The sequence below is a fragment of the Ruditapes philippinarum genome, unplaced genomic scaffold (genome assembly GCF_026571515.1).
Source record: "Ruditapes philippinarum isolate M1 unplaced genomic scaffold, ASM2657151v2 ctg4357_1_1_1_1, whole genome shotgun sequence".
Lineage (NCBI taxonomy): Eukaryota > Metazoa > Mollusca > Bivalvia > Venerida > Veneridae > Ruditapes > Ruditapes philippinarum.
The window spans coordinates 1-69829 of NW_026859845.1; the positions used below are offsets into that span (position 1 = coordinate 1).

Consider the following 69829-nt stretch of genomic DNA (forward strand, 5'->3'; position numbering starts at 1 on the left):
CCCAAAGTTAACAATGAACAGTTCCCAAAATGACAGTTGGACAAGTCCATTTAAGAAATTCAGCAGGTTAGGGGTTAACTCATTACATGATAATGTATAATTAACATATATTATTATAATTTTTGGCTTACAAATAATATAACTAATAAAATACATAATGCACAATAGAATTTCTATTAAATTGTATACATAAATTATATACATTTTCTATAAACTACATACACATACATGTCAAAGATATATAATAAGTATCTAAATTCTTTTCTTTCTTTTTTCATAAATAGAAAAATAAACACATACTACTACTAGTAATTATATTGAATCCTTAAGATAATGTAATACATAACAATATCTGTATAAATTATATATATCATTTGCTTGTATAACACAATAAGACATTTCAAGTGTTCATTACATGTTTTATTACCATTGAAAAAAAAGAAAAAAATTTACCTGATAAAATCCTTTGATAAAAATGCAGAAATTTGTGGCAAAAAACTTTCTTCTCTGGGAAAAATCTATGAAAAAAAAAAAAAGATGCAAAAAACTGTGAAAATAAAAGTTTTTAAAACACATTGTTATACAAAAAAATACTTCTCATTTTCTTCAAGTGTTAACAAGAATGGTAGAAGTTTTTTCAATATTTGTTTTTTTTAAGTTTGAAGCATTTTTTAAATGTTTATGAGATGTTACCCACAACTCTGGCAAATATGGGTTTTTCTGAGTTATCCCGAGGTACCAACAAACCTTTGCTGTTACAGCTTAACATTGCACTCAACTGTTCACAATCGAGTAATAATCACCTTGTGGTTATAAACATTATATTTACCAAGGTGCAAGTGTAAATGATTTATTTGTACCCAAGGATTAGATGGGAAAACCCCAACATTTGCCAAGATTCGGAGTATCTCTATTGAGTCATACCATGTTTCTTGTGTGTATGAGGGATGTACAGAAAATATATATTATAATGAAGTTTTACATCACCCAATCAGTGGGGAAATGCTACGAATGTCAAAACAGCCTAGTTCATTCAGACTTAAAATTGCAAAATTCAGAGTTTTCCCAACTCGGCCATTAAAAGTTGTATTTCAATTAATGATAATCAATTAGTTAAACAGTACTATCATAGGAATAGATGCAGACAATCAATGGTTATCAAATGTTAACAACATTTACTATGGCAATCAAAGTTGGGTTTGCCTGCGAAATTCCGAAACAAATTTGACAATAAGACGAGAAAAGAATTCAAGCTTTACAAAATCAATTCTTGTATTTTATATAATGCTACTTGTAATTTTTGTATTTCATACAAAACACTGTAAATTGTGCCTGTATAAAGGTAGAAACTTTTAATCCTTTCAATTTCAGTCTTGGATAATAGTAATCAAAATTTGCAATGGGATATTGGTATGATTTATATCAAGATTTTTTTTTACTAAATTGTTAATTAAAGTTGAATCCTACTACAGACATTTGAAACGGAAAACTTGAAATATGGATAGCTTTGTTAGGCCAAATAAACTTTATGTACAGGATAATAATTTTAAAACAAGTTTTAGAAACGGTTTGAAATTCAGAAATTCTGCTTAAACATCAGTCTGAAGAATTAACAAAACATTTTTTGCTAATTATTTTTTGCCCGAGTGTGGATTTAGCTATTCATAATTTGACGTTATGATAGTGCTGTCATTATGATATCATTGGTTGTCAACATGTTCTGCTGATTATCATTTAATACTGATGCACGATTCACTTAGACTGAAGCATTGACAGCCGTAATACAGGCAGTTTTATGGAACTTTAAACAAACACATTACGATAGTTTAACTCCATATGACATTACGTTGTAAACTTTACTGTAAAGATCGGGGAGTGTCAGATTTTTTTTATTTAATGACAAAAAAAATGTTACCTGTATGTTTCTGTCAGCCTATCAAAAAACTTGAGTTCTTGAAAAAAAATTCCAGACACTTCCAACTAAAAATGAAAAAGAAGAAAAAAAAACATGAACGTTTTTAGAATAAAAAAAGGTTCAAAGAGTGCAATAAAAATGTCAAATATTTCTAAACTTCTCCTGGTCAGTCCTTCAGAAAACTTTTGCCTAGAGGAAAAAAAAAAGAAAAAAATATATATGAAAACATGCATTTGATTAATAAAAACTAATTATTTTTTTCAATTTTTTTTGTTGCAGCCATTAGATAGGACATTGCTTTCCCATGCACCGTCATAATCTGAAGTAAAAAAAAAAAGAGGTTAAAAAAGGAAAATAAAGAGTTTTTGAGAGGCTAAATCCTTCTTAAAAATGGCAAATGTTATTCAGAAAAAATCTTTATGTTTTAGTTATTTAAGTCATGTACTTTTTGCCATACTGGCAAGTCACTGACATAATCAGCAATTCTGTGGCATAGCCATTTTAGGTTTCATCATCATTTTTTGCATATTGATTATCTGCCTTCTTTAGAAACCAGATTTGCCTAAATGGCAATTGATTTCAAGTGTGCAGTAAAATAATAAGATGCATCATTTAACTTTCATTCTGTAAATACCACAAAGGGATTTTAAGGACAGGCCTTTTAAACATAAGGATCCCTTGTACTTTTCCTATGTATTTCAACTGTGAAGTAAAAACAGCCAATTTGTCAACACATTTTATTAGTGAAACATTTTTTTCTCTTCAATGAAAATTTCAACACTAACAACTTAATATCTTCCAAACACATATGTCAGCTTCGAGTATATTCAGTATAAAAATGAAGTTCTTTCCAAACAGAAAGCATAGCTTTCACAAGTCAATTTTAATGAGAATTAACCATTTTAGAATATAAATGCGTTGAATAGTCCTTATTTTCGTCTTATTTTCCAGAATCTGAACCGCAAGTTCCTGTTAAGAATCCTTCTTATTATTGTTTTCATTTTATGACAAGATAATAAGGTTTTATATAATAATTGTTATTTGTCTCTAAATGCTAGCATGGTAGCATTGACCAACAATAATTAAAATTCTTTACTGAAATTATGCAGATCATATATCAAGTCTATATTTAATGTTTCCAAAACATTCTTGTATCTATATCAATTATATTTAAATCGAACTTTGTAACTGTCTTCCCTATAAAAACATTCCGTCCATTGTGAAAATAGCATTTTCGCCCGCTTGGTATGTGTCAAAATTGAGAAACGCATAACCTTTACATAACTGTGTGTTCATATCACGTACAATGTCTATTTTCTTTAGTCCACCAAATTGTGCAAACATATTATAAATCTCCTGTTCACTAATATATTCACCAATATTGTACAAAAACACACAAGAAGGATTCGGCCCTTGTGTTATGACGATGGGATAGATTTACTCGGACCCTGTTGTGAATGCGGTCTACTTCCTGTCAATGCATGGGGTGCTCTATGCTGGTAGCCAACCTGCTGCTGATCTGATGCCTTTTGCCACTGAGGCCAGGTCTTTGGCTTCACACTCTCGCTGATCAAAATTAACTTTCAATGGGTCTTTACTTTGTTCTGGTTTGAAACCATTCATTTCATTAACAGCTTTCTGTGCGTCAGCCCAATTTTCATAGAAGAGGAAACCTAGTCGACGGACTTTCCTGTCACACTGTCAACTAATAGACGCACTTTTAACAATTTTCCAAACTTAGCAAACATTCCTTAAAGTCCTCTTCTGAAAATTTTGCAGGAAGTTTTTTTACAGTTACTTTAGTTGCATGTTTAATAGCCTCGTCAATAGGCTCCGAAAACGCGACTCGTAGTTTTTTCTTTCCCAATTGCAGACCATCAACATTTTCAATGGCTTTCTTCCCCTCATCCCTTTTTTTGAATACTCCACAAAACCAAAAGCCAAGCTTTTATTTGTTTTTCGGATCCCTTCTCACAGATGCTGCTTTAACAGTACCGTAAGTTTTTAAACATTGACTCCAGCTCATCATCTCCCATATAATCAGGTAAATTGTTGATTATCAAGGTGTTTTGTTTCACCATAGGGTTACCGAAATGTAAACCACCTGCTGCCATAGTTACCCTTCACTTACCAGTCATAAGATCTCAGTGTACAGTTTTCTGAAAAATAAAAAATATTTTCCAAGTTTCAATAATTGAGTATTGAATATCATAGAACATGCAAAAATGAAAACTAAAATTAATTAATTTTAAACATTAAAGTAAATATAGAAAAATCAAATTAAGTAATTTTTTGAGAGCCATTTTGTTTGTTTTATGATTAGTAAGTAAAACAATCACTTTTAGTCATTTACACTGTGTGACAATCTGGCAATGCTTTTTTTTATTATAAGTTGAATCTGTAATATTTGCAACACCTTGTCTGGACAAACCAGTCCTTGAGTTTTTGAAGAAAACATGACCATGACCCCAGTAGTAACATACACGTATACACAAGGACTTTAACACTAGATTCCTGGTCATGTAACGGTCAGATTAACCACAAGGTAACCACATTTCCCTCTAATAGAAACCCTTCTTAAGACCACCCCTGGATTAAGACAATCCTGCTATTAAGAGAACAGAATTCTCTGTTATTTGAGTCAATAATAAAATAATTCATAATAAAGACCACCTAAATAACCCACTATTAAGACCCCAATTCTTTGTTTTATTCTTTATTTGCCTCCACTATTAAGACCACTAGTTTCAGTACTAATTCTATTTTTTATTAGGTCGCTCTATAAAGACCACTGATGGTCCTGTGAACACCTACCTAGATCACAAGTTTGCTGTTAATAAAGTAAGGTTAAAAAAATTGATTTCAGAGTGGTTTAACATTGCTTTCTCTCATTTATATTGTGAAGAATTAAGTTCTTATTTGATTGATGAATTAGGTTCATCAATGAAACTAGAAAAATAAAAATTTAATCTTTAATACTAAATTCTTCAGAATTACGTTCTGCTTTCATTAGATTAAATACAATATATTTTTACAGCAGTATTTTTAAAGGTTATAATAAATATTGTTTGAACATATACATACAAAATGACCAAAATGAACTGTGGTCATAAAATATAAATATGCCTTTAAAACAATATCCACATATTATGATATTAGCAACTAAGCCACTGCTCCCCCTTAGTCTTTAAATCACCTTGAAGTGTCCAACATATTTTTATATTTTATCAAGACATTGTGATCTATTTTAACATCTAAATCGAGCAAAAAACCAACCAACATAAATGACATATAATACAATATAATCACCAACACATAAATAAACAATAATGCTCTTTCCTTCTCAGGGATTTTTTTCAGGATTTTGGGAACATGACCCATACCCATGGAATGGGGAAATTTCAGCGATGTTTTGTTAAAAATTGGGAAAATATGCATGCCTGAAATTTTGCAGTGATTAAATGAATGCAAACAATCACTGTCTAGGATGGCATCTTCAAACATTTAATCACTCTTACAGCGAAGAAGTCCTTAATTTCAAAGACTTTAGAATTCTTTATTCAATATTTTCATTTTGTAATTTTCAATTGGGAATATTTTCATGTGAATTGGGAAAATAATATACTATTTTCAATTGGAAATATGACCCAATAACAGCTATAAAATAAGCCAAAAAAAAACCCTGCTTCTAAACAATTTTTACCTTGTAAGTCTTATGCCATCAGATATTTTAAGCTCAGTCTGTATCTAAACATTATTAAATTGTAAATAATAACAGCACCACATTCAATGCTAACACTCATCTGTTTAAAATTCTAATTCAAAAGCAGGCAGAGCAATAAAAATATTGCTTTCAGAATAATGGCCCTTGTCTTACAAGTGCACCTTGACACAATAAGTGAGTATTTCAGGTTTCATGTTGATAACTTTCAAAATTTTAGAATAATGGGATACACAAAAGTTTTTGCATAACAGCTGCCACATAGACAAGCTAAAAACACACAAAAACCACAGTTTCTTGAAAATTGACCTTGCCGCTGCAAGTAAAATAATGAATTTATTATGCAAAACTGTTTGTTTTTTTCATAGCGATGCAGAAACCAAAAATACTATGCACATAAGAAATTAAGTAGCCTTTACTTTTAAATGGTTACTTATAACTATCTGAAAACAATCCATCAAGATTCTGAACAAAAATAGTTATTTCTTATGGACTTCTATCTTTTAGTCAGCTTCCTACTAAACTGGTTTCAATACAAACTAATTTTGTTAAAAAACTGTCCTAGAAAGAAAGAGCAAAAAATAAATACAAATCAATATAAATACTGAATATTACCTTAGTAGAAAAAGGTCTTGAAAAACATTTTGTTTGTGTCCATTTTGCAAAAAAACTTCCTCGGTGATACCAGTGAAAAGAGCAATGAAATATATACATATAAATATATACATACAGATGATCTAGTAACAATATATATCATAAATACATATATATTATATAACTCAATGTTGTAACATAGCAAATTTGTCATAGAGCAACAAGTAACTATAAATATGCGAATTATATACAAATATTATACCATGAGGAAAAATATTTCAAGCTATTAACTTATTTCTAATATTACAATGCTATCTATCATACTATATTGGGTGAGCAATCTCCTGAAATAGACCCGTTAAGTCTATATTTGTATACAGTCATGTAGTAACATCCAACAAATATTTAATGAGCTTACTACAGTAAATACTTTATTATAAACTCCTGGTTAAGATCCTATAGTCTAACCCAGGATATAACCCTACACTGCAACAAGCAAGTGAACTGGACTAAACATCTGGTACACGAGTAACAAGACGGATGTCACTGGACCTCAATATATTTTATATTTATGTACATGCTATTTTTTCATGACCAAAACAAATAAAAAATGATTGTAATAGACATAATCATAGCCCAGAAAATTGGGAAGCTATTTTTCTAATATATATAGATTTATAATCAACAAGATATGAAATGAAAAAAAAAGTAATACATAATTCTCTAATATTTATTTACTATATCACTGATAAAACAGTGTTCACAGACAATATAATACATATTAACATTATATAGTATTTGTTGTAACAGACAAATCAATTCAAATCATACAATCATATCTACATGTGCATACAATGTATTCTAAAATAAATTAAATCTTATTTTAGATTTCTTTCCATTCTATCTTGTCATATTAACTCCACAAAAGGTTGATATTTTGTCAGGGAATCATTTCATTTACACTGACTTGCATTTAACGGACATGGTAGGCAAGACATTAAAGTTACACATTTAAAAATACATTCATAAACCATGTTGTTTACAGTTCAAAGGAAAGGACCACAATGTTTTATCTAAATATCCTAATTAATTATAATTACTTTTCGTCATCATGAATTTTATCAATTCAAATTGATTTATTCCCACTAAAAACAAGATGACATAGTTTCCAAGGCTATCCAAAAAAAAAAACGTTGCTAATTGCTCAAGAGTAAATACTTATTTTGTAAATTTGATTATCAAATGATCTTATAAAGCAGTGAAATGGAGATACAGTTCAGAAAATTTGCGCAGACTCCTTTTTGATGAGCCCTGAACACTATTTGTTTTAAATATGTGTATTAAAAATAAAAAGTAAGTAATCATTTGGCAACTTGAATACAGGGTATAGTTTAGTGCATAGAAGTACAACTGTTTTAACGCAATAACGGTACAGTTTCTTTTTAGCAATCGTGAAAACATTTACAAAAATGTAAACGTGGGAGCCTTATAATGGTAGGAGTACATAAGAGATTTGGTGCACAATGAATTGTTTAAACTCCCTGGCAGAAGCATCTTTGATACCACCTGATTCCATGACAGTGCATATATATCAATATATCACATTTAGATCTAAATATTTTGTTCTATTCAGGGCTCTCGTTTTGTAAAATTTGGGACCGAATATCGGCTCCATTCCCCTACCAACCTAAAAACCCTAAAACCTAAAAAATTCCCCTTGAAATTAATATTTACGGGCATAGAAAATGCCTATCGGCGAATATATATTCCACGAACGGCAACCGGAAATTAATACGTATATATATAAATAAAACGTTCCAGACAGTTTTTAGCATTCCAACATGTCACACAATTTCAAGTCGTACCGAAAAAAAATTCCCCCTTGAATGAAAAAAAATTGAAAATCATGAAAAATTCCCCCAACCCCCCTGCATGTATCCTGGCCCCAGTCTAAAAATGCTAATGAGAGCCCTGCTAGTATACTCTGTGGTCTTATGGCAAGTTATGCAGGGCTTTTTACCACTAAAATAAATATCGTCCGGTTAAGTGTTTTGACGCTCAGGCCATCCTTAAAAACATGTTTGTTTGCAGTAACCCGACCCAGAATTTTCAAGGTGGTAGGTCGATTTTTTTTTTTTTTATTGACTTGTACTCCCAAATAAACATGGAATTTCAAAATGCTGGACAATATATTATGCTTTGATAATCTGGTAACAATTAATAAATTGATAACTGAATTCTAATTTAATAAGACCTACATTTTATTTCTTCTATTAACCTTTTAAAGAACGAAAACAAAGCACAAGGCATAATTTTCTAATTCAAAAAAAAATTTTTTTTATCCAGACCATGAAAAATATTTTGAGTAGGGGCAAATTTTGTGAGTCGGTCGCGTTACTGCAAACAAACATTTTTTTAAGGATGGCCTCATCTATTTTGACGCCATTTTTGTTTTGACCTAAGAATTTGTGAAAACGACCTCGTATGACGTCATAATTTGCTGACTGCACTGCAAGCATGTATTTACAACATATAACTAAAACATGTAGTTAAGACAGAGCCATTTCACTGAAATACTTCACCTTAATTATATGTATGGTATTTTTTCATCTTTTTACTAATGCAAATCAATCGATGTTTATGCAAGCCTTAATTTTGCAAATACAGCCTTTGCAAAATCTTGACCTGCACTTTTCTGTTTCTGTCCTCCATTTTAAAATGTCTAATGAGTGTCATGTGACCAAAACTTTGCAAAGTGCTCTAAATATTCACTGTAGCATAAGTAGTACAGCTTATATTGTTTGAAAACGTTAATTGGTTTTTAATTGATACTGAGTAAAATTCATAATGGGTTGATTATTGTATATTAAGTTAAAAAAAGAAAGAAAAAAATCATTTCTTAAATCAACATATACATATCTTTACAACATCTTTCATTTTAGATATATTTTTCAGCTCTGTAAGCCAAAAACAGATGCTATTCATCAAGATTATTTGTAAATACATTCAAGATGAAAGAGACAATTGCACCTATTAAGACCACTGTCGGGGTGTATGGCATTCCTAAATAATGGGCAGTTTTATATGAAATAAAATATAATTTTAAGTTTACACAATGTTGTTACATTACAGGTTTGCTCATTTAAAAACTTCTTTTGCTGTACATATTGCATTACAGTGAAATATTCTTTAAAAATAACCACCCAATGAAAAGGCGTCATTTCATATGACTGTAAACAACAATGGATGCCTCCACGGTCCGTTTACTTGAGTACAAAACTTAAGTGATTTTGAACTTATAACAAACATAAAAATGGTTTGCAGTGATAAACAACATGCCATAGTAACTTTATATTGTATTTTATTTAATGATCAAGTTAAATATAAAACAATGCACTAGTTAAACAGCTTAAGGGCGTCAAAACTAATGACACTAGGATACTATGTGTTTGCGATCACAATGATATATAACTCAATAGCATAACTTAGAGAAAGTGACGTCTCCCTTGCAAATTTATGACTTATGTATCCCAACTTTGGAGAAATTGAAGCTAATTTTTCTGGATTGGCACAAAATAAAATTGACCCAGAGGGAACGGTCCCCCCCCCCCCAAGTAATTTAGCTGATAATTAATTTAGAGAAATTTATTTTCACAAATCTTTACATTGTTACTGACTCACTGGATGCAGTTAATATTTTTAAAAAATTACAGTAAGCAGTATTCAGTCTAAATTTCACATTTTCAGAAAACGTTTCTCTCCACCTAGTTCTGGCTTCCAAAACTTTATAAGCCGCTTTTTAACATTTTTGTTTTTCATCAGATGCGGCATTAAAGTTTTGGATTAGACCCGTTACGAAACCTAACCAGAATAACATAAGTTGATTTATTCTTGTTTTTCACTTGCAAATACACTTGACCCGATCAATTCTTGTGCATTTTACGGTAAAACAATTATTTAAATATCGTTCTATACCAATTCAAGTAATAAAATATTAATACCGTCATTAAAATTGCCTATTTAACTGTAAAACATCAATTTTCACCGACTACAATCGGCCATGACATTCAAGTGCCACGCGAGACCTCGTATGACGTCATTCGCGGGAACAGATTTGAATAGAGTTGTGTACTATATTTAGAACATTTTGTTGACATGATTTCGATATTTTTATTCAAAATAATGTTTTTATTTATTTACATAATTTTTTTAGTATTTAAATATGATTTTATTGAATATAACAGTCAGTAAATAACCTTTTTCAACATCTTAAAAAAAGTAATCTATAAAAATATTGGAGGCACATGGGTTCCTAAAGGTCAATCTCGTAATCACGTGGTCAAACATTTTGGCAAGATGGCGGCCAAGTGCCGAAATTTTTACCTGTCGGAAACTATTAGGTAGTATATGTTCCTAATAAGATTTTTATTTGTCCATTCTTGGCTTATCAACATATTATATATTGTTTTATCAAGGTATGCTTCACTTTACTTCGTGGAATGTTCGATAAATAAATACGAGCGTGTCAGATTCCTGGCACGATTATTGGTGGACTTTCCCTACGGGGTTATCTTCAGCGTTCACGTCATGTCATATATATAAACGGGTACGCTGAAGACCTTAAGCTACTCTCCACCCACACAAGCCAAAAAAAACACTGCAATATCGAGGTATATGGTTAAAAGGCAATAATGTCATTAGATTAAAATATGAAATAACAACTTTGTCCTTAATTTTGCTGATTGACATCATCTGAAATGATACTAACCTAAGCGTTTTTGGCTTTTAAAATTTAATTATGTCTTTGCTTTGCACGCCGGGTCGAGAAAATGGCCGATAAATGACGTCACGAAATCAATACTTCATTTTCGACGAATGACACAGTCATTTTATTGTTGTCATCTTATATTATAGACCACTTACGGTGTACATATTAAGGTTAAAGTCATGGAGCTTAATATAGATATATCTGTGATTGCGTCTTATAATTCTGAAAATATTAACTTTTTAACTTATATTCAAAATATTTCATTTTATTCTATTAACAAAACCGACTTAGTCAGTCAGAAAAAAAATCTGGAAACAAAGTGATCCCTCGGAAGCATTAATCACAACAAAATAACTTAAGAATTGCAGACTCGGTTTGACTGAGTCTGTACATGAGGGATAATGAATAAGTGCAACATCCCTCACGCCCCCTAGCACCGGCTTGAGCAGTATACTCCAGTCGTGTAGCCTACAATATGACATAATGGGAAACACTCTTTTAAAAGTTTTTATTCATTTTACAAGTCGGTGATTAACCTTTTTCTGGTTATGTAACATTATCATGTACAAGTACTTATATTTATAATATAAAAAACATAATTATCATTCTTTTTGGAAAAAAGAAAAAAAAAAGAGATGTCAGTAGCTAGTTATAAACAGGCAACAAAAAGCCACCTTAGTCTTTGAAAGAAGCACAGGCAAAATATTTTATTCATATATAAACATTTTCTTACATTCTTTTAATTTACTTTGTATAACATGAAATGTGTCTGCATGCTTTCTTTGAAGTCGAGTGAGGTTGCATAACCTTTCTTATGCCTTAACCTCACGAGACGAAGTCGAGTGAGGTTGCATAAGAAAGGTCACGTGATTATGGTATAATTTACGCAAACCCAGAAATCGTCAACGCACCAATGGTGTATCTGTTTTAACCTATAGCTCCGCCCAGAAACTCTTACTCCTTCGATCTTCAAAACTGAAAATTATACCATAGTCTGGGTATGGTATAATTTACGGTTATTGGAAATTATACTAGGAAGAATTTTACATAGGAAGCGCTGAAGAGCTATAGGTTAATTATTTTTAAGGTACCTTATGCAAATTATCTGTAATTTATTGTATGATCCAAAAATAGCTGCAATCTCATTGGTCCAAACTGTAGTCAACAGAACTTTTTATAAAATCATATTCACTGGGTGTAGTATCATATTAACTGGCTGAATTAGATTTTCCAAGTCTAAAAATAGTTTGAGACTCATATTAATACCCGTACACCGTAGACTGTTAATTACATGGGTTAATTAAAAATAATTGTTGCGTTTTGTTCTTTATGGCATATTTTTAGATTGAAATATCATTACTTTACTGTTATACTTAAAGGCTAAACTGCATCGATGAGTATAAACTTGAATTACTTTTGTATGCGCAGCGTTCGCGTAGTCGTTGCACGCCTCGCACGTGCGTCTTTTTTCCCGCGCTTCAACGAGGCAAAACTTGTACATGTATATAAAGTTGTACTTTTTCGTGATTTTTTTTAATTCTTAGCCTATTCATATAATAAAACAATTATTGACTAGTGAGCCATTGAATATGATGTGATATTCACCGGCAGAAAGTCATATTGACCTCGGCTATCGCCTCGGTCAATATGTCATCTGCCGGTGAATATCACATCATATTCAATGGCTCACTAGTCAATAATTGTATATTATTATATGATCTAAATATAGCTGCAATCTCATTGGTCCAAACAGTAGTCAACAGAACTTTTTATAAAATCATATTCACTGGGTGTAGTATCATATTCACTGGCTGAATTGGATTTTCCCAGTCTAAAAATAGATTGAGACTCATATTCAATGATCATACACCGTAGACTGTTAATTACACGAGTTAATTAAAAAAAATAAGTGTCGCTTTTTGTTCTTTATGGCATATTTCTCGATTAAAATATCATTACTTGACTATTATACTTAAAGGCTACACCGGAATGATGAGTATAAACTTGAATTATTTTTGTATGCGCAGCGTTCGCGTACTAGTCGTTGCACGCCTAACACGTGCGTCCTTTTTCCCGCGCTTCAACGAGGTAAAATTTGTACATGTATATAATGTTGTACATTTGTGATTTTTTAAAAATTTCTTAGCATATTCATATATTAAAACAATTGTTGACTAGTGAGCCATTGAATATGATGTGATATTCACCGGCAGAAAGTCATATTGACCTCGGCTATTGCCTCGGTCAATATGTCATCTGCCGGTGAATATCACATCATATTCAATGGCTCACTAGTCAATAATTGTATAATAATACATATAATTAATATTATACAAAAAAAAATCGATAAAATAAGATTCGCTTAATTAGATTACTGCCAAAATCGCAAAATTTGCCGTACGCGAAAATAAAATTAACCCGATATACAGTAAATAAATAGATGGGCCAGAATGAATATTCATATACTTAAATAAAATATGATGTATATCCATTGATGGAGACAGTACCGTCTTATTCTCTCAGTACTGGATAGTGTATAATTAAAGCAAAGTAGAAAAGTGATTTACCTTGGTCGGGGCAGTCTTTCGTTCGAGGGGTGTTGAAATATGAATGCATCTAGAACATCATATTGTTCAATATTGCGAAAAATACGATGAAATGCGGGTTATTGGGTAGATATGCTTGTTTAATAGCTTTACATAAATACCAAATCAATTAAAATCCTTTCACTTAAGCTGTGTTTATATCCCGCTATATATACTTAGTCTACTCATATACTTAATACAAAAATGGTTTGTTGAAGATCTAAGTATGCAATTGAAATACCGTCTTATAAGAATCGTTGTCTCCTTGGCATTATAGGGTGTATGGAATCTGTTCCGTATATGGACTAAAGATAAATGTCTTTTACATGAGTTACATTCGTTGGTTTAACAAATTTAATTATGGTTTTAAATTTCGACTGTCCCTCGGTCTAAAACCGATGTTTGTTAATACTTATACAAGATACACCACTAGGTAAATAGCTATAATAATATCGTTGGCATCTCATAAGAAGCAGTTGATACCATTCTCAAACGTGATTTGAAAATGAAAAAGATCTGCACTAGTTAGATGGATTCCCAATTTGCTGAACGATGAGCACAAAAAGGCTCGCGTAAATTTGTTGCTTAAAATAGAATTAAAATTACAATGCACGGTCCTTTGGAAATTTTGTCACAGGTGACGAAACATTGGTTCATTTTTATGAGCTAAAACTGAAACACTAAAAACAAAGACTGGCAAAATGCCATGCATCCCAACATAAAGAAGGTGATATCGTATGCTACGTTCTTTACAATTCAGGGTCCCTTTATTCAGGTTGCTGTTCCTAAAGGCAAATCTGTTAATGCACAATTTTACAAGACAAACATTCTTCGAAAACTAAACAAATACTTTCGAAAACGAAGACCCGCAACAGGTTTGGTCAAGTGAATGTCAGATTGCTGAATAAAAAAGCGTCATCGAACAAGGCGTCTTTAGTGCAACACTTTCTGAAGCAGAAAAGTCGTCGTGCTCCCCATCTCCGTATTTACCTTACCTTGCCCCTTGTGATTAATTCTTTTTGTTTCCAAAGCTTAAAAAATACCTTTTCAGGCCGAATATTAGTTCAGCGCAAACGAAATTAAATTTGGCTGTGTTTTGATATGGCACGAGTTAAATGTTGAGAAAAATTAAAGTTTACTTGTGTTTGATATACTAGTAGCATGAGTTAACAATAGAGAAAAAAATAATTTACCTGTGTTTCGATATTGCATAGCTACATGCCTTATATATGTGCACGTATTAATAAAATCATTGACTCCTGCCAAAGTTATCCTGTGGAAACAAATTGTCTACTGACAGTCAGTCATGGTGGTGGGGGTGTTGTTAGATTTCACTCTGACCACGGCAGTAAACGACATTGAATTTACCAGAGCTCAGTTCAGACACCGCATCGTTCCTGGACAGGCTGTCAAGCAGTTTACCAGTATTAGTTGCTTTCACTTTCCAAAGGAAATGATAACTTCTATACATGCCAGAGCAGAGGTAAAGTGCGAATGACGTAGAAAGGGTTTCATCGTTGCACGATTCACTGTCCCAACCCTCTACCTATTGAGCTAATCGGATAGCTTGAACCAGACAATCATGAATGCCATCATACTTTATACGTCTTCAAGCATATAAAAATTAACTTTCAGGGTTACCTGTACAATTGAAATACATTACAATTTGATAGCAATCATGTATTCCAATTTTGAAGTGAATACCATTAACAGTTTTTGATAAATGGGCCCTCAGTAAAAGATTAATTAACTAGGAAAAAAGGACATTATAAACTTTGCAATAATCAATTTCCTTTTGAAATAGTGTTAATAAAAAAACAGTCCATATAAAAATCTCATTTTTTTTATTTTAATTAAATTCGGAAATACTCAACAGAAAAATAAATTACATTTCATTATCTGTACTAAACAAAGACAGCAAACATGAAGTCTTAACGGCAATGGAGTGAACACATTACATTCTCAATAAAGATATTCAATAACAATATTCATGAATAATATTTTACCTGTTCTTATAAACTCATTCCATTATTTTCTTGAAAAATGAACATTTTAAAATGTTGATTCATTGACAAATTTTTGTATTTCATCCCAAAATGTTATAAACCTTAAATACATATAATCATCAGAAAAAAAACTTTTTTCTTTCCCTTTTTTTTAATAATAAATTAATTAATAATAATTATTAATACTTTATTAAGAAACTTACTTTTTGTACTGCCAATGACATGTTATCAAGCAAATCTTATTCTTTGTTAATCAAATGCTAACCTTGTAACTGTAACAAATGTTTATCACTGTTGGGTCCAGCAAGTTAAAGGTTACATTTATAATTGTAACATTCATATCATATAGACTAGACATCAGACATTACACAGAAAACTGATTGAAAACTCATGTTGTGTGCATAGTTTCTACAAACATTTGGGTTTTTATGTTTTGCATCATTTATTAGTATTTGTGGGTATGAAGTCAATTCAACAGAACAACATCAGTTAATTAATAAAACATGGTTTAAAACATTGTAATCCATTGAATATAATTATATATGTATTCATTCATGTTAAATAGTAGAGAACAAAAGGTAAATTTTGAATTCAGTAATTCACTGAATAATACTAAATATGTACCTTGTAATCCATTTGCTTGAACCACTGTTTACAATACACTATGTTGGTGGTAAGAAATTTGCAAATGTCAACCACTCACCACTTGATCTGGTGTTATAATGCTGCTTTAGATTTATAATATGACAAGACTTGTTTTCTATGTTACATGTACCACTATTACAAGCATGATGCATGTCTTTATTAACTTCTGTTTCATATTAAACATTATTATATATTGCCAATATTATTTCAGTTCTTAAGAACGTCCTCGTTTTACAAAAGTATGTGTCATACAATGGTGTTGTTCTACTTCCACCTTCTTTTAGACTTTTTGATCTCAGGACAAGTGATAAAAAAATAATTTACATTTTGTTGTCATTTAATAAAATTAATTTTACAATAAACATGGTCAAGTAATGTATGAAGACAAATTAACAACAGTTAAATCTAGTCAAACTAGTTATAGCCAAAAAGATATCTAGGCATTTAACAATTTATATAACATTGCATTCAAGATTTAGAATGTTGATAACAAAATAAATTTATTTATGATAGTAGAGAACAATTCTACTGTGAAATACTGCAGTTCAGTAACAACTAATATAGCATTATGCCATTATACCAGTCATATTATAGACAGATTTTGAGCTTCATTTCACAGTGTTCCTACTGCTATACTTCATTAAAAGCATTTTTTAACCCAACCTTTGAAAACTGGGGGTCAAATACAAAATCAGTGGGTACACGAACATTTAAACCATGCAATTTATATGATTTTTGATGGAGAAATTGCTCCCAAGAATGATCTCTGAAAGGTACATGATAAAATTCCTGATTTTTTTGTAAGTATTTTTAAGTTCTAACCTAGATTTCTGTTTGTGAATGTTGGTGTTTATGCATAATATATGTGTGTGAATGGAAACACTGATATCATCAACAAGACATATCGCCAGGAGCAATGGATGCTCCCACTATTTGCATATTTTCAAAGAATTTCAATGCAAAAAATAAAAATATATGTAAAACTCTACATGTCTTTTGAACAATAGTGACCATGATGCCAGTGGCTTACACCTTATCTACCAAATATGGAAGATACCCGGCAATGTATGAAGTGGCTACAAGTAACTACAGGCAACCATCACTGAACTAAGGAAGTGCAATGAGGCGACTATATTCCTTGCTAAAATTTTCATGAAGCATAAAAAATAGACTTAAACAATTTAATAGTGTAACATAACATGACTGTGCAATATAATGTAGATTAGATAATTGTTGATGCTTTTTTTTTTGGTGAAGATGGTGGTTATGCGGTCAAGTTTTTCTAATTTGGTGTTTGATTTGGTTGAGCACAAAAACAACAAAATTAACACTAACAGTTTCTCACCCACTGGCAGTGCCTGAACCTATACTTGAATATGTCAAATGCAATCAGTGCAGACCATGATCAGGTGGTACATCAATGCTGTCTAATGATGAATTGCACTGTTCACACTATTCAATCAATACATATTTTGAAAACTTCCCTAAAAACGATGAATGGTTTTGTCCTGATTGAACAATGGACAAGTCCACTTAAGATATTTAGTGTGGTAAGAGTTTAAATATAATGGTTTAAACCACTGTGTCTGTGATCAAGTAAAGTCTGTATAATATCAAAGTGTAAATCAACATAGAATTGAATTAGTATATGTGTTGCAATGACACTTGACTTACCATGTGCTTATGTCAAACCAACTGCAATCAAGTATGCAGGTGAATAGAAAAAATTATAAATGCCATTATATGAATGTAGCGATACATGTAAAGGTTTCATAAATAAACCTAATATTTGATGAATTAACAAATTCTATAACAAAAGCTGCTAACAATTTTCTGACTTCAGACTCAGTAATGTAATGTGTATTTCAGCTGTGTATGCAGGTACATTTGCCCTGTAACAAGTTATATATCGTACAGTATGTGCAAAAATCAGTTTTAAGGCCAAAAATGCTGCTATTTTTAATTCCTAAACACTGTTTATTTCCATTTTTGGTTACACATTCTGAAAAGTTACTCATTGGCAATTATCTTTTGCCTTTGTTGCCCCTTGGCAATTTGTATAATTACAGTGATTTAGTATTATGTATGGAAGTCAAAATACTACTTTGTTTTTTTTGCTGCCTTAACGACATATTGCTGCATGTCAGAGTTTCTTTTTCAGTTGTTTAACCCTAATCCAATATTAAGAACATTATTAAACATATAAAAGACATTTTTAAATAAATAACTAAAAAAATATTGATTACTTAGGCATAATGTGCTTTTAACACAATAGTCTATTAACATAATGACAATGCTGTGAATATGAAATTATCAGATGGTTTATAATGAAAGGTCAAACAAAAACTGTACACTTTCAGAAATCAGTCCCCATTCATTTATTTGAAATGGTTGACAAATAGCAGATTTCATTAAACAATCACAGATTAAAAATATATGCATCTCAATATTCTATAAATAGATTTTACATGTCCTTAAAACAAGAAAGAACATGAAGGTTAAGGTGTGTGGTTTAATATTTCTAATGAAACCTAAACTGGAAAACTTGCTTTATGGCATACACCAATTCTTTGGATAACCCAAGCAGTCTAGATTATTCTAGTTCTTCTTTTTCATGTTCTATAGATAGTAGAAATTCTCAGCAGCAGAATTTCCCCAATTAAGCATGTTCTATAAATAGCTTGTATCCCTGGTAACAAGGTCAAGAGGTAGTGTTGAGGTCACTGATTTATCACTGTGGTTCATACAAGTTCCAACACCTGAAGAAACAAAAACATTAACAAATGACACTTCATACTATATAGAAACAAGAGGGCCATGATGGCCCTGAAGTCGCTCACCTGTATATAGGCCCCCAGTGCGGGGCCAGTTTAAACCCCAGGGCTTTTATTTGAACAAACTTTGGAGACACTCACAAGAAGATGTTTCATGCTTGATATCTAAACTCTAGCTATTCTGGTTTTTTTAAAGAAGATTTCTAAGTTTTTGCCATACAGATATAAGGAAAATCAATGTCCCCCGTAGCAGGGCCAATTTTGACCCTAGGGCTTAATTTGAACAAACTTTGAAGACACTAACTGGAAGATGTTTCATGCTAAATATGTTAACTCTAGCTATTTGGGTTTTATCAAAGAAGAATTTATAAGTTTTTGCTATACACATAAATAAAATCAATGACCCCCGGGGCAGGGCCAATTTTGACCCAAGGGCTTTTATTTGAAAAAACATTGTAGACACTTACTAGAAGATGTTTCATGCTTAGTATCTAAACTCTAGCTATTTGTTGTTTTTTTTCAAAGAATTTTTAATTTAAAGTTTTTGCTTTACACATATATGGAAAATCAATGACCCCCGGGGCAGGGCAAATTTTGACCCCAGGGCTCTTATTTGAACAAATTTGGTAGACACCCATTAGAACATGGTTCATGCTAAATATCTTAGCTCTAGCTCTTTGGGTTCTTTAATAGAAGAATTTATAAGTTTTTACTATATGCATATAGGGAAAATCAATGACCCCCTGGGGCGGGGCCAATTTTGACCCCAGGGCTTTTATTTGAACAAACTTGATAGACACCTATAGAAGATGTTTCATGCTAAATATCTAAGCTCTAGCTCTTTGGGTTCTTTAAGAGAAGATCTTATAAGTTTTTACTATATGCATATAGGGAAAATCAATGACCCCCGGGGCGGGGCCAATTTTGACCCCAGGGCTTTTATTTGAACAAACTTGGTAGACACTCATTAGAACATGTTTCATGCTAAATATCTTAGCTCTAGCTCTTTGGGTTCTTTAAAAGAAGATTTTTTAAGTTTTTACTATATGCATATAGGGAAAATCAATGATCCCCTGGGGCAGGGCCAATTTTGACCCCAGGGCTTTTATTTGAACAAACTTGGTAGACACCCATTAGAAGATGTTTCATGCTAAATGTCTTAGCTCTAGCTCTTTGAGTTCTTTAAAAGAAGATTTTTTAAAGTTTTTTTTCTATATGCATATAGGTAAAATCAATGACCCCCAGGGCGGGGCCAATTTTGACCCCAGGGCTTTTATTTGAACAAACTTGATAGACACTCACTAGAAGATGTTTTATGCCAAATATCTAAGCTCTACCTCTTTCGGTTTTTTAAAAGAAGATATTTTAAGTTTTTTCTATCGGTTGCCATGGCAACCAGAGTTCTGCATGGAATTAAATTCTTTGAACAATTTTTAAAGGTGACCACCAAACGAACATTCCTGTGAAGTTTGGATGAAATTGGCTTAGTGGTTTATGAAGAGATGTCATTTAAAGTAAAAGTTTACAGAACGATGGACGGACGGATGCCGGACGAAAAGCGATCACAAAAGCTCACCCTGTCACTTTGTGACAGGTGAGCTAAAAAGTAGGTATTAGAATCCAGTTTATGCTAAAGACTAGCAAGATATAACCAACCAAGTGTTAAATCAATGTAAAAACAAACAAAAAATTACACTATAACTCTCTAAGAAGAGCTGCATAACATGACAAAGTTATACCTTAACTGTTCCTTGACTATTTGCTGCCACTACTACATTTGAACCCTGAAAATATCAAAATATCTTTAAAGTTAAATGTCAACAATCAAACATTATTAGTTTGACACAGACAATATATATCAATTATTTGATATATAAAATTTCTCACACTTATATTGGTCACAGGTAAAAGAAAGGCAAGGCAATGAGTTAACAAATTTAACAAGAAACAAGAATGAACAAGAGCCATGTCAACATGGCCATCCCTCGCCGAATGTGTTTGCTCATTGGAAGAATATATATGTAGTAGAGCAGAATAATTCAATTTTCAGAGGTCTTTTGGTAATGAAAACTGATGGCTGAAGTGATTACAGATTTGAAACCTATGCGAATACTGATAGCTGAAAACAACAAAGGGCAATAACTGCAAAATAATGCAGGGTAGGTTATCATTCTTGTGTGCTGCACTCCTCCTCAATGAGATCTATCCACCTATGAAGTTTCATGTTGACATCTCAAAGACTTTTTGATTTATGCGTCACTTAGGTGAAAAATTGAGTATGAAAAATAACAAAGGGCAATAACTCAAAAATTATGAAAGGTAAAGTTATCATTCTTGTGCACTGCACACCTCCTGAGTGAGATCTATCCACCTATGAAGTTTCATGTTGATATCTCATTTAAGCTTTTTGAGTTATGCTCTGGACAAAAATTAAGCTTGAAAAATAACAAAGGGCAATAAATGAAAAATTATGCAGGGTAGAGTTATCATTCTTATGCACTGCACTCCTCCTCAATATGATCTATCCACCTATGAAGATTCAAGTTGATAACTCAAACACTTTTTAAGATATGCTCCGGACAAAAGGTATGAAAAATAACAAAGGGCAATAACTCAAGAATTATAATGGGAAGAGTTATCTTTCTTGTGCTCAGCATTCCTCCTCAATAAGATCTATCCACCTATGAAGTTTCATGTTGACATCTCAAAGACTTTTTGAGTTATGCGTCACTCGGGTGAAAAATTAAGTATGAAAAATAACAAAGGGCAATAACTCAAAAATTATGAAAGATAGAGTTATCATTCTTGTGCACTGCACACCTCCTGAGTGAGATCTATCCACCTATAAAGTTTCATGTTGATATCTCATAAGCTTTTTGAGTTATGCTCTGGACAAAAATTAAGCTTGAAAAATAACAAAGGGCAATAACTCAAAAATTATGCAGGGTAGAGTTATCATTCTTGTGCACTGCACTCCTCCTCAATGAGATCTATCCACCTATGAAGTTTCAAGTTGATACCTCAAATACTTTTTGAGATATGCTCTGGACAAAATTGTTGAAAGGAAGGACGAACGGAGACTATTTCTATATCCCCCGCCGCCTTTCGGCGAGGGATAAAAATAATATAATATAAACATGTGTATAACAACCGGCTATAGATAACTATCATTTTTTTTATCTGGTATGAACAAGAACATGTACACTATTTTCTTCATTGGTTGCACAGTATTGTGCTTTTTTGTTGTTGTTATGTCTTTCTTCACCTGCAAAGCTAGGAAGTTGCCAGGAGACCTTTACAGTATTAATGTCACTTCCAGCACACCCCAAGAAACAACATGAGTCAGAAAATGTTAATCTGCTGAAACACGTGTTATAATGTTTAAAGTAAAAGTAACTTACAGGTCTCCAAGCTACAGCACTCACAAATTCATTAGCATCATCCTCTTTCTTCTCTTTTTCCTGCAAAAAATCCAACAAACAAACAATATTTTGATACTGTATCAATTTATGTTTTCCCTCCCTAAAGGTTTTGTTTACTTTTGTTGGGGTGTCAAATTGGAGATTGATAAAGACCAATAGAGGCAGAGCACCACCTATAATTGTGGTTAGGAACAAAACTTGCTTGTATCGCTAATTTTCTTCATACTGGTGCTTAATATTGCATTTATTTACTATAACCATACTATAACAAGTATCACTATTGCCAAAATTTTTTCATTTATGTCCTTTGAATATTCAGATGAGCCAAAATATTACATGAAAAAGTACCTTGAGAAAAACATACTAAAATTTCAAGAACAGTAAAATTTTTTTACAATTTTGAAAATAATTAACATGTTATATGCAATAACTAACTGCCTTTGTAGTATTTATCACCATATATCTACTGCCTGGCTAATGCAGTAAGGGCTTTTTCTTTTACATATTCTTACCTATTTTTGGTAATAAATTTTAGATTTAAAGTATTCTTTACATTGTGTTACTTACTTTTTTGTTCGCCTGACAATATTTTACTTTTAATACATTTTAAAAAATTTCATGAAAATCGGCATAAATCTGGAGGCATACTGCTTTAATAATATAAGTATACAGAGCAACAGATAAGCTTTAAAAGTGAATTGGGTAATACTCCATCATTTCCTTATGGATTGGGTATTGGCTCCATTTAATTGGGTATTCCAAAACTCGATACCCTATGATTTCAAGATCAATTGGGTATTCAATTATGAAGATATGAATTTTATGGTTTCAATATCAATAAAATTTAAACTGTTTTAAAAAGAAAATAGGATTAACAATTTACTAGAACTTTTCACAATTGTTTTATTTTTTTACATTAAATGCTCATGTTATATTTCATAATATTTTGAACAAGTTCGTTTTCTGACTGATTTTTTATTATTTACGCCTGTTTTGTTTCAAATCATTTTCCCTTTTGTACGACTCTATATTGCTTTCAAAGCGTCTATTGATACAGCTGGGACCTACTTATTGACGGTCTCTGCCGGGCTGTAAAGACCTTCAACCTGAGTAGACAAATCGACGGTCTCATGCTTTATTGATATGGCTTAGTCGGTCTTTGGAGACTGGGGACAGTCGAAGACCGGAGAACATTGATTAGTTAGCATTTATTTTGGCAATATTCGGATATCATGCATATTGATATAATTTGTCCAAAACTACAAGTGTACGACAGATTAATTTTGCGGTGATGAAAATGACAATACGCACGGGTTTTTAAGACAATTGCGTATTTTATTTTTTTTAATTGGTTTTGATACGCACTCTTAAAAAATAAATTGCGTATTTTATAAAATTAATTGCGTAAATACGCAAATACGCACCTATCTGTTGCTCTGAGAGTATATTAATAATGACAAGAAACAAGAGCTGTCGGTAGGACAGCACGCTCGACTATTCTAAGTGCTTGATAGTAAAAGAGCCTTGATAATGTTTAATTATTTAAGTTCACAAAAGGGCTAATTTTTTTTTATAAATTCATGTTATAGGCCTTAGAGAGAGACTAATTATACAGTATTGCCTTGACTATTCGGAAGGAAATGTCACAAGGGTGTTTTATTGAGTATAATAATACTAATTACCTATGAATACATAAATTTGACAGAAAAGGTACAAAGGCTTGTTATTAAGATGTTTTATCAAGTAAATCACTGCTTTATTATCGTGAATGCATAAAATTGTCCTAAAAAAAACACAAACCCTTAAGTAGTTATTGAGATAACAGCTTACAAGCAAAACTTTACCATGAATTTCTAAGTTGAAAAAAGGGGAGAAAAATCAGCCTAAATGCAAGATAGAATTATGGATCTTTGTCAGTGACCTACAATTATGACCCTAAATGCATATGAGAAGTTTTAAATAAATATCTTTAATAGTTATTGAGATATGTAAAACTTGCATGTAAACATTAACCAAGAGACTAAGTAGAAAAGGGGATATGAATCAGCCTTAATGCCAGATGGAGTTATGGAACTTGGTCAGTGACATACAATTATGACCCTCCAATTATGACCCTAAGTGCATGTGTAAAGTTTCAAGTAAATATCTTTGAAGACCTTTAACCTTTAACCAAAATTTCTAAGTTTCAAAGGGGCAAATAATTCTGCAAATATTGCAGGCAGAGTTATGCAATTTTGCAAACTGATGTACATTGTTACTATAAAAAAGTATTTTAAATTTCAATTGAATATCTCGAGCAATAATTGAGATATTTGACTTTACAAAAAACTTTAACCAAAATTTCTAAGTTCCAAAGGGGCATAATTCTGTCAATATTGTAGGCAGAGTTATCCAACTTGTCAATCTGATGTACCTTGTTATTATAAATAAGTAATGTAAGTGTCAATTGAATATCTCAAGCAATAATTGAGATATTTGACTTTACAAAAAACTTTAACCAAAATTTCTAAGTTAAAAAGGGGCATAATTCTGTCAATATTGTAGGCAGAGTTATCCAACTTGTCAATCTGAATAACCTTGTTACTATAAATAAGTATTGTAAGTTTCAATTTAATATCTCAAGTAATAATTGAGATATTTGACTTTACAAAAAACTTTAACCAACGCTGACGCCGACGCCGGGGCGACTACAATAGCTCTCATATTCTTCGAATAGTCGAGCTAATAAACTATAAAATACCTACCAGTACACTCCTGACTGTATCAAACTTGTATGTTAGTAACTGTTTCGATAATCCCTTGTAGTAAATATATAGGGAATTATTCTCACTTCCTAGAAAAACAAATAACACAAGGAATCAGGATTATAAAAAGACAAATTTTATACAATTGATTCATACAATTCTTGAATATACTGTTATGTTATAACTATATCATAACAGCCAACAGTACAATAGTCTGTAAAACTGCTCAGTTGGAAATAGTTAATCATTTCATTAATTAAATCTAAATGATTACAAATATTAACCCTTAAGTCTCTAAAACTCTTTTATGGACTTGTCCATTTTTATATCTGGACTAAACCACACAGAAAATTTCAGGAAATTTTCAGAACATGTATAGATTGAATAGCAAATAGTGTAGTGTTACTTGCCATCCTTTTCTCAATATTAGCTAAACAGGTAAATTTATGAATTATTTGCCGTCACTTTTGTTAAAGCAGCACGCCTCCAGATTCATGCTAATTTTCATGAAAATTTTGAAAATGTATTTAAATGTAAAATATTGTAAAGTAACCAAAAGGAAGTAATTAACACATTATCAATGGAACTTACAAACAACGTAAATAACAAAAAAGTGTTCAAAATATGCATAAATAGCCTTTACTGCGTTAGTAACGCAGTAGAAATATAGTTGTAAATACTGAAAAATCAGTCATTAATCCCTCATAATATGTAAAATATTACTTGAATCTTGAAACTTTATAATTTTTCAAACATCTAAGTAAATTTTTCTCAAGTTTGATTTTGTTGAAATATTTTGACTCATCTGGAGGCATGTAGCTTTAACTGGTGATCCTTCTATTTAATTAAAGAATATCAGATAATACGACAATTATCATTATTTTACATAACTACTATTTTTTAAGATACTATTAGTTACTTTATCTAATAATCAATTAACTGAAATCATATAGGTATATCATATATAAACACTCGATACATACCACAAGCCACATAGTCACCATCAGTTGCCAGGCCAACAAAGTTTTTCTCATTTATATGCCCATTAAATGTTCGTACAGAGGTAGATTTTGATGTGGTCCATAATTTTAACTGTGAATCTGTTGATCTGTATAAAATACATGCAAACGTTTAACCAAAAGAGTACACAATCATGTACATGATCAACGGCAAGATTAAGCAAGAAGTATTATAATTCTTCTATTCATTGATTTAAGGCCAGCTTTAGATGTATTTATAATCTTTAGATTACTGGTATGATGTATTACTCACCCAGCTACCCTGCCACATACTTATTGTTTACTTGGTGATTTTGTAAATCAAACAAACTAAGTGAAACTGCAATCAAATGAAGCCCAATATTCAATACAGACCTAAATAAAGTTAAAAGAATTGCTGATAAATTAACAGATGAACTAAAGTTCAATACATACGCTGATACTAATTCTGTGTAGTTGAGAAATTTGGTGTAAGAAACAGCTTTTTTGTGTCCACGGAATACCATGACTGGTTGTTTATAATTCCTGAGATCATAATAATGTACACAATGGTCTGAAATATAATAAATAATTTTTTTTTAACTCTGTGAACTTAGCAGCTCCTGAAGAACACTCTGTACAGCAATTAACTCTTTATAACAACTGTATTAATTCTTCACAAAGTAAAAATTCAAAATAGATTTCATATTTCAAAAGCAACACTTCTCAACAAAAAACTCAAATCTTTGTCTTTGAAAGGGAGTTACTCTGCACAGGTTGTATTGCAATAATTACGCACTGAAAGTTACACACAGACGAGTTCTTGATTTTGTTATAAAATAAACTCAGGTACCTTCATATACACACATATATATACTGACTGTCAACCATGCACTATTAATCTGGCTGTTGTAATGAAATCCTTTAACTAACATACAATATGAAAGGCTAAAAAATCTTCAGACAGGTCTACTTAAATGATTCAGTCAAGTAAAAGTTAATAACCAAGATGTTAACAACTGTTTTGGTAAAAGAAAATCATTTTAAGCTGTAACAAATACCTTGTAAATACATAAAAACTCTTTATTCAACTCTCAGGTTTTTATCCAGGACAAAGCAGTTGACTAACTAGCTGTAAAGTTTCCTCAAATTCAGACATTCCTGGCTGGACTTGAACCCAGGATACTGTGAGAAAAGTAATTTCCATGCAAAAACTTCAACCACTAAACCAATGATACACTACAAGACTGCCAGACACTTGTTATTTAACATTTGAGCCGCGCCATGACAAAACCAACATAGTGCATTTGCGACCAGCATGGATACAGACCAGTCGCGCAGTCTGATCAGGATCCATGCCGTGCCCTATCAGTTTCTCTACTTGTATAGGTTTGGTAAGCGAACAGCATGGATCCTGATCAGACTGCGCGGATGTGCAGGCTGGTCTGGATCCATCCTGGTCGCAAATGCACTATGTTGGTTTTGTCATGGCGCAGCTCATTTATATAAATCATCTCACCAGCTGATCCAAATGCCAGGTGGTATCGACTGTCTGGGTTGAATTTAACACAACAAACATTGGCCTTCGCTTCAAGACTGGTTATAGAATTCTCCTCATTAGTTGACCATAACTTCACTGAAATATTAAAGAATTTTCCAATAAGAGAAACAATAAACAACATATTTAGATCTATATATTTTATAACCATCTATTTTATGCCACAGAGTTTATAAGAACATACTTAAATCTATTTTTATATATGTATAAAAAAACATAGTGACTGAGCTATGCTCCGGACAAGCTTTAAGGGACGCCAACACAGACAACGATGCAGACAAAAGTAACCCCTATATGTGGCCTTTTGAAGGCGACACAGAAAGGGGCAATGTCAAAATACTTGATAGAGTTACCTCCTCCTGTCTACAGGTTGTGGTCATGATGGTTAACAAGTGTGCAAAATTTCAAAGCCATGTCAATGGGCAGGTGGTATGCAAACTTGAACGTAAATTATAAGTCATAAAGGAGTATTATTCTGTCAAAATGCTTGAACATTGCAATAAAGACACTTATACTTTACCTTTAGCATCATCTGATCCAGATGCTATCTGACGTGGATCCATTCTGTTAAAATCCACGCTCCAACATCTCTTCTCATGCTCCTGTAGCATAATAACATTAAATAAACATGACCGCATAATGAAAACCAATTAATATGATTTAATTGACATAATTACACCATACACATGATTATAAATGAATCACAGAAATCGTCGTCTTCGTGTACACAGTAATTCAAATTGGTTAACTCCTATTGAACTATATAAGGAGTTAACATTTATTTGCACTAAGGTGAAGGACCTTCTTTAATATTATCTTGTTTTAACTACACATTAATTGAGCTAGATTTTGTTAAAATCTAAAAAAAATTTGAACTGACTGTCAGATCTGCTTTCTAGTCTAGCAGGTCCTAGAGTTGTATGACAAAAGTTTACAACCAATGATCCATCGGTCATTCCTACCAGAAGGCAACTTCTACTCTCTTTTCTTTAAAATAAAAAATCCCCAAAAAACAAGACAGACAACTGTTACCTTTTATATTGTCAACAAATATGTTTAATTTACCTGAAATATTTTTGTTTTCTGTCCGGTAAATGCGTCCCATAATGTAATAGCCCCTTCATAGTCTGCACTAGCCAACATACTCTTGTGATATGCACTCCATGTTACACAACTATAACATATACAATCTTACATTATCAGCTTAACTGACAATTATCAAATGGCTAAGTAATTTTCCATGAGTAACAAATTAAATGCTTTGGCAAAAATGAGAGATTTTCTACTTCTCATAATAGCTCATAAATTATTCAAACTCAACTACAATCTTACATTATCAGCTAAACTGACAATTATCAAATTACTATGAAAGTATAAGTTACTTGAAATAAAGTAATTTTTTGCTGAATAACAAATTTACTGCAATAAAAAAGAAACTTTCTCCAAGTTTGAATGTAGATATGTTAGTACAGTTTTTCAATCCTTTTGAAACTCGATTTTTACGTTGAATAAACATATTGGGCTTTTATACGGAGATTAGCTGACCGATTTTGCAAACAAAACAAGTTTTACAAGCTACTACATGTATATAATGTGTACATCTAAGTGGTACCCTTGAACAAATGGCACATACTCTTTTTTGGATCAGTATATAATGCTATGAAAAAAATGACAGATTTTCTACTTCCCATATTCTCTCATATAAAAACTAAACAAAATCTGAATATGTGATTTTCAACTACATATTTTTAATTTTTGTTGCCAGTGCTGTTTTCAAGGGATCTCACCATTCCATTTTTCCACAATTTTTTTCCACAAATACAAGCAACAGGTGATTATAATTATAGCTTAGCAGATTAGCTCATATAACAGAATTATTAACTCTTACCTTATTTTAGAATTACACGTCATCTCACTTATAGGATAATGAATGTCAACCACGTCTTTTATAACTGTGCCATACTCAAATACTTTAATCTTTTTCGTTACTCCAGCAATAGCAAAGAAATCACAGTCTCGATCAAACTCTATACTGTAATATATAAACTCTATATATAAACTCTATATTGTAAATAAACTCTATATTTTAAAATACAGACAAACATTTTTTTTTGTTCACACAGACACTATTGTTGTTAAATAATAAGGTAACTTTCCAGCTTGACTTGAGGAAGAATTATTGTGTGCCTCCAAGAACAGTTTTAACAACAAGTAAGATTAGGATAGAACCACCAACCAAACTTGACCTTACATAACACTATAATCATATGTAGATAATTTAATGTATGTGGCAAAATTAAAACCCACAGCTACCGAGGAAGGAGTGGGGTGATCCAATTATTGCAATCTTAATCAGTGGGGAAAACAATACTTATTTAATCATAATTATCTGCAAGTGTCTGTCTGTATGCATAGTTTTTGAGTCTAAAAGATAATTTGGTAGAGCTACCTGTAAGAATTTCTAACAAAGTAACATTACAATATATTTTGGTATATTATATATATGTATCAGTGACTTGAGGTAGGTAATAAATTAGATGTAGATAGATGACCTCTTGAAAGTTAGCTTAAAGTACAAACTAAGAACAATTCATACACAATGCAAAAACCATGACAGGTTTTTATATCACATACCTTGATACAATACTAGAACTGTTATATATATCACTTGCATAACCTAATGTGGCTAGCGGTCTAAATGAGCTAAAACGGGTAAACTTGGAGAGACTCTCTGTAAAATCCTCCAAGCCACCACCACTTTCCATATCACCTGAAACCAGAATCATTACATGATATTAGAAATGGACACCACATTAAAGAAATAGAAGTATGTAACTTATATATGTAACAATCTATAACCTCAATAACTTACAAGACAAAATATGTTTTATAATTTATAACATCCTTTGAAAATTCTAATTATATTTTTACTATGATATTCAGGTGAATAAATAGTTTCAAATTTTTACAATATTTACATCCTGTGCAATAAGTGACAGCCATTTTGGGAGTCAAAATTGTATATAAGTGACCAAATATAGGGAAAAACTCAATATAAATAGCTGATTTACGTGAATTGTCAAATTCTTTTACATAAAAGCATTGCAGCAATAAATTATAATACCACCAAAATGTTAAAGACCACAACCATACCCCCCCCCCCCAAATTATGTTTGACACTGACATGGACACTAATGCTGACACCTGAGTGTATACACATTCTTATATAGTCCAGTTTAAATAACTTGGTATTCAAGCAAGAGGTATAATACATTACCTGAATAATCATCCTTACGTATGTTAAAATAACAAAGTTGAAGGTCATCAAAATGTTGGTTAACTTTCTTCCGTCTAGATGCCACTGATGTTTGCAACCATGACTTACCAGACTATAACGATATCAGATATATATATATACAGTCAAAACTATCTTACCTAACCTTCCAGGGGACTTTCTTTATGTCACATAAGACAGGGAGTCTCTTAATAAAGGTTTAATGTCAAACATCCAAACATTATCAAAGATGTTCAATAATACTAATAGAGCACATACATCTATTTATGGTAAGAACAGTAAAAGTGAGTACATTGTTAAAAAATTGTATAATACAATAATCGACAAACAAAAAAGTTTTGTTTTATATTGTACATCTTGAGATGTAAAATGTGAATTAAGATGTATTTCCTCCAAATTCTAACGTATTAATGTTACATGTTTGAAAAAATATCTTGTGATTTTTTGTTATGGTACAAGCATCTATTTAAGCTATAAGCAATTTCTTTTTTTATATATCTTTGTTGCTTTAACAATATAACTGCTAGACATTGCTACAAAAACAAGAACCGGTTGAACCGGGTGATGCTCCCCGAGAAGGTTCTGGACACAGGAAAGTATCAAAAAAATGAACAAAGGGCAAAAACTCCAAAATTAGGCAAAGCGGAGTTATGTTTTTTTGCACTGCACTTCTATTCAATGAGATCTATCAATCTATAAAGTTTCCTGATGATATCAGAGTTATGTCCCGGGTAAAAGTCAAAGTGTAAAAATGAACAAAGGGCAATAACTCCAAAATTAGACCAGGCTTTGTTTAGGTTCTTTAAGCATTGCAGTTCTATCTAATTATATCTAGCTACCTACAAAGTTTCATGTTGATATCTCTAATAGTTTTAAAGTAATGTCCAGGACAAAAGTCAAAAAGTAAAAATAAACAAAGGGCAATTACTTCAAAATAAGGCAAGGCAGAGTAATGATTCTTAAGCACTGTACTTCCACCCAATGAGACCTATCTATCTACAAAGATTCATGTTGATATCTCTTATAATTTTAGAGTAATGTCCCAGACAAAGTTCAAAGTGTCAAAATGAACAAAGGGCAATAACTCCAAAAGTAGGCAAGACAGTGTTACAGTTCTTGTGCACTGCAAACTTACTCAATGAGATCTATCTACCTACAAAGTTTCATGTTGATATCTCTTATACATTAAGAGTTATGTCCCGGACAAAGTTCAAAGTGTAAAAATAAACAAAGGGGGATAATTAAAAAATTAGGCAAGGCAGAGTTAAGGTTCTTGTTCACTGCACACCTACTCAATGAGATCTATCTACCTACAAAGTTTTATGTTGATACCTCTTATACTTTTAGAGTTATGTCCCGGACAAAGTTCAATGTGTAAAATAAACAAAGGGGGATAATTCAAAAATTAGACAAGGCAGAGTTACGGTTCTTGTGCACTGCACACCTACTCAATGAGATCTATCTACCTACAAAGTTTTTATGTTGATACCTCTTATACTTTTAGAGTTATGTCCCGGACAAAGTTCAAAGTGTAAAATAAACAAAGGGGGATAATTCACAAATTAGGCAAGGCAGAGTTACGGTTCTTGTTCACTGCACACCTACTCAATGAGATCTATCTACCTACAAAGTTTCATGTTGATACCTCTTATACTTTTAGAGTTATGTCCCGGACAAAGTTCAAAGTGTAAAAATAAACAAAGGGGGATAATTCACAAATTAGGCAAGGCAGAGTTACGGTTCTTGTGCACTGCACACCTACTCAATGAGATCTATCTACCTACAAAGTTTCATGTTGATACCTCTTATACTTTTAGAGTTATGTCCCAGAAAAATTTCAAAGTGTAAAATAAACAAAGGGGGGTAATTCAAAAATTATGCAAGGCAGAGTTACAGTTCTTGTGCACTGCACACCTACTCAATGAGATCTATCTACCTACAAAGTTTCATGTTGATACCTCTTATACTTTTAGAGTTATGTCCCGTTCAAAGTGTAAAATAAACAAAGGGGGATAATTCAAAAATTAGGCAAGGCAGAGTTACGGTTCTTGTGCACTGCACACCTACTCAATGAGATCTATCTACCTACAAAGTTTCATGTTGATACCTCTTATACTTTTTGAGTTATGTCCCGGACAAAGTTCAAAGTGTAAAATAAACAAAGGGGAATAATTCAAAAATTAGGCAAGGCAGAGTTACTGTTCTTGTGCACTGCACACCTACTCAATGAGATCTATCTACCTACAAAGTTTCATGTTGATACCTCTTATACTTTTAGAGTTATGTCCCGGACAAAGTTCAAAGTGTAAAAATAAACAAAGGGGAATAATTCAAAAGTTAGGCAAGGCAGAGTTACGGTTCTTGTGCACTGTACACCTACTCAATGAGATCTATCTACCTACAAAGTTTCATGTTGATACCTCTTGTTGTTTCAAAGTTATGTCCCGGACAAGAAAAGGGGACGGACGGACGGACAGACGGACGGAAAGACGGACAAGGCGGCGACTATATGCTCCCCCGAAATTTTTTCGGGGAGCATAATAATAGTGTACATACTGTTGATATCATAATGGGGTTGTTTTTTTAAATCGTATATTAAAATTAACAAGTATAAATTATTGCAGGATTTCACTGAATGTAAATAATTGACAGAAATTGTAATATATGCTGCAATCAAGTGAGATCTAACAATTATAATGACACTTGCAGGATTTTTAACACAAAGAACTGACGAATAAGTTATATGAGGTTGGTAAGCATAGGAAGTTACAGATGCTGATCCATGATTTATCTCCAACACAAACAGGCATCTTGATTTAACAAACAACTTTCTGTAAACTACATGAACAACTTCCTGTATTAAATATGACATCAGTGTTTATTCTAGGATTCGAAAAACAGGGGGGATTTTTATCGAAAAGTGAGAATTTATTACATTTGTTGATCTTTTTCCTTCTTTGTCTATGTAAAATTTTCCCCCTTCCTCTCAAAAAATAGGGGTGAATTTTCAAAATTATGGGTGAATCCCCCTATCGCCTCTCCTAGAATAGACACTGTGACATTAATAAATGATTAGGGAATAAAAGTTCAAGGAAAAAACAACTTTATCTTACATTTTTACTACCATTAAAACCATCTTGACTTATCACAGAACTGCCTTGTGCCACAGTTGGTTCAAAACTGTTGGGAACAGAGTGGTCCTGAAATTAACAAAGTTACAGGAAGTTACATCTCTGATAAAAACTGTTATAAAATATTTCAATCTCTTTAATGTCCTCACACCTCAACCAGCTGAATTTGTTTAATTGATACGATCTGTTTTATATTTGGAACAGTCCATTTAAATTTTAAGGGATATCAAATATCAAAATATCAAATTCGAGCAGCCAACAGAATAGAGCCTGGTAAAACTCACGGTGTGCAAACTGTCATAGCTCTTTAAATGATAATCACTTTCAGTTCCAGCAGAGTAAGGGTTTAGAAACAAGTCAGGTATACTGACTTTAATCAATTATCCACCATCATATATAGAGAATAATAGGTTGGTGCCGTGGATGGAGAAAGTTTATCTGGCGAGGCGGAGGAAGGCTCACCCAATAAATTCCTCCGCCTCGCCAGATAAACTTTCTCCATCCACGGCACCAATCTATTATTCTATTTATCCTGTCACCGTTTTTTTTAAAGAATTTTATTAGGCAAACTACCTTTAATCACACTATCGGAAATATTTTTATATAAACAAAGAAGGCCCTAATTTTTCTACAACAATGCACTCGCCGTTCTTATTATCTCCCTGTGTATTTTCACATTGAGGGCGCCATTTTGTTTGAAAAATGTGATAAATAAAAACAATTTTTTGTCGAATTTTGTTGTGAAAACTATCTAGAATGAAAGGAAATGGTCTAACTAAGAAAAAGAATTCGAACACCAATATCTTTTATTCAGTCGTTAACGCTGTACAGACGTTTAAAGTATTGTTTACGTGACGTCACAATGTAGCGCCAAACAGCACGTGCAAAACAATCAAATCAAGTACGCTATTTTAATGTCGCAAATGAGTTAAGTTTTACATTTATTTCACTTTTAATAATTTTATTTCGCTTGAAAAATTATAGAGTGAAATAAAAAAAACAAACAAAGTTTTATCAACGTTTCCAAAACTCGTTATTCTACAAACAGAAGATTTAAGGACAGTTTTTACATATTTCTTGAAAAGTAGTCCGGCAAACATGCATACCACGTGATCAAGTGCCGTAGATCAGTAAAAATATACGGCACCTTGTTATCGGGCCGAAATTGATACAAGTGACGGGATAAAGGACTCTAACCTGATACATTTAAGTCATGTGAGGTTTCAACTTCACATACAGTTTATTTACATGATTTTAAGGTCTATGGAACAAGCACTTTTCTTTATTAAATTTATCAAACCATTTATAAGGTGGAATACATTACTCAGAAGTTGACTATTGGTTACACTTACAGGTAAGTATGGGTATTTTTGCCTGTGTTCATTTATGCGGTCCTGAAAAAAAATGACAATTTATTTCAAAATACAAATCTAGTATATTCAAGGAAAAACAATTTACATGATTTCGTAACTAACATTTTACACAATTATTATAGTAGATTGATAATTATCTTTTTTTTTTAACAAAAAAGTGGTAACTTATAACTCAAGCATGTTTCAAAAATACAGATATGTTTCTATTCAAGTTTGTTATGTTTAGCACCAATAACATTTTTGTGGATTCTGAACTAATATTATCTTGTTTAAGCAATCTGCCAACTTCTCCAAATATCTCATCTAAAATTACAGTTGTAGAGTACATGTGTGTACTTAATTAAACTTACTGAAGTCAACAAAAAGGTTACCCACAACTCAACTTCTGCTCCGCATTGATATTTAGGATCTGGTGCATATTGAAAATATATCAATATCAGCTGACACACATCAACAAAACAGAAATTGATATCATTTTATCATTTCTAGACATTTCAAAAATTGGCCAAAATTATCAATTTTTTTATTTGTATCAATTATTGACCAACAGATAAATATCAACAATACATTGACATTCTTTCTTACCATATCAGCTCTAAATTAACCTTAAATTATATCCTAATATAATGCAATAAAAGTTTACCTCTATTGTTCTAACATCTTCATCTATAATAGAGATTTCTCTTGATAACTGGTCTAATTGCTGAAAAAAATAACACGAACCATATAACAATAACATTTTATGTAACACATTTTTATAATTTGATTCACAACAATTTGTGTTCTTTATACTTACAACATGTGATCCATTCTTTGATCAATAATTATGTTAAAAAGCTTTCTATCATAAGCTATTGTGGCTCACAAAATTAGTCAATTAGTATTGTATATGTGCAAACAAGATCAAAAACCATTTAAGAAGGAAACTCAATATGATTTTACTACACACAGTTTTTAAGTATTCTTTTGACTCTTTCTTGACTAAATTTGAGAAAATATATATAAAATATGAACTGGTAGCTCTACAAATATTGTCAAGATGAATTGGACTTGAATCAATGAAAAGTAAAAACACTATAAATTTAGCATTTTCAGGTTTTATACTTTGATTACAAATGTTGATGGTCAAGATTTAACAAATCTCTGAACTCACTGTATAATTCAATGCACTAACTATGCTGACATTATTTTGTTTGTTTGTTTCATTTTACGCCTTTTACCAACAGTATTTCAGTCATATAGACGGGTAGTTTCCTAACCATCGTTCCTGGAGAGTTCCCCAGTACTAGACTACCTTTCTCCGTGCTAAACTACCAAAGCATCTCCCGGGGATCGAACCCACGCCAGAGAGGTAACTGGATTAGAAGTCATCGACTCTAACCCCTCGATCACGGAGGCGGTCAGACAGTATATTATTTAGTAACTCAGCATCATTTACCTCTTGTTTTCTTTCTCGTACTTGAACAAGGAACTCCTTCAGTACAGTATTCTGTGCCAACCTACCATCCTACAAACAGTTACATAGAAATGTAAATATTTTTTCCCCTTAATTTTTTATAAATGAATATGAGGAATAAATACTCTTAAAGATCCTGTAACACATTTTTTTCATGGTTTTATTTCATAAATATGATGCTCAAATTAAGATTTGTCAATCTTGTAAGTTCAAATAAGCATTATTTATAAAGATATTACCCAATTTAACATTTTGCGTAAATAAAGGGAGGTAATTAGAAATTTATTTTCTATAAATTCCAAGTCAAATTTTCCAATAAGAAATAAATGCATGTAACTTATTGATTAAATATAATGTGCACAAATATTTGCAGTACACATTTTACATATTCTTGGATGTTTGAAAATTGTTTTATTTGCATAATTATATACATATATAATATTTTGCAAGTGTATGATACATACAGTAACAATATCAATCACAAAACATACAGGATCTTTAAAGGCTTATAGGATAAAAGCAATAAATAAAATGTATGTTTTAATGAATAAAAGAGATAACAAAACCATACACTTACATCTTCTAATTGTTGTTTCTTTGAATGTAGCAATTCCAAGAGAGTGTTTACATTCGCCAAGTCCATATTCTCCTCCATAACCAGTTCAGCAAGATCTAATGATCCCGGTACATTCTACAACACAGTGATTTATAACTTGACATAATTTTTTTTCTATTAATTCTTTTATTATAGCTGTTTCTTTTTAGGAGAGGAATAGGGAATGTTATGGATAAGTCAGTGACACAATGTTACAGTTATATGGTGTCTTTCTAGCTTCACTGGTGGATAAAAACTTAAAATGCACATACAGTGACTTTTTTCTTTAGTTTTCAAAACAACTTGTGGTTTTCTAAAGGGGAAAATATAGTGTTATAAATACAACAACTGAGAATTGAATTAACCCACACATTTAAAAAAAAAATCAATTTCAATTCAATTTAACATGCATGGTACAAAGCAGAGGCTATCATTCTAAAGGGACAGCTTTCTGTCTTCTAGCTGATACAAGGCAGATGCTGTCGAGTCATGGTTCTGGTTTAGCATTTTTAGGGGAAGATATACCTATTTTTGGCTAGGGGAAACAGCCTTTATACGACTGTAAAATACAGGGGAAAAAATCACTGACATAACACACTGTTTCTGATAAGAAAGGACATCTTAAAAGAGCATTAGACCTTCTATTTGTTAACTTTATTTATTTATGTTATCTTTGTCCCAAGGTTGATTCTATTTCGTAACATTACTATTATCAGCTTATTGCAGTAACGGATTAACTCCACATTCAATTTAATAGGAGTTTATCCACTACTGCACTAGGGTGACATTATGTATAATTTCAACATCTACATTACTCAATAATAACAGTAAATGCATTAACAATCCATTATGTCTTGCATTTTTGTTCTGTTGTATGATGAAGAAAGAAGCATTGCATATAGGACTTATCAACGTCTTCAGCAAGATATAATTAAGCTTGATGAAATGCTTAGTTTTTTTCATTGATAAATGTTCACAACATTCACAACAAATTAATTTTCATGATATATTTAATAAGTTTCCAAGAAAAATTATAATAACCCATTATTATAAATGTGTAAGGCACTACTAGAACAACAACCAGCTATTATAAAATATACCAATATTTACAGTAGAACAATTGTTCACTAACCTGTTGATCAAGTCTGATTCTTTTCTCATCTTGTCGACTTCTGTACTTAAGTATCAGCTCATTTACTGTAGTAATAAAAGTCAACATAAATATTAATAGACTAAGAATCCCAATGTGTGAAGATTCCTGTAAAATTTTCAGTAGTTATGGGAACAGAACTTGCAAAAAATAATAATTTAACCAGAAATTTTTACAACTATCTGAGGGAATGACTAATCCAATGTATAAAATGATTGAGCAATTTTAGAAAGAAACTAGATGTTTTTTAACATATGAGAAGAACTCATTTCACACTAGATTCCCTTTTGGTTGGATAAAAACATAAGACTGGCCCGGCCAAATGTCTGACAAGTTTTCCAGCAAATTTGCAAACCCTGCTTAAAGAAGTGCAGACTGACCATTATGTACAAGTATATTCGGTATAAATGATGTGTACAAATGAAACTCCATGCTTGTGTTAAGAAATTAAAGAAAATGCACCTCTTGTTCTCACATTGGACAATATTCATAAAATAGCACTTACACATGAAATTGGGGAAAATAAAGTCTGGACTCTCTATGACAAAGTTACATTTTGGACACCTGTTTGCTGTCTCCAGGCTTGTCTTTATACACTTGTAACTGTAACAAAAACAGGTTGAACAGGTTGATATGCAAATGACAATGTGTTAATTTGAGCAGTTTACCTCTTTAATCCGAGTAAAATATATTTTTAAATGTTAAGAAAGCACTTAAAATCTAATCTGTAGATCACCAGAATGCAGTGGATGCTGGAAAACTCTTGGCTCAGAATGAAAACTGCTCCAAGAACTACTATGGCTAATGTGTATTTCTTGGTGAAAAGGGACCTCACCATTGACTTATAATGATATATATTGTTGATAATAATCAATTTTATTGTGCAAATTAACCCCAGATGAAATTCGTTGCAAAATTGCATTAACCTTTTCCCTTATATAAGCGTGTTTTGACGGCTTTTTGCACCCCCCCCCCTTAGAGGCCTCAAACAGTGAAAAAATGCCCTATATAGGCCCCAAACTTTGTTTTTCGTTTGAGAAATGTTGTTAAAAAAACTGACCACTTTTTTGGCGCCGTTCCCCATCCAAATGTTACATGAAAAATTCGCCAAGAAAATTTTGGACATGTGACAGGCTTAAATTGGCCTCAGGTCGATCTTAGGGTAACTAGTAACCGGCGCTGAAAAGCCTTTTACTCTATCTCAATTCATTGAGAAGTTGCAGCACTTTGAAATCAGTTTTGATGGAAAAAAAAACAATGCAAAATAGTGATTTTTGGCAATTTTGAGACGTCCCCCCGTTGCCATGGTAACAGGAAATTTATGATTGAGCATGCTGTTACAGAGGCTATGGTCTAGTCAACATTTGTGCCAAGTTACATCAGTATTGAAGCATTTTTCATAGTAGTTTGAACTTGTTACAGGAGGCTTTTCAATGAAAACGGCCATTTTTCGCAATATGCTCATGGGGTAAAAGGTTAAAAATTGATAATCAATATAATTTGCAGTACATTCATATATTATATCTATTGCTCACTTTTCCATTTTAAGTGCACAAGTTGATTTATAAAAGATTTTCAAATTTTATCATTTTAGGCTATCAAACATCAGTGGCATACATGTGAACTCTCCCACTTTTAGCGGGAGACTCCCACTTTCTGCAGCCATATTTTCAAAGATTTTTCTTAAAATAAGGGGTATTTTCACAAATTAAAGAAATCTCCCTATTTTTGATGTCAGAACTTCCTTCTTTGTTTATTGCAAATTCTAAAATCTCCCTCTTTTTGAAGAAAAATCTCCTACTTGATCATCGAAAACAGTTCACATGTATGCAGTGGAGTTCCTTAAAGTGAATTTGAAATGCACCCCTTTATCTCTATTTTAGATAATAAAAAGCTGTTATAAATATTATAAAGATGTGTTTGTAAACAGTACTAAATACAGTGAAATGACTGCTTTATCTTAACAAGAAAGACTTGCCTTCTTGAACAAAAACTGGCTCCAACTTTGGAGCCATTGGAGCATACTTTTTCTAACTGGAAAATTTGGTAGCGCAAACTAAAAAAAATCAAAACTGACCCAGAGGGAACCCTGAAGAACCAAACATGACTGGTTTATAAATAACTTTCAACTGTATGTAAAATAATGCAAATATTAAAAAGCGTTTCTTACAATGAATAAAAAAGAACATTTATGATTTATTTGTAAATAGTTATTAACTATTTATTAACTTAATAAGTTTCCTATTCTCAGATATTCTAAGATTTACTTTTCCTACCAAAATGTATGTCCACACTTGGTCATATGAGCTTCATCAATCAAATCAAAACATATTGGGCTGAAAGAGAAGAGAAATATTCAATATAACTTGAAAATAATATTCTGACACAATTTAAACTCTATTTTCAGACAAAAATCTATACAGCGTTTTTTTCACTTTTGGGGGAAGGGGGTCGGTGCCCATTGGAGGGGGAAAAATGCAATAGGAGGGGGATTTTTATACAGATCTAAAATATTGATTTGTCACATGATAAACTTGTTTGGATACCAGGAGTAGCTCCCCTTACCTATATGAAAAACCTTGCTTAACAGTAAGTCTTACAGGCATAAAATAAAGCATTTTTCGGCAGTTAGTTGCAAAAAAATGATATTCATTGCAGGCAAATTTGGGCTGCCATATTATAGGGGGAAATTTCAGCTTTGAGGGGGGAAAAAAACATACTATTTTGAGGGGGGAATGGGGAGAATTTCGCCGAATATTTTGGTGAAAAAAACACTGCTATATATGTAATAGACTTTGTCTTACAACTTCATATTAGAGCATGACACAACATTTCATTTTACACATAACTGTCAAGTGTCAATGGACAATAAATTGATTACTCTTTCAGATGGAATAAAATATTATGTTTGTAGATAGACAATGGAAGCTAAATGAATGATCAGTTCCATTAGACCTATAACCTATAAATAGCATGCTCTACAATGTAAAGCATTACGGTGATGCAAGTATCTCCAAGTTCTGAAACATTCGCCGGAAGTACAGAAAAATTATGGGTAAAAAGTTTGCCTGCTCTTCATCAGGGGTGATTTTGGTTCCCTGTCCTATTATATTTGAAGCATACCAGAATTAGTACAGGCAGGCTACCTGCACTATTGTTTACAAAAAGCACGCTGGGAAACAGTTTTTCTGGTTTCCTTCCTCATTGTGGTTCCCATTCAAATTATTTGTTTTTGTTTTTTTGGTTTTACGTCACATCGTCACAGTATAGGTCATATTGCGACGTTCCAGCTTTACTGGTGGAGGGAGACCTCAGGTGGCCTTCCGTGCATTATTTCAGGCAGGAATGGGCACCTGAGTAGAACCACCGACGTTCCGTAAGCTAGCTCAGCTGGATAGCTTCCTCACATAAAAGAATCCAATGTCCCTGTCGGAATCCCATTCAAATTGACATCCAGAATTAATTGCAAATTATTATTAAACAAATTTATGTGAAGTTATGTATGATCATGCATTGAGCCATGGCACAAACGGTGTAGCTTTCAAGCTGCAAAACAACAATGCAATCATAGAGTCAGATTCATTCCTCTCAAGCTTCTATGGCTGTTTACATTTTTGTAGACTTGATTACTTTAAGAACTCACATGCTTGACATAGATCAGCAACCACACTCCAATGTTAAAAGTCATCACAAGTTGACAATGAATGATCAATGGCAGTAACTAGGGACATAGACCATCCCCAAATCTTTTCAAATTTGCATTCTGCCTTTTTACTCAACTATCAATATAGCTAATACTTTGCATATTTTTATTATAAGATTGACTACATGCACAAATTCTATGGTTTACATAAAATCTAAAGAATACCACAAAAAATCATTGTCTTTGTCCTCATATGATCCAGATACGCCGTTGAATACTGGTGGTTGTGTCCGTTTTCTACGTCTCAGTGATGACAAAAGGGGCTGTTGTGTCCTTCCTGCCATTTGCAAGACAACGATGCACAAATTAAAACGAGATCTTATTGAGGACAATAAAATTGAGTGGGAGAAGGTTACATTTTTGCAGAATTTGTCATAAAATGCCGGTTCGATTTAAACAATAAGTCGATGTTTGATTTTGTAAATTATACAGTGAAATGATAAATTGAATGACTGAGTTAGCTTGAATGTTTTCAACAATGATGCAATGTTCTCTGATTTTGCATTTAGCGAAAGTACACTTTTGTTATTGTTCTGCAAAATTTTCAGACGTTGTGATAGTGCTCACGCATGCGTGAAATTTGTTTCCTGTGAACCGTAATAACGTGAATTCGTAAATTTGAAAAAAAATCCAGCTATGAAGCTACTAAATTATTATATTTTTACTACTAAATATACTGGAGGTATGTTTCAATTATGTATTTATTAATGCTATGCGAAAAATAAGTGACAAAATTCGGAAACATGCTAAAAAGTCATTTTAAAGGGAAACTCGGGCAAATTAATGACAAAAATATTGAAATGATTTTATGAACGCAAATCACGCTAAAATGACATTTTTAAAGTCCCAGCATGATATTTTGTATAATTTCTATATATTTTGGATTTGAAGCGCGAATATATCTATGTATGTTGAACAAAATTTAGACGCCGACAGAATCACCGAGTGGTTTTAAAACAAATCATGTGTTCATCAAGATCAGGATCAAGGATGGCTATCAACGTCTAATCCATTTGAATTACTATCGCTCTCAAGCACAAGTCTACAGAGCCCTAAGACACAGTTAAAACCTCTTCACTCATCAACTCCAGAAAGAAGTGCAAACCCAAAGAAGAAACCACCAAGAAAGCTACCACTTAGAATCCTGAATGTCAACTGCCAGTCCATAAAGAAAAAACAAGACAGAATAGAAAACCTCATAGAGAGCACTAAACCAGATATCATCATCGCCACAGAAACATGGCTGGACCCCTCTATCACCGACAACCAAGTTTTCCCAGACAACTTCAAACTTTGGCGAAATGATCGCAAGACAGGCACAGGCGGTGGAGTACTCATCGCAGTCAAAGATTCAATACTCAGCACAGACATCCCAGAACTCCAAACAGACTGTGAGATAGTCTGGGCCAAGGTCAACATTGTTGGAGCCAAATCATTGCTTATTTGCTCATCCTACCATCCTAAAACATCAGATGAACACAACCTACTCCATTTCCAAGAATCTGTTAGCCGTGCAACATCAATTAAAGACTCTGTTCTACTCATTGCGGGAGACTTTAACCTCCCAGGCTGGGACTGGAAATCAAAAACACTGAAAGCAGGCACAGCCCATGCACGCCTCCATTATCAGTTCTCAGACTGCCTAGATGACAATGGATTTATCCAAATTGTTGAAGATACAACAAGAAATAACAACACTCTTGACATTGTAATAACAAATCTCCCCAGCAAAGTACAGCAAATAACTACAATGCCCGGCATATCTGACCATGACACTGTCTTCGTTGAGCTTGACCTCAGCCCTGTCACCCATACCCAAACGCCCCGGAAGATCCCACTGTACAAGAAGGCTAGATGGGATAGCATGAAGGAAGACATGGCAACACTCCACCAAACAATCAAGTCAATGGCGGAAAACAACACCGACATCAACACTATCTGGGACAAATTTACAACTACATTGAAAACAAGTATACAACAACATATTCCCCACAAAACTGCTAGGCCAAGAGAAACATCACCATGGATTGACAAAAGCATCAAAAGACTTATACGAAAACGTGACCGTCTCCATAAGAAAATGAAAAAATCTCAAGACAAACAACATCAAAGAAATTACAAGAACTGCAAACACTTAGTGCAGAAGAAACTCCGACAAGCCTACTGGACATATGTCGACAATATTGTAACACCGCAGCCTTCAGATCCAAACATACACAGCAGTCAGAAACGTTTCTGGACCTTCATAAAACACAAGAAGAAAGACAATCAAACAATTACTGGACTAAAAGAACATGGACAACTCCACTCCGATCCTAAGTCCAAAGCTAACATTCTAAATCGACAGTTCAAATCTGTATTCACAGACAACATCAAGATCACTGCTGATGACTCCAAAAAGGGGGACTACGTCAATCCACAATCAACACATCCTGTAGCCCCTGAAATATCTGAAATATAGACCACAAACGGAATCACCAAACTCCTTCTCACACTGAACCCACATAAAGCTGCAGGACCTGACACCATAAGTCCTCGCATCCTCAAGGAATTGGCAACTGACATCGCTCCAATAATCAACACCATCACCACTCTGTCACTTGAAAATAGCACCATCCCTAATGACTGGAAGAAAGCCAATGTATCCCCAGTCTACAAGAAAGGCAGCAGATATAAACCAGAAAACTGTCGCCCTATCTCCCTAACGTGCATCTGCTGCAAGCTCCTAGAACACATTGTCACCAGCCACATCATGAATCATGCCGAAAAACAGACGATTCTCTATCCTCTCCAACACGGCTTCAGAAAGGGCAGATCCTGTGAAACACAGCTTCTTGAATTCACAGATGACATAACCCGGAACATGGAAAATGGCAAACAGACTGATGTTCTCATCATGGACTTCGCCAAGGCCTTCGACAAAGTATGTCACAGCCTTTTATCCCACAAACTGGAGCACTACGGCATCAGAGGCAAAACCAACCTGTGGATTCAGGCTTTCTTAAGCAACCGATCCCAATCTGTAGTCTTGGAAGGGGTAATCTCAGAAACAGTATCTGTAGAATCCGGCGTCCCACAGGGCTCAGTCCTTGGCCCGAGTCTGTTCCTTTTCTACATAAATGACATCTCAGAGGGCCTCAACGCAGTCGTCCGACTATTTGCAGATGATACGCTGGCCTATCTTGCCATCACAAACAAGTCTGACTGTTCCACCCTACAAGCTGACCTCGACAAACTAGCTGTCTGGGAAGAGAAATGGAAAATGTCGTTCCATCCAGACAAATGCCAAGTCCTTACCATCTCCAAGAAAAGTAGCCCCATCTGCCATAACTACACTCTTTATGGTCATACTCTAGAACACGTCACATCAGCTAAATACATTGGATGCACCCTGAATAACAACCTAGACTGGGGCCAACATATACATAACATTTGTAACAAAGCCAACCGTACCACCAGCTTCCTGCGAAGAAACCTCAACATCGCCTCTACTTCCACCAAAGAAACAGCCTACAAAGCTCTAGTCCGCCCCACAGTAGAGTATGCGAGCACTGTCTGGGAACCCCCACGAGAAGGGAGACATACACCGTCTAGACATGGTCCAACGACGTGCTGCACGGTACGTTAAAAACAAGTACCACAACAGGTCCAGCGTCACAGACATACTTGCAGACCTTGAATGGAAATCATTACAAGAACGTCGAAAGGAGGCCAGACTGATCATGCTCTACAAAGTCATCAACAACAAGGTCGCTCTAGACAATTCACAACTAATACCCTCCAACTCCACATCTACAAGAAATTCACACAACCTAACCTACAAGATACCCTACTGCCGTACACAATACCGTCAACAATCCTTCTTCCCACGTACCATCAAGACTGGAACAGCCTACCTCCAGACACTACGTCAGCCGGTACAGTTGAGTCATTCCGTACTCATCTGTCCCAACTCTATATCTAAACCACACTCTTGTCCGTTTTTAACCTGCACTGTATATATTCCTCACTATTTTTACTCTTTCTTTCCGTCTTGCGCATTAACCTGGCAGTAAACTTCAGTTAGTTGAAGGTGGCCAGTATATTGGAAGAAGAAGAAGAAGAAATTTAAAAACCTAAACATTCTCCATTATTTATCCTCATAGATTAAATATTCAATATCAACTTGATAAAATTGGACTTGAAATAGCATGTTTCTGAAATTTTAGAATAAATTTATTTTTATTTTACAAGATACGGGCATTTTACAGTTGATCCAAATTTTGATTTTGATCCTAAAATTGGTCCTCATTTTGACCCGATTATTTTTGTATTTGTTTCGTTATTTGTTGTTTTTATCCGAAAATAGGTTGGTTTCTCTGCAAATAAGCAATTATTCACATTTCGAGTATGTACCATTTAATTCTAGCATAATACGATCAGTTTTATTTTTATAAAACAATGAAAATAAAGTCAGGATCAGTTGATACTGATCATGATCTTTTCTTCGTGAACACGTGGTCAGGAAGTTACAATAAAAGATATTGTGGATATTGTATGATTGAAACAAGTGTAAGTCATTCATTTGGCAACGTTTATAGAGTTCACTGTGACAACTTTTGTGAAATCTTAACGCTCTAATTAACCTTACCCACTTGGGTCAAGTTGGGAAACCACAATTTTATTTTTTGGAGATTTTTTTTGTCCATGTGACAGTCTTGTGTCTTAATTTTGAGGACATTCACAGTCTAATAATGAATGAAAAATTCAAAACGAAGAAATTAAAATTTTCTCTGTGCCTCCCTTTAATGCCTTTTTTTGTTTTTGAGATTTCCTTTATAATTTAATGGCATTATCAGTTGTATGTTCTTTTCAGTCTTTTTTTAAAAAAAATTGTTCTATCTTTCTATCACAGTTACATTTAAATACATTTTAATATGCATACTAACAAATAACAGCTTAAAAAATTAAAATAATATTTCGTAAAAATTACTGGTTTCCTAGCAAAACTTCAAGACATATAAACCGATCGATGTACTATCATAACTCCTGTGTTGCCAAGAAAACAACTGTCTCTTTGATCTGATGAATTAACACATATGCTTTAACAGTAAAAATATACTGTACTGGGCGAAAATGATGAAGGGCCAGAAAACTGCTTGGGCCGAAAACTGCTAGGAAACCTGTTTATAAATAAATTAAAGTATGGACTATGGAATAAGTTAAGGCATAAGCTATTTACAGTCATAGATAAGATTATGACTACAAGCCAGAAAAATAATAACTGTAGGAGCGCAAAAATTTGCTTAAAACTAACGTATTTATATTGCTGTCTATAAAGTTAACGGAGATGTTAAGATATTTTGAAACATGATTACTAAAATACCAATATTTATTTAGTTAAAAGATTATATTAAATACAAGGAATGTTTAAAAATAAAAGTGACACTTGGGGCTGTATTCACACACATTTATTAATCTTTGATCCTTTCACTCGTCCCTTCCCTTGGCCTGGATAGGCGAACAATCCACTTCTTTGACTATCTTTCATACTCCTCAATTGGGACACCCATCATATACTCGAATACTGATAAATGGAAGACAGAAGGGCATTTCGTGATGTGTATCTTTTTCTAGATAAGTTGAATGAAAATTTGGGGAACAGAAAGAAGTCGCACGGGGTTAAATCTGGAGAAAAAGGGTTACAGTTACAGTTACCCTTTTCGCCTCCAAATGCTTAGTCACAATTCGTGCTTTGTGTGCAGACGCATTGTCGTGCAAAAGTCGTAGATACTGCATACTCGCTTTGGGGCGACGACTTTCGTAACATTTCTTCAGTAATTTAATAACAACATTTTTATAGGAGTTGCCTGTGACTGTTTTGCCCTTTGGCACAGGAATTTGTATGATAAAACCTTTATTGTCAAAGAAAATAACATATATAACCTTCCTCACGGTTCGTGATCTTTTAGCCATTCGTACTGGGATGTTTTGCATTCTTTGATGTCAAGATTCTGATAGAACTCTAGCGTTTTGGCTTAAAAAAGTATACCCAGGACTCATTCTAACAAAAGTACTTTTGGTATAATTTGGATACAAATTTAATTATTCCTTTGTATTTTCAAACGGACTCTCTTTTGTTTATCTGTAAGCAAATAAGGTATCCACCTAGCGTAGAAGTACTTATTGTTAAACATAAAATCTTTTAAGTACATATGTATCGATATTGACAGGGTTTTTTTATTATTACGTCTATTACCTGGTTTATATAGTTAAGATCAATCTATTTTAGTTGGTGATCTCTCTTTCAAAATTAGCGATTTGTTTTGATCTGTTGTATTCATCCGCGGTTATTATAAATTAGTCGTTCTACTAGCTTTTTTGTGCAGTTTGTATATGACACGTTTTTCATGGAAAATGTTTAATTTTGCCACACCCGCCTGCCCCTTAATTTTGTGGGTTTTTTGTTTAGGAACATTGTACATGTATATGACTGTATGTCATTTTCTGTTTTATGTGATTTATGTCACCTAGGGCAATTTGTTTATATTTGCTATTGAGTTTATAGTCTGATGAATGTAAGCTCTGTTTGTTTATTATGGATTGAGTTCTATTAAGTTAGATCTAGTATTGATCCGTTAATAAGTAATATTGAGTTTAGTTTACTTAAGTGTTATACATATATCAATAAATATTCTAAATTGGTACATTATTTTCTGGAGTTTGCTTCTCGTTTTGAGATAATTGGATTTCTTTTTCAACATGTGTTAAAGACAAGTTTCTCATCCGAGCAAATTGCCTCACGGTATAGTTTGCGTCTTTCTGTAAGATTTGGTAGACTTTTACGATACTATTATTGGTTGTAACTGTTGCAGGTTTGAAGTGTTCGTAATTAACCTGTTTTAAATTTAGCAATCCAACTACGAATAGGCATATGAGATATTTGACCAATCCCATAAATATCACAGACCTAATGATAAATATCTACGGGTTTAATGCCAAGTAAGAACCTATCTTCTACATATAGGGCATTGTTTTCCTTTTTTTTTCTAATCATTTTTAATATAGTGAAATGGTTAAAAGGATAACCCATTAAACTCGTAAGCTTATTTTATGCGTGGTCCTATGAACCAGAAAGGAACAAGATGAAACCAAAGAAGCTTATTTTAATATGAAAAAATACAATTACATTGTATAATTAAAATATTATAAGTTCGAATTAGGGTAAGGATTTCTAAACATGAGTTTTATAAATGAAAGAACAAAATATGCTTACTAGTTTCAGAGGCTTGGCATTCACAGGATATTTTTTTCACAGTAGGTGTATATAATCACAGAAAATAAGATGCAAGAATTACTTAAGATGATTAAAAGTAGAATAAAAGGTGGCATACTTATGATGCAACACATTTAATAAAGAAAACCGCGTTGATGTATCATTTTGGGAGGGACTATATTGATATCCAAACGTAATGTACAAGTAAACGGATGATGAAAAGCTTTTGAGACTGACAAAATATTTCGATATTATTTTTTTTAAAAATCTGTATACACATAATAATATAATTTAAAACAATAATTGTTTCTAAGGATCAGACATCAATACACATGACAAACTCTGTGCTTGAGCTCACCTACCCCCTGCACACTTCCCCTCGGATTTAGTAAGGACATCGCAGCTAGTCTGCAATTACAAGTTCTAGCATCCAGAGTTCTTCAAATCTTCTGCCGATGTCATGTGCCTTCTCAGCGACGTGCTCGCACCAAGGTAAGTAAAGCCGTGCTTGATACTGGCAAATATATAGGTACAGTATTTTTAGACCTGCCAAAGGCTTTTGATTTGACCAAGAAACAATTCTATATAAACTCATACTTTATCACTTTTCTGTAACATCATTAAAACTGTTTTATTTGTAGAGCTGTGTAATCGTATGCAAATTATTCAAATTGGAGACTTAAACTCAGACGTACAGAATGTTACTTCTGGCATTCCAAAATATTTAATTTTAGGTCCTCTGCTGTTTCTTCTTTATGTAAACAATTAGCCAAATGTTTGTGAGGATGCCGACATAGATTGATGGTGATGATTCCACATTGCACGAATCTTCAAACGACACATCAAATATAGAGGCAAAACTACAAGACAGATTAGGTGGTGTATTTATAACTTACTATTGCACCCTAAAAGTCTTAATGTATGGTAGTAAATAGCACACATAAATTAAAGGTTTTGCAAAAGCACCGGAACTGAAAATTAACTACTCAACTTTTGACAATGCAGTATCACTTGGAAAATTCACTAGGCAATGCCATTGGACACCATGTAAATAATGTGTGTAAAATAATAAATCTAAAGATCATTTATTAAGACGCATAAAGTACTAGTACTTATTAAATAAGAAATCTAACATTTTATTGCTGTAATATATGATGTAAAACAAACAAACAAAAACTTCTCCGTACCGAATACATTTTTATGCCTATCTAACATATGAATTGAATTGTGTTCCCTTGCTGATAGATTTTAACTATATCTCTCTTTTCATTATTTTTCTAATTTTTTCTTTTCTTCTCTGAAAAGGGTTCTGAATTCCCTCCAGCTATCGTAACTTGGCTCTTCTTCCCCAGATAAATTATCTAGGTATTTAAACCATACATCGTTTTTTGGGTCAGTTTTGTCTAATGCATTGAGATACTGCATTGGCACAGTGTTAAGTTTATTACTTTTATATTCATATTTTCCCGAGAAAGTCCTCATATTTTCCAAACATTCTATCAGCGATTTAAGATGTGGTAACAAAAGAGATTCTCTTGCATCTTCGGGTCCAAAAAATGTAAGGCATTGTCCTCTATCCCCGTGTTTAATCATCTCCCCCAACACCTGTAGTACACAAGGCCCTATATCATCAGATGTTTTGTTGGTGCATTCATCGTGATGAAATATCATCATTACTTTTATCTGGTAGGAGCAATAACCTTTGAAACTCATCTTTCCATATGCAAAAAACAAAAATGAGTCCAACAATTGTGCGTGACCATTCAGGAGGAACTTCATTATTCTGTATAATTTTACATGCTTCCGCAATAAAACGTCTCTAATAAAATGTACTTCAGTCTCCGTGAATGACAGCCGCCTATTTATCAGAAGAAAGTATTCATGTGTCAACACCTGTTCACGAAATGATTTTGGTTTCATATTCTCATCAATGTGTTTGTAATACCAACTAAAGTCGTTTTCAATACCATCATCATCACAACTTCCATCAGTTGTTTTCACTGCCGGAACAATGTCAACATCGATAGCACGTGGTTTACCGTGGCCGCTCTTGTAAACAAATTGTAAATTAGTAGCCGGGCCATGTATACCTAGGCATTTATCAAAATAAAGATGCCTTGTGGTTTTTAAAACACTACATGGTAAGGAGTATGTCAGCGATTCTTTGAGTTGATACGCAATATCATAAATTAAATGAGTTGCGTGTTTTGTCGAGTTAAGGTCCAATAGTTGGGCTTCACACAGGTAAAAGATGAAATCAAATTCGTCAGGAAATGTGTTCCTGGTTCTTTCATAAAAGCTTCCAACTTTAATGATATTGTGGTTCGTATTTTTTACACCTTCTTGTTGTTTCTTGTGCCGGTGATTTACTTTCCCACTTACAGTCTCGTTCTGAAGTCTTTCGGCATAATTTCTAGCAATACGTTCCGTTGCAACATCAACTATTCTTTGAACGAACTTCTCTACACTAGACTGTATAAACGCAACTTAACTTCTTCTGGCAATGCTTTTAACTCACACTCATAATCAAAAACATCGTAAAGGTATAATTCTAAGATTTTGGTGTCTGTTTTTGAAACAACACTTGACATTGTTGGCTATTTTGAATTTCTAGCTATGTCTTCTAAGAAATGTGAATGCCGATGCTAAGATATATTCTGCTCTGAAAAGGAATGTTGTTCTTTAATAAACAAGAAAATTATATTCTTCACGCATAATAAACATTCATTATATATCGTACGCGTGTCATTTGCACATTTACAAACCAGTATTTTATGACACTTTATTTTAACTTCAAAAATATGTATCGGCATAAATATGCAAATAATATGTTACATAAAATCGCTTAAAACATTATTTTCCTACCTAAGTTATGTTTTAAAGATCACGTTTCATGTCCTTTTTCCTTGTAAATAAATCAAACATGGACGACACGTAACTTAAATAACAACTTCTTACTTGTTATATTGATTTAAACAAGTAACTTAACAAAACAATCATTCTTCAACAATGCATTTTTTACCTTTTGTTCATGAATTTGAAAAAAATTGCCAATAACTTATCTATTTACCTTAGATCATTTAGTAGACAAAGCACCGTCTAGGTTGAACGTAAACTGTTGTTGGCTATGCAAATAGACGATATACATGAATTCATAATACACATAATCGTGCAAAATATCAATGAAATATAACACCAATTCATGTAATGAATATACGGCATTAGACTTTAAATTGCATGTTTCTATCCTAGTACAGTTACATGATATAGAAAGAAAGAAGAGCATTTATAATGTGATCAAGATATTCAGTAATAACATTGTTTAAGCATTTTAAATTACCTGGTTGAAACACAGTTTGGAAGGGTTATTTGTGCTTACTATTTATTTTTTTTGTCAATGAACCCGATTTTTATCAATTAATAATCCCTTCGATTTACAGCTAAAAATAAATTCGGAAGCACGCTTTCCTTTCGATTTCTATTATGTAAAGTCATAAATTGGTCTCGCAGCATGTCATATTAATATGGATATGACCTTAACATTGAGAAAGTCCGAAAATCTATTTATAGAAGTATTTTAATTAATATTCAACCATAAATTGCACCCTTTATAACTTTTTGATAAAATTTTAATCGACCCTGGTGTCCCGAATTTTTGCTATTAGAAGTTGATTCCATTTTGTTTGAAGGCAATCGGTTTTATGTTGGTTTGAGTGGAATGTTGAATACTGCGATATGTATTATAACAACAGAAACTTTCGTCGAGGTATTATGGGTTTATTGATAGGAATGTAAACACACTGGTGGGTCAGACGAGGATTTTGAAGCAATTCAACAAAATAGTAGATTCATCTCCCAACAAATCCAATAACAATAGCTCTTTATTAGTAGCTTTTATATCTTTGACCCGCATGAACATGATGATAGTGAATTTCCTCAAACCCTATGATACATGTCTAAAATACAGGTCACAGTCTTCCATTGATAAATAATTTTTCAATATATCAACATGCCATGCAGATTTATGTACCTTTATTTTTATTAACCCGTATAACAAAAAAATCCTGAATTTGGTGGTTTAGAAATTCATCCCAAATTTTTCATTCCAGTGTGTGTTCTTCTTTCAGTATTTATCTGAAACTTATAATATAGCTACTGTATCTTAAGTCCAAGGCATCAAAAGAAACCATTTTTCTTAATTTGATAGAATAATGCCTGTTATAATATTTGTCTCTTTTGTTACCATTTTTATATGCTGTTTGTATATTTGTTACAATTATAATAAAACACAGACTATGTTCAATTTGACTAGATTCTACTGTTTTGTATGTTTCAAAGAACATACATTTAATATATTTATTTTTAGCAAGCCGACAAAAGTCCATGATGAACAATGTCTTTCGTCCGCCCATTCATCTATGATATACATGTACAATTCTGGTAAAACCTTATTAACCACCGAAAAGTTTAAAAGAATATCTGGTCATCAGTTAACAAAATGTGTGGTTGCATGCGCTCTACAAATCCACGTAATGAATTTTGCTTAAACATGACACTTTCATCTGAAGAAGAATGTTTAGAACCGATGCCATTCCATGGTCAAGGTCACTATTGAAGGTCAAATGTCAAAATATTTTCTGCCCGCTTTTAAAATTCTATACCATTTGAAGAATTTTCTTAATGTCACTAATCTTGATAAGACGATAAGCAGAGACCAACAGTGTCGACTCAAGTTCACCCTTTAAAGTCTAATGTGAGTCAATTTTATGTCAGCTTTATACATACTCTTTGAAGAACTTTTTGAACAGAATATGTTAACTTTCATAAATGGACGTTCATTAATTCCTGTATGATAGCGGCGATGGGTATATTCGTCACGGCTTGTGCAGCTGTAGTTATGCTACCACTTATGCTACAAACTGAAAACTAAATTGCTTGCAATCCGAAAGTCATCTGCTTTTCTTCGAATATAAGCTTTATCATTTTCATCACAAGCAATATTTTATTTTTTCATACTAACTAATGTCATTTCTGTCTGTGTTATTGAAAGTTTGACGTTGGATGTTAACGCTTAACATTTCGAGTTGATAATCCCAATTAATCATCTATATATAGGAGCTCAACTTCAGAATCTGTCGTTCGCAATATTTCAATGACTTTCCAACTCAAGTATTTTCCCATGCATAAAAAGTGATAAAATTCACTTTCAGACTTACTTACTCTCATTCCTTTACTTGGGAACGAAATGGCAATCAAGTGTCACATTGAACACACGGGAGGACGATTCTAAATTCAAAATAACCATTTTATATTAAATGTTGAATTCTGCTTAAGCCGTTGGTGTGTGGCATGGATGGTAGATTGCACCTTCCAGTACCGTCCATGAACAGATTCGAACCGTTTTAAACAATCTTGAGGGATTCCTTTTCTCTCTATTTTTCATTACGACATTTCTTCTTTTCTTGGTATTATATTATTAGTAAAAAGTAATTTTCTGTCTTTCATGTTATTTTTGTAAAAGACAAAATCATTGTTCGTTAAATATTTTACAAATTCAGACAGTTTCGTAAACAAGCAGCAAACTCATAAAAGAAATGTTACACTAGCACCATTTTTTTAAGTTTTGAAGTTACATTTTGTTAAGTACTTTAACCGCGCGATTCATCAAATAGAGACAGCAATGTTATACAACTTGGCCTATTTTGTCGTTTTCCATGTTTCCTCTTTTCAGTATCCATATACTCTTGATCAACAGTGATATTCATTGCTTACAAATGGAAACTGCTTTTGCCGGCTCGCCACGGCGAGCCGGTATTACGTTAGGACTTTACTGAGAAACAACCTAAAACTCCGAATCCATCCAAAAATTTAATCGAAGCTTAGCTCCCAGCTTTCTACAAAATTTATCTATCAGGGCTAGGATCCAAAATTATTTAGCCAATCAAATTTGATCTTATATAGCGTCAAAAAACCTTTAATTTTCACGCCATTTTTTAAAAACAGCAAGTATTGTTTTGAGCGAAAAGATATAATGATGATTAAAATGGTTGTTTTCATGGATTCTTTTCAGTAAATCATATTTACACTGACCTTTGATTTAGCGATTTCACCAGTCCTGTTTACTTTGTAGTAAGTTTTCGATCGGTTAATTAACATAAACGACATCTGGTTCTGTGCATTTTTTTCATTTTCCTTTTTTCCGGTCATTTCATCCTTTCCGGTATTTAGTGTATGTATTTACTGGCCGGGATCCGGGACGCCCGGGATCCTGGATTGTATAAGATAATAGAGGAAAAAACTAATAAACTATATTTGTGTTGATTATTGTCGTAATGAAAGGCCATTAAACGTTAAGTTTTTTTTATTGTATGTAATGAAAGTTAAATTGATTTAACTTAGGATATAGATATATTTAGAGCTATTTATTAACAAAATCACAATACTTATAATTATATGCCTTATTAATTGGAAAAATCAAAGACTATATTCTTGAATTGGTCAAATCCCGGGATCCCTATGTGTTTTAATACGATCCCAGCTTTTCTGAAAACAATATTCTTGAACTGTCCAATTCCTGGGATCTCTTTATTTTTTAATATGATCCCGGCTTTTCTGAAAACTATATTCTTGAACTGGTCAATTTCCGGGATCCTATTTTTTAAATAGGATCCCGGCTTTTCTGGCTGAATTGATTGACAACTTGTGTTTACTTAAGGACTTGTATCTGTCACTTATTCCAATACTAAATAACATATTACAACTTAACTTCGTATAAAGAGACATTTTTATGAATCTATTTTTTTTTTCTGGTCAAGGTCAACAGGCCATATAGTAAATGTGCATAGACATAGGGACTTCATTCTATCTGTTTACATGCATCTTCATATATACTCATATTCCTCTTTGATAAACTGAGATAACTGGATTCCTTAACTTTATATGTCACTTTTATTTTGATGTTCGCTGAAGTCTTTTCAGCTAACAGAACTGCCATTTTTACATTTAAACACGCCCCTGGAAAGAAATTACGAAGCGAGTCGCTACTAGCTTTTTTAAAAGCTAACCTTGTATTGTGATTACATTGTATATGGTTTTAATCCGACTTTCTCTTTATCGACCACAAAATACGATTAACTAATGACCAATTTAATTGATAAGTTAAATAATATCTTATTTCTAGTATTTGAATTTACATAAAAATAATATACACAGAAGCAACAGGTTTTCGAAACATTATATATACAACGAACTGGTTTGGCCAAATTCTTAGAACATAAGCGATCCCTTAGTTCTTTTGCCAATGTAATTGATTCTTAATACGAGTATGTAACAATAAATAGTCTTCTATCACAGTTTTTTCCTTTTAATATGATTTTGTATATGATCAGCATCGTATTGGCAAGTATGTATTTTATTCAAATTTAATCATATATCTATTTCTTTTGCCCTTTTCTTTTCAATTTTATTTTACCTTTTCATGATTTTCAAGTTAGATATTATATAAAAGTTTATTCATTGCTGTAGATTTTTCAACTTTATTGACATTCCATATAAATTGTGTTAGTGTCATAAGAATATGTAGATAACGTTATAATAATTAAATCCAAGTTCTCTTTTTATAATATATTTGGTAATTTATCTTAAAGGCCAAACCAGAGCTTTTGTGCTGTTATATGTCCATGTCTGTCTTTTGTCCTTTTGTTATGGGTGATTGTACGTTGTTTTTTTTCAAGTTGGGTGATGGATGATTGATTTTGTATCGAAGTTATTTTTAGATGATTTGGTTCTGGGAGTAACTTTGAACACTCTTTGTTTGACTCTCAAAGTGATACCACATTCTTTGTATTTAAAGTCGACTTTCATTTATTTCTTTAAAGAAATATTTGGTATCTTATATTTCGATTATTAAATTAAATATCTTGTATTTCAAAGCCTGATATGTATATATTATTTATTTATCTGTGAAATTGTTATTACAGTAATTTGAATGGTTGTGTAACATGGTGTACATTGTATAATGTATTTTTTGTGAAATGTATTTGTCTTGTAAAATATTTGTTTTGTAATGTGATGTCTTATTGTTATTTTATTACAGGTTTTATTCTTTATAGAATAAATATTTATTTAGAACTTGATTCAGTATTTTTCTACAAAACCCAGCCACTACAAAAATGATATTTAGATATTCAGCATTTTCCATTTTATAACCGTTTTATAATCATCATATTTATAAAAGTCGTGCTAAGTTGTAGACAAAGTCTTACAAACTTACCATTTCCACCCATGACATGACAAAGTTCAATGAACAGACAAAAAAGGAATCCCTAAAGAACGCCCAAATGGCTAAAATGAAAAATGTTTGAATGAGCCTGTTCATGGACAGTACTAGAAAGTGCAAGATACCATTCACTTCCCTAGCACCGGCTTAAGCAATTGTCACCTTTTCTTCATGAAAGTAGTTATATTTTTCATTTAAAAACATCTGCAGATGTGAATATACGGTTGGTATCATAGAACCTTTACACTTATATCTGCAACAATATCGGTTTTGCCATTTTCGGTGTTATTTAAAGTTTATGTTTTCTCTATTTTGAAAGAAAGTGGAATCGTATGAGAGCAATGGGAACCAAAAAGTAATGAGTATAAATCCAAAACTTAATTTGTTGTTAGAACTGGTCTTGGTTGTTTTTCTTTCAGAAAAATTGAAAAGTATAAAATGTATCCCGCCAACTATGTTATAAACATTCTTTGACAAAATGAGAGGACGTTTCAGCTGACCTTTTGGTATACAATTCGCACTTGTTTTGTGTATTTATTAGAAACAAGGAGTATGATCTCGAAAGCAACAAATAACATATAAGACGTGAGATTTTATTTCTCAATACATGAAAAAATACGCAAAGCACATAAAACAAATAAATGAAATGTTTACATACATTGTATATATGAAGTCCACAAGGGCTATATTAACAAATATTTACATTTATTTCTAATACGAGAGCTGTCTCAATAAGTCATGGGCAAAAGCGTTTAAAGATCATGTAACACATTTTTTATGGTTTTATATCATCAATATGATGCTCAAATTAAGATTTAACAATTTTGTAAGTTCCAAAAAGCATTATTTATAAAAATATTACCGAATTTAACATTTCATGTAAATAGAGGGAGGTAATAAAAAATTATTTTTTTCAAAAACTAAGTCAAGTTTTTTAATAAGAAATGAATGCATATATTTCAATGATTACATATAATATGTACAAATATTTGCAGTACATAATTTACATATTTTTCGGTGTTCAAAAAATAAGCATAATTATATACATATATATGATTTCCTATAAGAGTGGTGGTATACAACCTCAAGTAAAACATACAGGATCTTTAAATACAAAATACTAAACAGTAAAATATAGTGAATACACAAACAATAAGCTAAATACCATTTAATTTGATTGAACAAAACGGATTATAAGGTTATCAAGTAACGCTCCAACGTCATATCAACTTTACGTGACATATGTTAATGTTTCTTTTTTCAAAGTATCACCTCTGTCCCGGATACATTTTTTTATGTAAAGCCATCTTCTCAACGAGACATACATTAATTGTTTTTAGAAATTCGCAGCACATTTACAATCTTAAATTTCTAATATACTGCATATGATGTTTGTCTTCATTAACAATGTTTTAAATTTTCTCTACTGTTCACAATCGCTTGTATACTGGCATACCATTTTTTCTAGCTTTATTTCATCACCTGTTACCAATTAACGATTACAAAACCTTCTGGTTCGTTTCGACAGGTTTTACCTTCTTTCACATGACTGTAAATGTCATTAGCACGAAAGACAAAAAAAATTGTCATCGGCTGGGCCGCGTCAGCGTCAAACGTCGCCATTTTCACTGTGCTCTTTTAAGCACTATATGAAGTAAAAGTTGCACTGTAAATATATATGTCTTGTGATTGCCTTGAAATTTCGACAAGCGTCATACATATGATAAATGTCAACATCATAACTTAATGCAGATTTATAACCACGAACTCTGTTTTGAAGATCATGTGTTAGTGTTAGGTTGGTAAAATGACAATTTTTGGCGCAGGCCGCATACGCACACCTCAATTAATGCTTTTATTTTTAAAATTTTGTTTCTTATTTTTATTCAAATTGATTGTGATACACATATGCAAAATTAGTTTAGGCTTTGACATTGTATGTTTGTTTTACAGCCATTGTCGACGAATTTTGGAAAAGCCCTCGTATGTATACAGTTAATTGTTTATTGAAATATATAGAGTGAAATAAAGTTAATTTGATTAGTGAGTGCAAGCAAATGTTACTATGATGAATCAAAGCACAGAAGGCCCTGAATTTGTTTGGGTCTCAGAATTTCAGAAAGGTGAAGGTTGTGAGATTATAAACCAATTTGTTTTTGCATAGTACCATCAATACTGTTTCTGGTGTTATAACTGTAGTAAATTGGCTATAAGACTAATTGATTTATTTGGCTTAAACAATTTATAAAAAAGTTGCCTTAACTGGAATTTGAACTCCAGACCTCTCGCTTCCAAAGCGAGCGTGTAAATACCTCGACCACGGGGAAGTTATAAGACAACACATTGAAGAAGACCAACTTATTCTAAATTAGAGTTTGTAACCCTTATTTATTTCGATGTATTTTGTTCACGGTAAACCTGTTGTTTAACATTGTTCACGGTAAACCTGTTGTTAACACTGATGTAAATAATCATGGAGCTTAATATAAACATGTATATATATTAAGAATAACAGAATATTAGAAATCTTCAACCAATCGGGAACTATTATTTCTTCCCCGAGAAAGCTTGAAAATTAATGCGCCTGTCATTTGACGATCTTTACGCAGTGATCTCCCTTTAAATTTTTCGGCGTTAGTGTACATTTAAAGGAAAGTAACCTCTTCGAGGAGTTTGAACTACTTTCGGTTTTAGCAAATAAGCACATCAGGGTCTGAAATTTCGCTACAATTATTTGTTTGGTCAGACGACCCAAACAAATAAAAATTACTTCAATTAAAGAAACTTTACAATTAAACGTAGGAGAAGCATTTGTATGTTTCGTATGTAAATTGTCATGCCCAACACAATCCCTAAAGGCTTAAGTTTTATTAGAAATTGAATAAGAAATGTAAACGTGTCTTAAAAACTTCTAAGATAAATTAAACAGGGACGAAAATTGCTGGCACAAACAAATGACTTTGCTTTGAAAGAGACGTCTTGGTTCAAAGCGTCGTACTATACATAAACTTTGTAGAGAGAGAATAATATTATAGTAAACAAATTTTACTTTGAAATGTGACATTGACATTAAAGAGATGGTTTTTCACACCTTTGTAGCAAATGTATCATCAATGGTCACCAAGTGGTCCAAGAGTTATAGAATGGATAGTGATAATTTGGTCCATACTAGATACATAGATAAACTTTATTCATACAAATGCAATATGCCCATCAGTACACAGTAATAATACAATCAGCAGTTACATATTAACATCAATGACATGATATAGCATGGTATACATAAAATAGTTCTATTAAAAAGTCAATACTTATTCATTATAACATATCTAGTCTATTATATATGTTATCATATAAAATGTATATGATAACATCAATGACTTGATATAAGCATCATATATATGAAATAGTGAGAGGACAAGGTATCGTTGATACAATGCACTGTCTCTTTTATCAAAACTTTTGTAAACAAATATTGCTAAATTTTTAACAATCCAAATATTTTCAGATTCAAATAGTTCTCTAAATTTAATTACATTAGATCTCTTCCAAAATATTTTTTTCATATGCATTTGTCTAATATCTTGGTACAGGGACATTCAAATAAAAAATGAAACTCATCCTCTAGAGTATTACAAAGTCTACATTTTCTTTCGTCAAATGATTTTTTTTGTGGCCTATGCCATCTACCCGCTTCTACTCTAAATAACGGGATGACACTCTCAGTCTTGTTAATGCTTTTCTAAATTTAGTAATTTTAACAATGTCTAATATGGCTGATATCTAAAACATGAAAAAAGTTTATATTGTCCTGGCTCTTGTCGAATTTTCTAATTGAGCGTTCCATAGTTGTAAACAATTATCATACATTCTTTGCTTAAATACATCTATAAAAATATTTTTGTTTCCAACTCCTTGGAATAGCCACACATGATTAAAACCTAATGAGTCTAGTAAAAGTTTTTAATATTATAGGCCCATGAAATCTTATTAGGATACATTTCTAAGTCTCTTAACATCATATCGTATACATGTCTTATATATTTTTGTGCATTCGCATTCTAATATTTTAAACCAGGATCTTACTATACATATTAGCCTATTAGAAAGTAAACATGTTCGACCTAATTCTCCATAGACAAAATTATTCTGGGTTTTGCACGTACTCCTAAAAGTTGTTTACAATATGTAAATGTATTCTTTCTATAACATTTGTTTTTCTTTTTGAATCCCCATATTTCACATCCATAGTATAAAAATAGGAACAACTAACTTATCAAATAGTTCTAAGGAGTGCTTAACATCAATATTAGTGAATTTAACTTAAATAAGACTTGAGTTTGTATATTGCCTTCAACGCCTTGGCCTGCTAATGCCTCGTGCGTTGCGCTAAAAAGAACCAACTGTGGTAAATGTATTACCTAGATAAGAATTTTTTTAACAATGTCTACAGTGTGACCATTATATGTGAAGTCATATTTCTTCTGTTTGTGCCGCCTTTTCTAAAATACAATTACCTTTGTTTTTTCAACATTAACTGTTAGTTTCCATTTCATACAATAGTCAAATAACAGATCTAAACCTTTTTTGTAAACTAGTTTCGGTTTTCAGCAAAAATCACAATAATCATCAGCATACAGCAAAAGGAAAAGTTTGAACATATCTAAGTTTACACCATCAAATCCATGTAATATGAAATGCTCCTCAATGTCGTTTAAGTACATTGAGAATAAAAAAGGCGAAATACATTCTCCTTGACGAACGCCGAACATGCATGAAAAATCAGTGCTAACTGTATTTAAATGCTTACTTTAGATATTAAACATTATTATACATTGATCTTATGACATCTAATATCTTTCCTCTAATGCCTAACTTAAGTAATTTATACCCATATTATATCACGTACAACAAAATCAAATGCCTTGGTAAAATCTATAAAGGCTACAAAAAGTTTTTTGTTATTGTTAAGTATATGATTAATTAATCTATGTAGAATAAAGATATTATCATCGTTTTCCCATTTTTTTTCGGAAGCCTGCCTGTGCTTCAAAAATATACACATTATAATCTTCGCCCAACAATTTAATCGGTTATTCAAACTTTAGTAAATAGCTTGCCTATAGTACTTAATAAAGTAATTGTCTGTAATTTCCAGATTCATCTGTATCACTTTTTGTGTATAGGATGATGTATCCTTCAGTCCACTTTTTCAGGGAAATAACCGAGGTCAAAAATTTTGTTAAATAAATTTTTAAGGAAAGATAAGAAAAATCTATTTTGAGACCCATATTTAAAAATTCATTTAAAACTAAGTCTGGACCTGCCGCTTTTCCTAATTTCAACTCATTACAAGCTTTTAAAAACCTCAGCAGAAGAAATTTCCACGTTTAATTCTGAAAAACATAACGTTAAGCTCATTATTAAGATATCTTTCTTTAAAATGTAGAACATCATCATCAGGTTGAAAAATGCAGACTCTGGTTGTTAACTGCTTTAAAATATTCAGCAAGACGATCAGCAGAAATATTGTTCGAAATATTATTACCACACAAACTTTTTAACAATTTCCAATACTCTTTTGCATTTGAAAGTCTCATTTTTTTCTAATTTTGCAGTTTGCATTTTGTCAAATTATACCTTTTATTTCTTACTAGACATTTATATTCACTTCTAGCTTTAGTCATATTTATTCTATTTTCATTACACTCATTTTTTCTATACTCATTTAAACATTGGTAAAAATCTTTCTTTTATCCACACATTCTTTGTCATACCATTTATTTTTATCACATGATAATTTAAAATCTCCACATTTTTCCTAAACAGGGGGGTACATATTTCATCAACAGCAACATAAAAGTCAGACAACGTTTTATCAACATCTTCAGTATTTTTCTGAGTTAAAAATAGAATTTCCTAATTCTGTAAAATATATGGCATACATTCTCTGTTTCAAGTACCTCTAAATACTCGTTTTTCTGCTACTATCCCATTTATACATAAAAGGAGGGTTGTTTCATATTATTTTGCACAATTTCATCATCAATACTGTTTAACTTTGAATATAAAGAAAAATTCACAACACAATGATCAGATATAATATTTGGATCCTCAACATTAAAAGATGTAACATATTTCATCAGATCGGGCCTACATAAAACAAAATCTATGACACTTCTACCTTGCTCTTTTACACATGTAAATTTACCCAAGTTTTTATCAGCGCCGGTTCTCCCGTTTAAAATTCTCAAACCAGTGGCCTTACAAAAATTTAATAAAAGTTTGCCATGTTCATTTACTTGCTTATCCTGGCTTTTTCTTAACATAACAGTATCTGCAATGTAATCCTCCGGTAATAAATCTACATTAATTAAAAACTCATTTTCGACATAATCTGGCTTCTCTCCAACTCTTGCATTGAAATCTGCAGCAATAAGGAAATGACATTTACCGTCATGAACATTTTCAAAATGGTACATGTCATCAGATATTATATCAAATATACTCTGTTCAAGAATAAATTCTCTACTACTTCCAGTAGGTACATTGTAGCATAAACACAAAAATACATCATAATTTAAATTAAACAATTTGCCATCTAATTGAAACCAAATAATACAGTCTTCTACACTTTTAAGGAATACAACACTGCGTTTTATCTTTTCAGAGATGTATACAATTACACCAAAATCAAAACCATGTAAGTTAAAGAGGGATTATCTTACTCATAGAAACAAATTATGTTATGAAGAACACTTTTATTATTATAACCGATACAGATTGTATGTGAATACTAATACGTTAATGTGATTTTGTAAGTATTAAGATAATCGATACAGAATATATGTGCATATGTATATGTAATTTTTATAAGTATAAATACTGTTATAACTAAAAGTCAACATTCTTAATTCTGTAATTCATATCAATTAAAATTGTGATACTTAAGAGTTTTTGTTCTCAAGAGAACTAGCGTTGCGTGTAAAGTTTTAAAGAGTTGATACTTAGTAAATAGACCTATAAAATAGTGGTTTAAAGATTAATTTTGATATAAAAATGTTCATTATGTACAAAAAAGTGATGATTGTTGATATGTTTTCGTACTTTTTTACGATTTACTTTTTTATTTCTAATGATAGAAAAGTCATTGTTACTTAATTTTATACTAACGTCCCGATGGCCTAGTCTAAGTTTGATAGCATTGCTATTTGGAAGTTACAATTTTGAATACTCGACATACTTTTTTCAGATTTCTTTATTTTTTAACTATATGCTACATTAGTGGGATGAATCAATTCTTTAATTTCTCGTGTCTTTTCTTTAAAACTATCTTAAATGTGATATATAGATGTATATGTAATTTTTCATAATTTCAATGAAATGTGTACAATCGTGCAATGGGTGATCGGCATGCTAAAAAGTTTCATAAATATAATAAAATCATAAATGATTATATGTGTTTTAATGTTTCATTTAGATTCGAACCTAAAGCCTTCAATTTGAAAACAGAAGTCTTAACGCCTTATCACCCAGGATAGTTAGGCATGTGTTGTGTTTGTAACTAAACCATGTTTACCGTTATGCTATACTTTATAATCCGTATGATTTACTTCGGAATTCGACAATTACCGACACAAGGTTATTGAATATTTAAATTTTCTCAAGTCAATATTGCCAAACAATACCATACACTGTTCGTTATTTTGCATGTTTTGTGTCCTTATGGACTTTAAAGCATATTGGAATAAATTAAAATATCTACTGTCTCTTAATTGGTCCTTAAAGTGGTGTGATTGCTGATGACTGATTCTGAACTCTAAACGGAATAAACTTTTGATTCAAATATCCTGAAATTATTTAATTTGGTTAAATGTCCCTTTCATTAAAGCGTACTCAATTGTGTAGATAATCAAACACTGAAGTAAAACAAATATATGCAACAAAAAGAAAGCAAATAAATTTATGTAAAAAAACAAAACTTAAAGTAAGCTTCCTACAACAATCTCAAATAATTTTTATAACAGCATAAGTGAAATTTTATCCTGGTTTAAGAAACATTAAACAAATACTTAAATAAAATAGCATTTTATATCATGATTCAAATTCTACACAACTGTCACAGCAAAGAACAATTATACTAGGGTAAATATCATAATAAATGATCAAAACACTACATGTATAAAAATTGCTAAACCAAACCCCACACTTTACAAATTTCAGTACACATGTATAGAATAGCGAGTAAAATCTCTAAAAAGTATGTTTTCAAGTTCTTTTCTGAAACGATAAATTTACATCGATTCGGAAGATTGTTCCAATATTTTGGAAATTTTTCCAACGTCATCCAGCTTGTTCAATGGGTATCATCCATCTATAGAAAGCTTTAAGTGGATAGGCATCTAGAAAATAACAAAAATTATCAGTTCTCGAGGAATTCTGGAGAAAAGCTGCTACCTAAGTATTACCATTATCTTCGATGTAATTTAAGAGATATAAAGCTGACAGTAATGTAAAAAATAAAACATGTGATTTTGATCTGAAACATATTCACCTGAATGGTATGATTTAAGATATAGGTTTTTCAGCTACTCTGAATAAAATATTTAAACTAAGTAAATTGAATATCATTCAAGAGGTCAAATAGATTAAGAGCAGAGAATAAATATATATGATGTAAATATTTTAGACTTAGACTTGTGACATTGAGCTGAGCTGATTCGACTTAGCGTCCTGACGGATTAACAGACGCAAGAATAGATCCATAATATAACATAATATGTTTGTCTGAGCGATTACAAAGGCATAAGTAAAATGCTACACCTTTAGCAGGTTAATTACACTTTTCACAATGTACCAGTACATATCAAAACACGCAAAAGCAACATATTGTAACATCTATACTTTTCGGTTTAAATATAACTACACAGTGGTTTAAATATAACATCTTTATTTATGAAGACCAACATAATAGGATACTTCAACATAATAGGATACTCACAAAACAGTCTTGCCAATTTGTCGGTTACTCGATCCAACGTTCGAATTCAGCTTCTAATTCTGTAAATGATGGTCTTTCATGGTGATTGCGGCGGAGACATTCTTTCATAATGCAAAAATATTGCTTAGACCAATGTGGTGGTTTTCTCATACGCGCAATGTCTAAACATAAGATATTAAGAAGTGAATCATCAGTATTTACACAGAATATTATGTTATAGCAGGTTTGAGAGGTTTTACATTTTGCAATGAGCAACATTGGAAAATTGATACCGGTATATCGCGAGCTTTCAATTTTCAGTCAAATGCACCGCCTCACAACGGTACCACAACAAAATTTTCCCTTTTCTTATATCTAGTAAATTAAAAGACAAGAAAAGATTCAATCTAATAAGTGATTTCAAAAACAAAATATAGCTATCAGCAAATAATAATTAAAAGAGGCCATGGGTGCCAGTTTCTAAACACCAGTTCTAAGTGATGCGCATGCTATAATGGGAACCGAGGGCCACTTCCATATATTGAAGCGTATTTGGCACTAACTAAATACGGAACTTTTATATTCTTTATGAAAATGTGTATTTTAGGGGTATGTTTAAATAAATACAATATTCAAACACTGTATGACAGTAGTATTATACGGGCCACTTTAACGCCACTCCTCTGCTGCCAATCCATTAAGTACTCGTTCGAAATAAATGCTGCTATGACTTTTTTCCACTTGTTTGGAAGACATACGTGTATATTTATTTATGTGTGAAGGCAGCAATTTAATTTAACGTCATTCATTACAAAAACTTACAAAGTATTATATAGCAAAAAAAGTTATTTTAACGATTCATGAAAAAAATACTATTTAAAGTCCTGTTATTTTAAGTCAACGGAATATATCTCTTAATACATGTTTTCCTCTCCGTTTATGTATACCTGCGTGTGCAGTTTTCATGCAAGAATGGTACTTCCTCGAATTACATTTTTTCAATATCCGAGTTAGCTTGTGAATCACAGACACTACGTAATTAATTAATTAATTAATTAATTAATTATACCCTCTAAAAGTCAACTCAATCATTAATTAGACAACGTATAACTTCAAAGTCTAGCTGAAAGGTTTTTTTAACAAACGATTAAATTAAAAAAAAACTTGCTTCCGCGTGGTATCTTTCCATGTTCCTTTATTTCAAATAAAAGTATACCAAATGACCACACATCAGACTCTGGATAATATCTGCATTTTTTCTTCAATTCTGGTGCCATCCGTTCCGATTGTGATCCTGAGAAAGACATGAACAACTTTTTAATGTCTCGTTTCGAATTTTGTTGGTGCAATCCCACCGACAAAAATATTGAATTGATTTTGATAGGATCGAGGTAACCAAATCAAAATAGTAGATTCTGATTTTTTCCCATTATTTTTAGATTTTGCGCACATTCCAGAGAAATCAATACGTATTTTCAATTTTAAGGTACATACGAGTATATTATGTAACACCGTACTTTGGGGTCCAAAGTACTTTGGGGTCGGACCACAAAGTGCGTTCCGTACTTTGGGGTCGGACCTCAGAGTGCGTTACGCACTTTGGGGTCTTATTTGACCCAAAAATACGTTAAACAGGTACATATGCATTTTTTAACATCAGACAAGCAACCGCACTTTGGGGTCATAACAAGTAAATCAATAAAAATGAATTTTCATGACGCTTTAAATGATATATTGTAGTCAAAGTCAACGGTAAACATAAGTCAAGATATTAAATAGACGCAAAACATGTGCCCTGAATTATAGTAGAATCAATAGGGATTTTAAATGATCTTAATCAGTTAGAGAAGAACTTTCATCAAATAAAAATATTTTATCAAATAATGAGCTCAAAATATTTTGTCTTAAATTTGTCGTATTACGGAAAGAAAACGCACAGATGTTTCACATTTTATTACTACCAACATAAGTGTAATCTGCTCTGGACAAAAACAAAACTCGAATTCCCCAGACTGGGCGTTGAGACCACTATTTATAATGACAGCTATTAACATAAAATGTTATGAAACACGTATATTCTCATGTACATTATAAATCTTTCTGATATTTATTACCACCCAGTCCAGCCTGCATGTTTATTGTCAAATAACATACATAAATCTTTGCCATGTTTCAAGTTCATATTATAATTAAATGCATGCACTTATACTAAAATCTTTGTTGTCTTTCTTTTGAATTAATAAAATGTATGACTAAGCAAATTTTAAATGAAATATGCAACAACCCTTTCCTTCTTATAAAAAATAAAAAAAGATAAACTATTACATAGTTATTAAACTTTTTTTAACACATATAACATAACAAAACCTTTGAAATAAGTTAACATATGTCTATTGTTTAGCCCCCAATGTAAAGATATTATCTAACAACCTTTTGTTACTTCATTTTAAAAAGAAAAATCACATAAGGTCATATCCGGTCAGAGATGTTATCTAACGACCTCTTGTTACTTTATTTTGAAAAGAAAAATCACCTAAGGTCATATCCGGTCAGAGATGTTATCTAACGACATTTTGTTACTTTATTTTGAAAAGACAAATCACCTAAGCTAGGTCATATCCTGTCAGAGTTGTTATCTATCTCTCTGATTGGTCGATTGATTTTCGTGTGTAACCTTTTCATTTTTGAATTCATTTTAATAGAAATTTGGATAGACACAGGTAAGAAATAATTTTACTTTTGAGATTAATTTTTAAAAGGTTTGAATAAGTTAAATAGTAATTATTGTTAAATGTTAAGATAATCTTTATGCAAAAAATGCTTGTATTGAATCGATTGAGAAATAAAACATTCGAAATTTTATCAGCTAATGTAACTGTTATTCTACAAATAATATATTAATAA

The 69829-nt window shown here is 32.2% G+C and overlaps 2 protein-coding genes and 1 long non-coding RNA gene across 3 annotated transcripts; 1 reads left to right on the forward strand and 2 right to left on the reverse strand.

The window, feature by feature from the left end:
• Positions 1 to 494: 494 nt before the first annotated feature.
• Positions 495 to 11132, reverse strand: LOC132758098 (uncharacterized). The gene is made up of 3 exons (XR_009629534.1): positions 10999 to 11132; positions 1916 to 1980; positions 495 to 518 (listed from the first exon to the last, which is right to left on the reverse strand). It is a non-coding gene; the product is annotated as an uncharacterized LOC132758098 (long non-coding RNA).
• Positions 11133 to 16553: 5421 nt separating this feature from the next.
• LOC132758099 (E3 ubiquitin-protein ligase COP1-like) lies at positions 16554 to 43010 on the reverse strand. The gene is made up of 21 exons (XM_060749609.1): positions 42578 to 43010; positions 40986 to 41045; positions 39215 to 39312; positions 38692 to 38756; positions 37542 to 37655; positions 36947 to 37015; positions 36152 to 36211; positions 35488 to 35529; positions 34118 to 34204; positions 30987 to 31098; positions 30344 to 30479; positions 29598 to 29741; positions 28775 to 28883; positions 28230 to 28311; positions 27671 to 27787; positions 26608 to 26725; positions 26158 to 26282; positions 25175 to 25263; positions 22410 to 22469; positions 20748 to 20792; positions 16554 to 18993 (listed from the first exon to the last, which is right to left on the reverse strand). The coding sequence occupies exons 1-21, from the start codon at positions 42694 to 42696 to the stop codon at positions 18976 to 18978; spliced, it is 1869 nt and encodes a 622-aa protein (XP_060605592.1). The 5' UTR covers positions 42697 to 43010; the 3' UTR covers positions 16554 to 18975.
• On the forward strand, positions 42710 to 44873 carry LOC132758100 (uncharacterized). The gene is made up of 2 exons (XM_060749610.1): positions 42710 to 42763; positions 43395 to 44873. Exons 1-2 carry the CDS (start codon positions 42710 to 42712, stop codon positions 44871 to 44873), a joined length of 1533 nt encoding a protein of 510 aa, XP_060605593.1.
• The last annotated feature ends 24956 nt before the right edge of the window (positions 44874 to 69829 follow it).

Bases quoted from the DNA above. Each gene is read 5' to 3' on its own strand.
- LOC132758099 (XM_060749609.1), bottom strand. From the start codon at position 42,696: ATGGCAGGAAGGACACAACAGCCCCTTTTGTCATCACTGAGACGTAGA. The intron at 39,313-40,985 runs GTAGGAAAAGTA...TTTTTGTTACAG, and splicing joins AAGTGTGGACATACATTTTG to TTACAAGTGTATAAAGACAA. The intron at 34,205-35,487 runs GTAAGTGTAACC...TGTTAATTTCAG, and splicing joins AAAAATACCCATACTTACCT to GACCACTCTGTTCCCAACAG.
- LOC132758100 (XM_060749610.1), top strand. From the start codon at position 42,710: ATGCACAAATTAAAACGAGATCTTATTGAGGACAATAAAATTGAGTGG. The intron at 42,764-43,394 runs GTTACATTTTTG...CATCAAGATCAG, and splicing joins ATAAAATTGAGTGGGAGAAG to GATCAAGGATGGCTATCAAC.